The sequence below is a fragment of the Strix aluco genome, chromosome 25, assembly GCF_031877795.1.
Source record: "Strix aluco isolate bStrAlu1 chromosome 25, bStrAlu1.hap1, whole genome shotgun sequence".
Lineage (NCBI taxonomy): Eukaryota > Metazoa > Chordata > Aves > Strigiformes > Strigidae > Strix > Strix aluco.
Window position 1 is genome coordinate 78,373 of NC_133955.1, and position 69,676 is coordinate 148,048.

Consider the following 69,676-nt stretch of genomic DNA (forward strand, 5'->3'; position numbering starts at 1 on the left):
CTGTGCCTGTTCACATTGCTTCGCAGAATCGCTTTTGTGCAGAAAACAGTAACACTTGTTCAGAAGGAAAGAAAGCACAGAGCCCCAGATTCTATGTTGTCCTGGAGAGCTTGCAGAGCACTGGGGAAAGGCAGGCAGAGAATTCCCTGCTAGCACCTTCTCTGTGCCTGGGAAGCAGAAGTGTTCACATTGCTTCGCAAGAATCGCTTTTGTGCAGAAAACACTAACACTTGTTCAGAAGGAAAGAAAGCACAGAGCCCCAGATTTTATGTTGTCCTGGAGAGCTTGCAGAGCACTGGGGAAAGGCAGGCAGAGAATTCCCTGATAGCACCTTCTCTGTGCCTGTTCACATTGCTTCGCAGAATCGCTTTTGTGCAGAAAACAGTAACACTTGTTCAGAAGGAAAGAAAGCACAGAGCCCCAGATTCTATGTTGTCCTGGAGAGCTTGCAGAGCACTGGGGAAAGGCAGGCAGAGAATTCCCTGCTAGCACCTTCTCTGTGCCTGGGAAGCAGAAGTGTTCACATTGCTTCGCAGAATCGCTTTTGTGCAGAAAACAGTAACACTTCTTCAGAAGGAAAGAAAGCACAGAGCCCCAGATTTTATGTTGTCCTGGAGAGCTTGCAGAGCACTGGGGAAAGGCAGGCAGAGAATTCCCTGATAGCACCTTCTCTGTGCCTGTTCACATTGCTTCGCAGAATCGCTTTTGTGCAGAAAACAGTAACACTTGTTCAGAAGGAAAGAAAGCACAGAGCCCCAGATTCTATGTTGTCCTGGAGAGCTTGCAGAGCACTGGGGAAAGGCAGGCAGAGAATTCCCTGCTAGCACCTTCTCTGTGCCTGGGAAGCAGAAGTGTTCACATTGCTTCGCAAGAATCGCTTTTGTGCAGAAAACACTAACACTTGTTCAGAAGGAAAGAAAGCACAGAGCCCCAGATTTTATGTTGTCCTGGAGAGCTTGCAGAGCACTGGGGAAAGGCAGGCAGAGAATTCCCTGATAGCACCTTCTCTGTGCCTGTTCACATTGCTTCGCAGAATCGCTTTTGTGCAGAAAACAGTAACACTTGTTCAGAAGGAAAGAAAGCACAGAGCCCCAGATTCTATGTTGTCCTGGAGAGCTTGCAGAGCACTGGGGAAAGGCAGGCAGAGAATTCCTTGCTAGCACCATCTCTGTGCCTGGGAAGCAGAAGTGTTCACATTGCTTCGCAGAATCGCTTTTGTGCAGAAAACAGTAACACTTCTTCAGAAGGAAAGAAAGCACAGAGCCCCAGATTTTATGTTGTCCTGGAGAGCTTGCAGAGCACTGGGGAAAGGCAGGCAGAGAATTCCCTGCTAGCACCTTCTCTGTGCCTGGGAAGCAGAAGTGTTCACATTGCTTCGCAAGAATCGCTTTTGTGCAGAAAACAGTAACACTTGTTCAGAAGGAAAGAAAGCACAGAGCCCCAGATTCTATGTTGTCCTGGAGAGCTTGCAGAGCACTGGGGAAAGGCAGGCAGAGAATTCCCTGATAGCACCTTCTCTGTGCCTGTTCACATTGCTTCGCAAGAATCGCTTTTGTGCAGAAAACAGTAACACTTGTTCAGAAGGAAAGAAAGCACAGAGCCCCAGATTTTATGTTGTCCTGGAGAGCTTGCAGAGCACTGAGGAAAGGCAGGCAGAGAATTCCTTGCTAGCACCTTCTCTGTGCCTGGGAAGCAGAAGTGTTCACATTGCTTCGCAGAATCGCTTTTGTGCAGAAAACAGTAACACTTGTTCAGAACGAAAGAAAGCACAGAGCCCCAGATTTTATGTTGTCCTGGAGAGCTTGCAGAGCACTGGGGAAAGGCAGGCAGAGAATTCCTTGCTAGCACCTTCTCTGTGCCTGGGAAGCAGAAATGTTCACATTGCTTCGCAAGAATCGCTTTTGTGCAGAAAACAGTAACACTTGTTCAGAAGGAAAGAAAGCACAGAGCCCCAGATTTTATGTTGTCCTGGAGAGCTTGCAGAGCACTGGGGAAAGGCAGGCAGAGAATTCCTTGCTAGCACCTTCTCTGTGCCTGGGAAGCAGAAGTGTTCACATTGCTTCGCAGAATCGCTTTTGTGCAGAAAACAGTAACACTTGTTCAGAAGGAAAGAAAGCACAGAGCCCCAGATTTTATGTTGCCCTGGAGAGCTTGCAGAGCACTGGGGAAAGGCAGGCAGAGAATTCCTTGCTAGCACCTTCTCTGTGCCTGGGAAGCAGAAGTGTTCACATTGCTTCGCAGAATCGCTTTTGTGCAGAAAACAGTAACACTTGTTCAGAAGGAAAGAAAGCACAGAGCCCCAGATTCTATGTTGTCCTGGAGAGCTTGCAGAGCACTGGGGAAAGGCAGGCAGAGAATTCCCTGATAGCACCTTCTCTGTGCCTGTTCACATTGCTTCGCAGAATCGCTTTTGTGCAGAAAACAGTAACACTTGTTCAGAAGGAAAGAAAGCACAGAGCCCCAGATTCTATGTTGTCCTGGAGAGCTTGCAGAGCACTGGGGAAAGGCAGGCAGAGAATTCCCTGCTAGCACCTTCTCTGTGCCTGTTCACATTGCTTCGCAGAATCGCTTTTGTGCAGAAAACAGTAACACTTGTTCAGAAGGAAAGAAAGCACAGAGCCCCAGATTTTATGTTGTCCTGGAGAGCTTGCAGAGCACTGGGGAAAGGCAGGCAGAGAATTCCTTGCTAGCACCTTCTCTGTGCCTGGGAAGCAGAAGTGTTCACATTGCTTCGCAAGAATCGCTTTTGTGCAGAAAACAGTAACACTTGTTCAGAACGAAAGAAAGCACAGAGCCCCAGATTTTATGTTGTCCTGGAGAGCTTGCAGAGCACTGGGGAAAGGCAGGCAGAGAATTCCTTGCTAGCACCTTCTCTGTGCCTGGGAAGCAGAAGTGTTCACATTGCTTCGCAAGAATCGCTTTTGTGCAGAAAACAGTAACACTTGTTCAGAAGGAAAGAAAGCACAGAGCCCCAGATTTTATGTTGCCCTGGAGAGCTTGCAGAGCACTGGGGAAAGGCAGGCAGAGAATTCCTTGCTAGCACCTTCTCTGTGCCTGGGAAGCAGAAGTGTTCACATTGCTTCGCAGAATCGCTTTTGTGCAGAAAACAGTAACACTTGTTCAGAACGAAAGAAAGCACAGAGCCCCAGATTTTATGTTGTCCTGGAGAGCTTGCAGAGCACTGGGGAAAGGCAGGCAGAGAATTCCTTGCTAGCACCTTCTCTGTGCCTGTTCACATTGCTTCGCAGAATCGCTTTTGTGCAGAAAACAGTAACACTTGTTCAGAAGGAAAGAAAGCACAGAGCCCCAGATTTTATGTTGTCCTGGAGAGCTTGCAGAGCACTGGGGAAAGGCAGGCAGAGAATTCCTTGCTAGCACCTTCTCTGTGCCTGGGAAGCAGAAGTGTTCACATTGCTTCGCAGAATCGCTTTTGTGCAGAAAACACTAACACTTGTTCAGAAGGAAAGAAAGCACAGAGCCCCAGATTTTATGTTGTCCTGGAGAGCTTGCAGAGCACTGGGGAAAGGCAGGCAGAGAATTCCCTCATAGCGCCTTCTCTGTGCCTGTTCACATTGCTTCGCAGAATCGCTTTTGTGCAGAAAACAGTAACACTTGTTCAGAAGGAAAGAAAGCACAGAGCCCCAGATTCTATGTTGTCCTGGAGAGCTTGCAGAGCACTGGGGAAAGGCAGGCAGAGAATTCCCTGCTAGCACCTTCTCTGTGCCTGGGAAGCAGAAGTGTTCACATTGCTTCGCAAGAATCGCTTTTGTGCAGAAAACACTAACACTTGTTCAGAAGGAAAGAAAGCACAGATCCCCAGATTTTATGTTGTCCTGGAGAGCTTGCAGAGCACTGGGGAAAGGCAGGCAGAGAATTCCCTGATAGCGCCTTCTCTGTGCCTGTTCACATTGCTTCGCAGAATCGCTTTTGTGCAGAAAACAGTAACACTTGTTCAGAAGGAAAGAAAGCACAGAGCCCCAGATTCTATGTTGCCCTGGAGAGCTTGCAGAGCACTGGGGAAAGGCAGGCAGAGAATTCCCTGCTAGCACCTTCTCTGTGCCTGGGAAGCAGAAGTGTTCACATTGCTTCGCAAGAATCGCTTTTGTGCAGAAAACAGTAACACTTGTTCAGAAGGAAAGAAAGCACAGAGCCCCAGATTTTATGTTGTCCTGGAGAGCTTTTAGAGCACTGGGGAAAGGCAGGCAGAGAATTCCTTGCTAGCACCTTCTCTGTGCCTGGGAAGCAGAAGTGTTCACATTGCTTCGCAAGAATCGCTTTTGTGCAGAAAACAGTAACACTTGTTCAGAAGGAAAGAAAGCACAGAGCCCCAGATTTTATGTTGTCCTGGAGAGCTTGCAGAGCACTGGGGAAAGGCAGGCAGAGAATTCCTTGCTAGCACCTTCTCTGTTCCTGGGAAGCAGAAGTGTTCACATTGCTTCGCAGAATCGCTTTTGTGCAGAAAACAGTAACACTTGTTCAGAAGGAAAGAAAGCACAGAGCCCCAGATTTTATGTTGTCCTGGAGAGCTTGCAGAGCACTGGGGAAAGGCAGGTAGAGAATTCCCTGATAGCACCTTCTCTGTGCCTGTTCACATTGCTTCGCAGAATCGCTTTTGTGCAGAAAACACTAACACTTGTTCAGAAGGAAAGAAATCACAGAGCCCCAGATTCTATGTTGCCCTGGAGAGCTTGCAGAGCACTGGGGAAAGGCAGGCAGAGAATTCCCTGCTAGCACCTTCTCTGTGCCTGGGAAGCAGAAGTGTTCACATTGCTTCGCAAGAATCGCTTTTGTGCAGAAAACAGTAACACTTGTTCAGAAGGAAAGAAAGCACAGAGCCCCAGATTTTATGTTGTCCTGGAGAGCTTTTAGAGCACTGGGGAAAGGCAGGCAGAGAATTCCTTGCTAGCACCTTCTCTGTGCCTGGGAAGCAGAAGTGTTCACATTGCTTCGCAAGAATCGCTTTTGTGCAGAAAACAGTAACACTTGTTCAGAAGGAAAGAAAGCACAGAGCCCCAGATTTTATGTTGTCCTGGAGAGCTTTTAGAGCACTGGGGAAAGGCAGGCAGAGAATTCCTTGCTAGCACCTTCTCTGTGCCTGGGAAGCAGAAGTGTTCACATTGCTTCGCAGAATCGCTTTTGTGCAGAAAACAGTAACACTTGTTCAGAAGGAAAGAAAGCACAGAGCCCCAGATTTTATGTTGTCCTGGAGAGCTTGCAGAGCACTGGGGAAAGGCAGGCAGAGAATTCCCTGATAGCACCTTCTCTGCGCCTGTTCACATTGCTTCGCAGAATCGCTTTTGTGCAGAAAACACTAACACTTGTTCAGAAGGAAAGAAATCACAGAGCCCCAGATTCTATGTTGTCCTGGAGAGCTTGCAGAGCACTGGGGAAAGGCAGGCAGAGAATTCCCTGCTAGCACCTTCTCTGTGCCTGGGAAGCAGAAGTGTTCACATTGCTTCGCAAGAATCGCTTTTGTGCAGAAAACAGTAACACTTGTTCAGAAGGAAAGAAAGCACAGAGCCCCAGATTTTATGTTGTCCTGGAGAGCTTGCAGAGCACTGGGGAAAGGCAGGCAGAGAATTCCCTGATAGCACCTTCTCTGTGCCTGTTCACATTGCTTCGCAGAATCGCTTTTGTGCAGAAAACAGTAACACTTGTTCAGAAGGAAAGAAAGCACAGAGCCCCAGATTTTATGTTGTCCTGGAGAGCTTGCAGAGCACTGGGGAAAGGCAGGCAGAGAATTCCCTGCTAGCACCTTCTCTGTGCCTGGGAAGCAGAAGTGTTCACATTGCTTCGCAAGAATCGCTTTTGTGCAGAAAACAGTAACACTTGTTCAGAAGGAAAGAAAGCACAGAGCCCCAGATTTTATGTTGTCCTGGAGAGCTTGCAGAGCACTGGGGAAAGGCAGGCAGAGAATTCCTTGCTAGCACCTTCTCTGTGCCTGGGAAGCAGAAGTGTTCACATTGCTTCGCAGAATCGCTTTTGTGCAGAAAACACTAACACTTGTTCAGAAGGAAAGAAAGCACAGAGCCCCAGATTTTATGTTGTCCTGGAGAGCTTGCAGAGCACTGGGGAAAGGCAGGTAGAGAATTCCCTGATAGCACCTTCTCTGTGCCTGTTCACATTGCTTCGCAGAATCGCTTTTGTGCAGAAAACAGTAACACTTGTTCAGAAGGAAAGAAATCACAGAGCCCCAGATTCTATGTTGTCCTGGAGAGCTTGCAGAGCACTGGGGAAAGGCAGGCAGAGAATTCCCTGCTAGCACCTTCTCTGTGCCTGGGAAGCAGAAGTGTTCACATTGCTTCGCAAGAATCGCTTTTGTGCAGAAAACAGTAACACTTGTTCAGAAGGAAAGAAAGCACAGAGCCCCAGATTTTATGTTGTCCTGGAGAGCTTGCAGAGCACTGGGGAAAGGCAGGCAGAGAATTCCCTGATAGCACCTTCTCTGTGCCTGTTCACATTGCTTCGCAGAATCGCTTTTGTGCAGAAAACAGTAACACTTGTTCAGAAGGAAAGAAAGCACAGAGCCCCAGATTCTATGTTGTCCTGGAGAGCTTGCAGAGCACTGGGGAAAGGCAGGCAGAGAATTCCCTGCTAGCACCTTCTCTGTGCCTGGGAAGCAGAAGTGTTCACATTGCTTCGCAAGAATCGCTTTTGTGCAGAAAACAGTACCACTTGTTCAGAAGGAAAGAAAGCACAGAGCCCCAGATTCTATGTTGTCCTGGAGAGCTTGCAGAGCACTGGGGAAAGGCAGGCAGAGAATTCCCTGCTAGCACCTTCTCTGTGCCTGGGAAGCAGAAGTGTTCGCATTGCTTCGCAAGAATCGCTTTTGTGCAGAAAACACTAACACTTGTTCAGAAGGAAAGAAAGCACAGAGCCCCAGATTTTATGTTGTCCTGGAGAGCTTGCAGAGCACTGGGGAAAGGCAGGCAGAGAATTCCTTGCTAGCACCTTCTCTGTGCCTGGGAAGCAGAAGTGTTCACATTGCTTCGCAGAATCGCTTTTGTGCAGAAAACACTAACACTTGTTCAGAAGGAAAGAAAGCACAGAGCCCCAGATTCTATGTTGTCCTGGAGAGCTTGCAGAGCACTGGGGAAAGGCAGGCAGAGAATTCCTTGCTAGCACCTTCTCTGTGCCTGGGAAGCAGAAGTGTTCACATTGCTTCGCAGAATCGCTTTTGTGCAGAAAACAGTAACACTTGTTCAGAAGGAAAGAAAGCACAGAGCCCCAGATTCTATGTTGTCCTGGAGAGCTTGCAGAGCACTGGGGAAAGGCAGGCAGAGAATTCCCTGCTAGCACCTTCTCTGTGCCTGGGAAGCAGAAGTGTTCACATTGCTTCGCAAGAATCGCTTTTGTGCAGAAAACAGTAACACTTGTTCAGAAGGAAAGAAAGCACAGAGCCCCAGATTTTATGTTGTCCTGGAGAGCTTGCAGAGCACTGGGGAAAGGCAGGCAGAGAATTCCCTGATAGCACCTTCTCTGTGCCTGTTCACATTGCTTTGCAGAATCGCTTTTGTGCAGAAAACAGTAACACTTGTTCAGAAGGAAAGAAAGCACAGAGCCCCAGATTCTATGTTGTCCTGGAGAGCTTGCAGAGCACTGGGGAAAGGCAGGCAGAGAATTCCCTGCTAGCACCTTCTCTGTGCCTGGGAAGCAGAAGTGTTCACATTGCTTCGCAAGAATCGCTTTTGTGCAGAAAACATTACCACTTGTTCAGAAGGAAAGAAAGCACAGAGCCCCAGATTCTATGTTGTCCTGGAGAGCTTGCAGAGCACTGGGGAAAGGCAGGCAGAGAATTCCCTGCTAGCACCTTCTCTGTGCCTGGGAAGCAGAAGTGTTCACATTGCTTCGCAAGAATCGCTTTTGTGCAGAAAACACTAACACTTGTTCAGAAGGAAAGAAAGCACAGAGCCCCAGATTTTATGTTGTCCTGGAGAGCTTGCAGAGCACTGGGGAAAGGCAGGCAGAGAATTCCTTGCTAGCACCTTCTCTGTGCCTGGGAAGCAGAAGTGTTCACATTGCTTCGCAGAATCGCTTTTGTGCAGAAAACACTAACACTTGTTCAGAAGGAAAGAAAGCACAGAGCCCCAGATTTTATGTTGTCCTGGAGAGCTTGCAGAGCACTGGGGAAAGGCAGGCAGAGAATTCCCTGCTAGCACCTTCTCTGTGCCTGGGAAGCAGAAGTGTTCACATTGCTTCGCAAGAATCGCTTTTGTGCAGAAAACAGTAACACTTGTTCAGAATGAAAGAAAGCACAGAGCCCCAGATTTTATGTTGTCCTGGAGAGCTTGCAGAGCACTGGGGAAAGGCAGGCAGAGAATTCCCTGCTAGCACCTTCTCTGTGCCTGTTCACATTGCTTCGCAGAATCGCTTTTGTGCAGAAAACAGTAACACTTGTTCAGAACGAAAGAAAGCACAGAGCCCCAGATTTTATGTTGTCCTGGAGAGCTTGCAGAGCACTGGGGAAAGGCAGGCAGAGAATTCCCTGCTAGCACCTTCTCTGTGCCTGGGAAGCAGAAGTGTTCACATTGCTTCGCAGAATCGCTTTTGTGCAGAAAACAGTAACACTTGTTCAGAAGGAAAGAAAGCACAGAGCCCCAGATTCTATGTTGTCCTGGAGAGCTTGCAGAGCACTGGGGAAAGGCAGGCAGAGAATTCCCTGCTAGCACCTTCTCTATGCCTGGGAAGCAGAAGTGTTCACATTGCTTCGCAAGAATCGCTTTTGTGCAGAAAACACTAACACTTGTTCAGAAGGAAAGAAAGCACAGAGCCCCAGATTCTATGTTGTCCTGGAGAGCTTGCAGAGCACTGGGGAAAGGCAGGCAGAGAATTCCTTGCTAGCACCTTCTCTGTGCCTGGGAAGCAGAAGTGTTCACATTGCTTCGCAGAATCGCTTTTGTGCAGAAAACAGTAACACTTGTTCAGAAGGAAAGAAAGCACAGAGCCCCAGATTCTATGTTGTCCTGGAGAGCTTGCAGAGCACTGGGGAAAGGCAGGCAGAGAATTCCCTGCTAGCACCTTCTCTGTGCCTGGGAAGCAGAAGTGTTCACATTGCTTCGCAAGAATCGCTTTTGTGCAGAAAACAGTAACACTTGTTCAGAACGAAAGAAAGCACAGAGCTCCAGATTTTATGTTGTCCTGGAGAGCTTTTAGAGCACTGGGGAAAGGCAGGCAGAGAATTCCTTGCTAGCACCTTCTCTGTGCCTGGGAAGCAGAAGTGTTCACATTGCTTCGCAGAATCGCTTTTGTGCAGAAAACAGTAACACTTGTTCAGAAGGAAAGAAAGCACAGAGCCCCAGATTTTATGTTGTCCTGGAGAGCTTGCAGAGCACTGGGGAAAGGCAGGTAGAGAATTCCCTGATAGCACCTTCTCTGTGCCTGTTCACATTGCTTCGCAGAATCGCTTTTGTGCAGAAAACAGTAACACTTGTTCAGAAGGAAAGAAATCACAGAGCCCCAGATTCTATGTTGTCCTGGAGAGCTTGCAGAGCACTGGGGAAAGGCAGGCAGAGAATTCCCTGCTAGCACCTTCTCTGTGCCTGGGAAGCAGAAGTGTTCACATTGCTTCGCAAGAATCGCTTTTGTGCAGAAAACAGTAACACTTGTTCAGAAGGAAAGAAAGCACAGAGCCCCAGATTTTATGTTGTCCTGGAGAGCTTGCAGAGCACTGGGGAAAGGCAGGCAGAGAATTCCCTGATAGCACCTTCTCTGTGCCTGTTCACATTGCTTCGCAGAATCGCTTTTGTGCAGAAAACAGTAACACTTGTTCAGAAGGAAAGAAAGCACAGAGCCCCAGATTCTATGTTGTCCTGGAGAGCTTGCAGAGCACTGGGGAAAGGCAGGCAGAGAATTCCCTGCTAGCACCTTCTCTGTGCCTGGGAAGCAGAAGTGTTCACATTGCTTCGCAAGAATCGCTTTTGTGCAGAAAACAGTACCACTTCTTCAGAAGGAAAGAAAGCACAGAGCCCCAGATTCTATGTTGTCCTGGAGAGCTTGCAGAGCACTGGGGAAAGGCAGGCAGAGAATTCCCTGCTAGCACCTTCTCTGTGCCTGGGAAGCAGAAGTGTTCACATTGCTTCGCAAGAATCGCTTTTGTGCAGAAAACACTAACACTTGTTCAGAAGGAAAGAAAGCACAGAGCCCCAGATTTTATGTTGTCCTGGAGAGCTTGCAGAGCACTGGGGAAAGGCAGGCAGAGAATTCCTTGCTAGCACCTTCTCTGTGCCTGGGAAGCAGAAGTGTTCACATTGCTTCGCAGAATCGCTTTTGTGCAGAAAACACTAACACTTGTTCAGAAGGAAAGAAAGCACAGAGCCCCAGATTCTATGTTGTCCTGGAGAGCTTGCAGAGCACTGGGGAAAGGCAGGCAGAGAATTCCCTGCTAGCACCTTCTCTGTGCCTGGGAAGCAGAAGTGTTCACATTGCTTCGCAAGAATCGCTTTTGTGCAGAAAACAGTAACACTTGTTCAGAAGGAAAGAAAGCACAGAGCCCCAGATTTTATGTTGTCCTGGAGAGCTTGCAGAGCACTGGGGAAAGGCAGGCAGAGAATTCCCTGATAGCACCTTCTCTGTGCCTGTTCACATTGCTTTGCAGAATCGCTTTTGTGCAGAAAACAGTAACACTTGTTCAGAAGGAAAGAAAGCACAGAGCCCCAGATTCTATGTTGTCCTGGAGAGCTTGCAGAGCACTGGGGAAAGGCAGGCAGAGAATTCCCTGCTAGCACCTTCTCTGTGCCTGTTCACATTGCTTCGCAGAATCGCTTTTGTGCAGAAAACAGTAACACTTGTTCAGAAGGAAAGAAAGCACAGAGCCCCAGATTCTATGTTGTCCTGGAGAGCTTGCAGAGCACTGGGGAAAGGCAGGCAGAGAATTCCCTGCTAGCACCTTCTCTGTGCCTGGGAAGCAGAAGTGTTCACATTGCTTCGCAAGAATCGCTTTTGTGCAGAAAACACTAACACTTGTTCAGAAGGAAAGAAAGCACAGAGCCCCAGATTTTATGTTGTCCTGGAGAGCTTGCAGAGCACTGGGGAAAGGCAGGCAGAGAATTCCTTGCTAGCACCTTCTCTGTGCCTGGGAAGCAGAAGTGTTCACATTGCTTCGCAGAATCGCTTTTGTGCAGAAAACACTAACACTTGTTCAGAAGGAAAGAAAGCACAGAGCCCCAGATTCTATGTTGTCCTGGAGAGCTTGCAGAGCACTGGGGAAAGGCAGGTAGAGAATTCCCTGATAGCACCTTCTCTGTGCCTGTTCACATTGCTTCGCAGAATCGCTTTTGTGCAGAAAACAGTAACACTTGTTCAGAAGGAAAGAAATCACAGAGCCCCAGATTCTATGTTGTCCTGGAGAGCTTGCAGAGCACTGGGGAAAGGCAGGCAGAGAATTCCCTGCTAGCACCTTCTCTGTGCCTGGGAAGCAGAAGTGTTCACATTGCTTCGCAAGAATCGCTTTTGTGCAGAAAACAGTAACACTTGTTCAGAAGGAAAGAAAGCACAGAGCCCCAGATTTTATGTTGTCCTGGAGAGCTTGCAGAGCACTGGGGAAAGGCAGGCAGAGAATTCCCTGATAGCACCTTCTCTGTGCCTGTTCACATTGCTTCGCAGAATCGCTTTTGTGCAGAAAACAGTAACACTTGTTCAGAAGGAAAGAAAGCACAGAGCCCCAGATTCTATGTTGTCCTGGAGAGCTTGCAGAGCACTGGGGAAAGGCAGGCAGAGAATTCCCTGCTAGCACCTTCTCTGTGCCTGGGAAGCAGAAGTGTTCACATTGCTTCGCAAGAATCGCTTTTGTGCAGAAAACAGTACCACTTCTTCAGAAGGAAAGAAAGCACAGAGCCCCAGATTCTATGTTGTCCTGGAGAGCTTGCAGAGCACTGGGGAAAGGCAGGCAGAGAATTCCCTGCTAGCACCTTCTCTGTGCCTGGGAAGCAGAAGTGTTCACATTGCTTCGCAAGAATCGCTTTTGTGCAGAAAACACTAACACTTGTTCAGAAGGAAAGAAAGCACAGAGCCCCAGATTTTATGTTGTCCTGGAGAGCTTGCAGAGCACTGGGGAAAGGCAGGCAGAGAATTCCTTGCTAGCACCTTCTCTGTGCCTGGGAAGCAGAAGTGTTCACATTGCTTCGCAGAATCGCTTTTGTGCAGAAAACACTAACACTTGTTCAGAAGGAAAGAAAGCACAGAGCCCCAGATTCTATGTTGTCCTGGAGAGCTTGCAGAGCACTGGGGAAAGGCAGGCAGAGAATTCCCTGATAGCACCTTCTCTGTGCCTGGGAAGCAGAAGTGTTCACATTGCTTCGCAGAATCGCTTTTGTGCAGAAAACAGTAACACTTGTTCAGAAGGAAAGAAAGCACAGAGCCCCAGATTCTATGTTGTCCTGGAGAGCTTGCAGAGCACTGGGGAAAGGCAGGCAGAGAATTCCCTGCTAGCACCTTCTCTGTGCCTGGGAAGCAGAAGTGTTCACATTGCTTCGCAAGAATCGCTTTTGTGCAGAAAACAGTAACACTTGTTCAGAAGGAAAGAAAGCACAGAGCCCCAGATTTTATGTTGTCCTGGAGAGCTTGCAGAGCACTGGGGAAAGGCAGGCAGAGAATTCCCTGATAGCACCTTCTCTGTGCCTGTTCACATTGCTTTGCAGAATCGCTTTTGTGCAGAAAACAGTAACACTTGTTCAGAAGGAAAGAAAGCACAGAGCCCCAGATTCTATGTTGTCCTGGAGAGCTTGCAGAGCACTGGGGAAAGGCAGGCAGAGAATTCCCTGCTAGCACCTTCTCTGTGCCTGGGAAGCAGAAGTGTTCACATTGCTTCGCAAGAATCGCTTTTGTGCAGAAAACATTACCACTTGTTCAGAAGGAAAGAAAGCACAGAGCCCCAGATTCTATGTTGTCCTGGAGAGCTTGCAGAGCACTGGGGAAAGGCAGGCAGAGAATTCCCTGCTAGCACCTTCTCTGTGCCTGGGAAGCAGAAGTGTTCACATTGCTTCGCAAGAATCGCTTTTGTGCAGAAAACACTAACACTTGTTCAGAAGGAAAGAAAGCACAGAGCCCCAGATTTTATGTTGTCCTGGAGAGCTTGCAGAGCACTGGGGAAAGGCAGGCAGAGAATTCCTTGCTAGCACCTTCTCTGTGCCTGGGAAGCAGAAGTGTTCACATTGCTTCGCAGAATCGCTTTTGTGCAGAAAACACTAACACTTGTTCAGAAGGAAAGAAAGCACAGAGCCCCAGATTTTATGTTGTCCTGGAGAGCTTGCAGAGCACTGGGGAAAGGCAGGCAGAGAATTCCCTGCTAGCACCTTCTCTGTGCCTGGGAAGCAGAAGTGTTCACATTGCTTCGCAAGAATCGCTTTTGTGCAGAAAACAGTAACACTTGTTCAGAATGAAAGAAAGCACAGAGCCCCAGATTTTATGTTGTCCTGGAGAGCTTGCAGAGCACTGGGGAAAGGCAGGCAGAGAATTCCCTGCTAGCACCTTCTCTGTGCCTGTTCACATTGCTTCGCAGAATCGCTTTTGTGCAGAAAACAGTAACACTTGTTCAGAACGAAAGAAAGCACAGAGCCCCAGATTTTATGTTGTCCTGGAGAGCTTGCAGAGCACTGGGGAAAGGCAGGCAGAGAATTCCCTGCTAGCACCTTCTCTGTGCCTGGGAAGCAGAAGTGTTCACATTGCTTCGCAGAATCGCTTTTGTGCAGAAAACAGTAACACTTGTTCAGAAGGAAAGAAAGCACAGAGCCCCAGATTCTATGTTGTCCTGGAGAGCTTGCAGAGCACTGGGGAAAGGCAGGCAGAGAATTCCCTGCTAGCACCTTCTCTATGCCTGGGAAGCAGAAGTGTTCACATTGCTTCGCAAGAATCGCTTTTGTGCAGAAAACACTAACACTTGTTCAGAAGGAAAGAAAGCACAGAGCCCCAGATTCTATGTTGTCCTGGAGAGCTTGCAGAGCACTGGGGAAAGGCAGGCAGAGAATTCCTTGCTAGCACCTTCTCTGTGCCTGGGAAGCAGAAGTGTTCACATTGCTTCGCAGAATCGCTTTTGTGCAGAAAACAGTAACACTTGTTCAGAAGGAAAGAAAGCACAGAGCCCCAGATTCTATGTTGTCCTGGAGAGCTTGCAGAGCACTGGGGAAAGGCAGGCAGAGAATTCCCTGCTAGCACCTTCTCTGTGCCTGGGAAGCAGAAGTGTTCACATTGCTTCGCAAGAATCGCTTTTGTGCAGAAAACACTAACACTTGTTCAGAAGGAAAGAAAGCACAGAGCCCCAGATTTTATGTTGTCCTGGAGAGCTTGCAGAGCACTGGGGAAAGGCAGGCAGAGAATTCCCTGCTAGCACCTTCTCTGTGCCTGTTCACATTGCTTCGCAGAATCGCTTTTGTGCAGAAAACAGTAACACTTGTTCAGAAGGAAAGAAAGCACAGAGCCCCAGATTCTATGTTGTCCTGGAGAGCTTGCAGAGCACTGGGGAAAGGCAGGCAGAGAATTCCCTGCTAGCACCTTCTCTGTGCCTGGGAAGCAGAAGTGTTCACATTGCTTCGCAAGAATCGCTTTTGTGCAGAAAACAGTAACACTTGTTCAGAACGAAAGAAAGCACAGAGCCCCAGATTCTATGTTGTCCTGGAGAGCTTGCAGAGCACTGGGGAAAGGCAGGCACAGAATTCCCTGCTAGCACCTTCTGTGTGCCTGGGAAGCAGAAGTGTTCACATTGCTTCGCAAGAATCGCTTTTGTGCAGAAAAAACTAACAATTGTTCAGAACGAAAGAAAGCACAGAGCCCCAGATTTTATGTTGTCCTGGAGAGCTTGCAGAGCACTGGGGAAAGGCAGGCAGAGAATTCCTTCTAGCACCTTCTCTGTGCCTGGGAAGCAGAAGTGTTCACATTGCTTCGCAGAATCGCTTTTGTGCAGAAAAAAGTAACACTTGTTCAGAAGGAAAGAAAGCACAGAGCCCCAGATTTTATGTTGTCCTGGAGAGCTTGCAGAGCACTGGGGAAAGGCAGGCAGAGAATTCCCTGATAGCACCTTCTCTGTGCCTGTTCACATTGCTTCGCAGAATCGCTTTTGTGCAGAAAACAGTAACACTTGTTCAGAACGAAAGAAAGCACAGAGCCCCAGATTCTATGTTGTCCTGGAGAGCTTGCAGAGCACTGGGGAAAGGCAGGCAGAGAATTCCCTGCTAGCACCTTCTCTGTGCCTGGGAAGCAGAAGTGTTCACATTGCTTCGCAAGAATCGCTTTTGTGCAGAAATCACTAACACTTGTTCAGAAGGAAAGAAAGCACAGAGCCCCAGATTCTATGTTGTCCTGGAGAGCTTGCAGAGCACTGGGGAAAGGCAGGCAGAGAATTCCTTGCTAGCACCTTCTCTGTGCCTGGGAAGCAGAAGTGTTCACATTGCTTCGCAGAATCGCTTTTGTGCAGAAAACAGTAACACTTGTTCAGAAGGAAAGAAAGCAGAGAGCCCCAGATTCTATGTTGTCCTGGAGAGCTTGCAGAGCACTGGGGAAAGGCAGGCAGAGAATTCCCTGCTAGCACCTTCTCTGTGCCTGGGAAGCAGAAGTGTTCACATTGCTTCGCAAGAATCGCTTTTGTGCAGAAAACACTAACACTTGTTCAGAAGGAAAGAAAGCACAGAGCCCCAGATTTTATGTTGTCCTGGAGAGCTTGCAGAGCACTGGGGAAAGGCAGGCAGAGAATTCCTTGCTAGCACCATCTCTGTGCCTGGGAAGCAGAAGTGTTCACATTGCTTCGCAGAATCGCTTTTGTGCAGAAAACAGTAACACTTGTTCAGAAGGAAAGAAAGCACAGAGCCCCAGATTCTATGTTGTCCTGGAGAGCTTGCAGAGCACTGGGGAAAGGCAGGCAGAGAATTCCCTGCTAGCACCTTCTCTGTGCCTGTTCACATTGCTTCGCAGAATCGCTTTTGTGCAGAAAACAGTAACACTTGTTCAGAACGAAAGAAAGCACAGAGCCCCAGATTCTATGTTGTCCTGGAGAGCTTGCAGAGCACTGTGGAAAGGCAGGCACAGAATTCCCTGCTAGCACCTTCTCTGTGCCTGGGAAGCAGAAGTGTTCACATTGCTTCGCAAGAATCGCTTTTGTGCAGAAAACAGTAACACTTGTTCAGAAGGAAAGAAAGCACAGAGCCCCAGATTCTATGTTGTCCTGGAGAGCTTGCAGAGCACTGGGGAAAGGCAGGCAGAGAATTCCCTGCTAGCACCTTCTCTGTGCCTGGGAAGCAGAAGTGTTCACATTGCTTCGCAAGAATCGCTTTTGTGCAGAAAACAGTAACACTTGTTCAGAAGGAAAGAAAGCACAGAGCCCCAGATTTTATGTTGTCCTGGAGAGCTTGCAGAGCACTGGGGAAAGGCAGGCAGAGAATTCCCTGATAGCACCTTCTCTGTGCCTGTTCACATTGCTTCGCAGAATCGCTTTTGTGCAGAAAACACTAACACTTGTTCAGAAGGAAAGAAAGCACAGAGCCCCAGATTCTATGTTGTCCTGGAGAGCTTGCAGAGCACTGGGGAAAGGCAGGCAGAGAATTCCCTGCTAGCACCTTCTCTGTGCCTGGGAAGCAGAAGTGTTCACATTGCTTCGCAAGAATCGCTTTTGTGCAGAAAACAGTAACACTTGTTCAGAAGGAAAGAAAGTACAGAGCCCCAGATTTTATGTTTTCCTGGAGAGCTTGCAGAGCACTGGGGAAAGGCAGGCAGAGAATTCCTTGCTAGCACCTTCTCTGTGCCTGTTCACATTGCTTCGCAGAATCGCTTTTGTGCAGAAAACAGTAACACTTGTTCAGAAGGAAAGAAAGCACAGAGCCCCAGATTCTATGTTGTCCTGGAGAGCTTGCAGAGCACTGGGGAAAGGCAGGCAGAGAATTCCCTGATAGCACCTTCTCTGTGCCTGGGAAGCAGAAGTGTTCACATTGCTTCGCAAGAATCGCTTTTGTGCAGAAAACAGTAACACTTGTTCAGAAGGAAAGAAAGCACAGAGCCCCAGATTCTATGTTGTCCTGGAGAGCTTGCAGAGCACTGGGGAAAGGCAGGCAGAGAATTCCTTGCTAGCACCTTCTCTGTGCCTGGGAAGCAGAAGTGTTCACATTGCTTCGCAGAATCGCTTTTGTGCAGAAAACACTAACACTTGTTCAGAAGGAAAGAAAGCACAGAGCCCCAGATTCTATGTTGTCCTGGAGAGCTTGCAGAGCACTGGGGAAAGGCAGGCAGAGAATTCCCTGCTAGCACCTTCTCTGTGCCTGTTCACATTGCTTCGCAGAATCGCTTTTGTGCAGAAAACAGTAACACTTGTTCAGAAGGAAAGAAAGCACAGAGCCCCAGATTCTATGTTGTCCTGGAGAGCTTGCAGAGCACTGGGGAAAGGCAGGCAGAGAATTCCTTGCTAGCACCTTCTCTGTGCCTGGGAAGCAGAAGTGTTCACATTGCTTCGCAGAATCGCTTTTGTGCAGAAAACACTAACACTTGTTCAGAAGGAAAGAAAGCACAGAGCCCCAGATTTTATGTTGTCCTGGAGAGCTTGCAGAGCACTGGGGAAAGGCAGGCAGAGAATTCCTTGCTAGCACCTTCTCTGTGCCTGGGAAGCAGAAGTGTTCACATTGCTTCGCAGAATCGCTTTTGTGCAGAAAACACTAACACTTGTTCAGAAGGAAAGAAAGCACAGAGCCCCAGATTTTATGTTGTCCTGGAGAGCTTGCAGAGCACTGGGGAAAGGCAGGCAGAGAATTCCCTGCTAGCACCTTCTCTGTGCCTGGGAAGCAGAAGTGTTCACATTGCTTCGCAAGAATCGCTTTTGTGCAGAAAACAGTAACACTTGTTCAGAATGAAAGAAAGCACAGAGCCCCAGATTTTATGTTGTCCTGGAGAGCTTGCAGAGCACTGGGGAAAGGCAGGCAGAGAATTCCCTGCTAGCACCTTCTCTGTGCCTGTTCACATTGCTTCGCAGAATCGCTTTTGTGCAGAAAACAGTAACACTTGTTCAGAACGAAAGAAAGCACAGAGCCCCAGATTTTATGTTGTCCTGGAGAGCTTGCAGAGCACTGGGGAAAGGCAGGCAGAGAATTCCCTGCTAGCACCTTCTCTGTGCCTGGGAAGCAGAAGTGTTCACATTGCTTCGCAGAATCGCTTTTGTGCAGAAAACAGTAACACTTGTTCAGAAGGAAAGAAAGCACAGAGCCCCAGATTCTATGTTGTCCTGGAGAGCTTGCAGAGCACTGGGGAAAGGCAGGCAGAGAATTCCCTGCTAGCACCTTCTCTATGCCTGGGAAGCAGAAGTGTTCACATTGCTTCGCAAGAATCGCTTTTGTGCAGAAAACACTAACACTTGTTCAGAAGGAAAGAAAGCACAGAGCCCCAGATTCTATGTTGTCCTGGAGAGCTTGCAGAGCACTGGGGAAAGGCAGGCAGAGAATTCCTTGCTAGCACCTTCTCTGTGCCTGGGAAGCAGAAGTGTTCACATTGCTTCGCAGAATCGCTTTTGTGCAGAAAACAGTAACACTTGTTCAGAAGGAAAGAAAGCACAGAGCCCCAGATTCTATGTTGTCCTGGAGAGCTTGCAGAGCACTGGGGAAAGGCAGGCAGAGAATTCCCTGCTAGCACCTTCTCTGTGCCTGGGAAGCAGAAGTGTTCACATTGCTTCGCAAGAATCGCTTTTGTGCAGAAAACACTAACACTTGTTCAGAAGGAAAGAAAGCACAGAGCCCCAGATTTTATGTTGTCCTGGAGAGCTTGCAGAGCACTGGGGAAAGGCAGGCAGAGAATTCCCTGCTAGCACCTTCTCTGTGCCTGTTCACATTGCTTCGCAGAATCGCTTTTGTGCAGAAAACAGTAACACTTGTTCAGAAGGAAAGAAAGCACAGAGCCCCAGATTCTATGTTGTCCTGGAGAGCTTGCAGAGCACTGGGGAAAGGCAGGCAGAGAATTCCCTGCTAGCACCTTCTCTGTGCCTGGGAAGCAGAAGTGTTCACATTGCTTCGCAAGAATCGCTTTTGTGCAGAAAACAGTAACACTTGTTCAGAACGAAAGAAAGCACAGAGCCCCAGATTCTATGTTGTCCTGGAGAGCTTGCAGAGCACTGGGGAAAGGCAGGCACAGAATTCCCTGCTAGCACCTTCTGTGTGCCTGGGAAGCAGAAGTGTTCACATTGCTTCGCAAGAATCGCTTTTGTGCAGAAAAAACTAACAATTGTTCAGAACGAAAGAAAGCACAGAGCCCCAGATTTTATGTTGTCCTGGAGAGCTTGCAGAGCACTGGGGAAAGGCAGGCAGAGAATTCCTTCTAGCACCTTCTCTGTGCCTGGGAAGCAGAAGTGTTCACATTGCTTCGCAGAATCGCTTTTGTGCAGAAAAAAGTAACACTTGTTCAGAAGGAAAGAAAGCACAGAGCCCCAGATTTTATGTTGTCCTGGAGAGCTTGCAGAGCACTGGGGAAAGGCAGGCAGAGAATTCCCTGATAGCACCTTCTCTGTGCCTGTTCACATTGCTTCGCAGAATCGCTTTTGTGCAGAAAACAGTAACACTTGTTCAGAACGAAAGAAAGCACAGAGCCCCAGATTCTATGTTGTCCTGGAGAGCTTGCAGAGCACTGGGGAAAGGCAGGCAGAGAATTCCCTGCTAGCACCTTCTCTGTGCCTGGGAAGCAGAAGTGTTCACATTGCTTCGCAAGAATCGCTTTTGTGCAGAAATCACTAACACTTGTTCAGAAGGAAAGAAAGCACAGAGCCCCAGATTCTATGTTGTCCTGGAGAGCTTGCAGAGCACTGGGGAAAGGCAGGCAGAGAATTCCTTGCTAGCACCTTCTCTGTGCCTGGGAAGCAGAAGTGTTCACATTGCTTCGCAGAATCGCTTTTGTGCAGAAAACAGTAACACTTGTTCAGAAGGAAAGAAAGCAGAGAGCCCCAGATTCTATGTTGTCCTGGAGAGCTTGCAGAGCACTGGGGAAAGGCAGGCAGAGAATTCCCTGCTAGCACCTTCTCTGTGCCTGGGAAGCAGAAGTGTTCACATTGCTTCGCAAGAATCGCTTTTGTGCAGAAAACACTAACACTTGTTCAGAAGGAAAGAAAGCACAGAGCCCCAGATTTTATGTTGTCCTGGAGAGCTTGCAGAGCACTGGGGAAAGGCAGGCAGAGAATTCCTTGCTAGCACCATCTCTGTGCCTGGGAAGCAGAAGTGTTCACATTGCTTCGCAGAATCGCTTTTGTGCAGAAAACAGTAACACTTGTTCAGAAGGAAAGAAAGCACAGAGCCCCAGATTCTATGTTGTCCTGGAGAGCTTGCAGAGCACTGGGGAAAGGCAGGCAGAGAATTCCCTGCTAGCACCTTCTCTGTGCCTGTTCACATTGCTTCGCAGAATCGCTTTTGTGCAGAAAACAGTAACACTTGTTCAGAACGAAAGAAAGCACAGAGCCCCAGATTCTATGTTGTCCTGGAGAGCTTGCAGAGCACTGTGGAAAGGCAGGCACAGAATTGCCTGCTAGCACCTTCTCTGTGCCTGGGAAGCAGAAGTGTTCACATTGCTTCGCAAGAATCGCTTTTGTGCAGAAAACAGTAACACTTGTTCAGAAGGAAAGAAAGCACAGAGCCCCAGATTCTATGTTGTCCTGGAGAGCTTGCAGAGCACTGGGGAAAGGCAGGCAGAGAATTCCCTGCTAGCACCTTCTCTGTGCCTGGGAAGCAGAAGTGTTCACATTGCTTCGCAAGAATCGCTTTTGTGCAGAAAACAGTAACACTTGTTCAGAAGGAAAGAAAGCACAGAGCCCCAGATTTTATGTTGTCCTGGAGAGCTTGCAGAGCACTGGGGAAAGGCAGGCAGAGAATTCCCTGATAGCACCTTCTCTGTGCCTGTTCACATTGCTTCGCAGAATCGCTTTTGTGCAGAAAACACTAACACTTGTTCAGAAGGAAAGAAAGCACAGAGCCCCAGATTCTATGTTGTCCTGGAGAGCTTGCAGAGCACTGGGGAAAGGCAGGCAGAGAATTCCCTGCTAGCACCTTCTCTGTGCCTGGGAAGCAGAAGTGTTCACATTGCTTCGCAAGAATCGCTTTTGTGCAGAAAACAGTAACACTTGTTCAGAAGGAAAGAAAGCACAGAGCCCCAGATTTTATGTTTTCCTGGAGAGCTTGCAGAGCACTGGGGAAAGGCAGGCAGAGAATTCCTTGCTAGCACCTTCTCTGTGCCTGTTCACATTGCTTCGCAGAATCGCTTTTGTGCAGAAAACAGTAACACTTGTTCAGAAGGAAAGAAAGCACAGAGCCCCAGATTCTATGTTGTCCTGGAGAGCTTGCAGAGCACTGGGGAAAGGCAGGCAGAGAATTCCCTGATAGCACCTTCTCTGTGCCTGGGAAGCAGAAGTGTTCACATTGCTTCGCAAGAATCGCTTTTGTGCAGAAAACAGTAACACTTGTTCAGAAGGAAAGAAAGCACAGAGCCCCAGATTCTATGTTGTCCTGGAGAGCTTGCAGAGCACTGGGGAAAGGCAGGCAGAGAATTCCTTGCTAGCACCTTCTCTGTGCCTGGGAAGCAGAAGTGTTCACATTGCTTCGCAGAATCGCTTTTGTGCAGAAAACACTAACACTTGTTCAGAAGGAAAGAAAGCACAGAGCCCCAGATTCTATGTTGTCCTGGAGAGCTTGCAGAGCACTGGGGAAAGGCAGGCAGAGAATTCCCTGCTAGCACCTTCTCTGTGCCTGTTCACATTGCTTCGCAGAATCGCTTTTGTGCAGAAAACAGTAACACTTGTTCAGAAGGAAAGAAAGCACAGAGCCCCAGATTCTATGTTGTCCTGGAGAGCTTGCAGAGCACTGGGGAAAGGCAGGCAGAGAATTCCTTGCTAGCACCTTCTCTGTGCCTGGGAAGCAGAAGTGTTCACATTGCTTCGCAGAATCGCTTTTGTGCAGAAAACAGTAACACTTGTTCAGAAGGAAAGAAAACACAGAGCCCCAGATTCTATGTTGTCCTGGAGAGCTTGCAGAGCACTGGGGAAAGGCAGGCAGAGAATTCCCTGCTAGCACCTTCTCTGTGCCTGGGAAGCAGAAGTGTTCACATTGCTTCGCAGAATCGCTTTTGTGCAGAAAACAGTAACACTTGTTCAGAAGGAAAGAAAGCACAGAGCCCCAGATTTTATGTTGTCCTGGAGAGCTTGCAGAGCACTGGGGAAAGGCAGGCAGAGAATTCCCTGATAGCACCTTCTCTGTGCCTGTTCACATTGCTTCGCAGAATCGCTTTTGTGCAGAAAACAGTAACACTTGTTCAGAAGGAAAGAAAGCACAGAGCCCCAGATTTTATGTTGTCCTGGAGAGCTTGCAGAGCACTGGGGAAAGGCAGGCAGAGAATTCCTTGCTAGCACCTTCTCTGTGCCTGGGAAGCAGAAGTGTTCACATTGCTTCGCAGAATCGCTTTTGTGCAGAAAACACTAACACTTGTTCAGAAGGAAAGAAAGCACAGAGCCCCAGATTTTATGTTGTCCTGGAGAGCTTGCAGAGCACTGGGGAAAGGCAGGCAGAGAATTCCCTCATAGCGCCTTCTCTGTGCCTGTTCACATTGCTTCGCAGAATCGCTTTTGTGCAGAAAACAGTAACACTTGTTCAGAAGGAAAGAAAGCACAGAGCCCCAGATTCTATGTTGTCCTGGAGAGCTTGCAGAGCACTGGGGAAAGGCAGGCAGAGAATTCCCTGCTAGCACCTTCTCTGTGCCTGGGAAGCAGAAGTGTTCACATTGCTTCGCAAGAATCGCTTTTGTGCAGAAAACACTAACACTTGTTCAGAAGGAAAGAAAGCACAGATCCCCAGATTTTATGTTGTCCTGGAGAGCTTGCAGAGCACTGGGGAAAGGCAGGCAGAGAATTCCCTGATAGCGCCTTCTCTGTGCCTGTTCACATTGCTTCGCAGAATCGCTTTTGTGCAGAAAACAGTAACACTTGTTCAGAAGGAAAGAAAGCACAGAGCCCCAGATTCTATGTTGCCCTGGAGAGCTTGCAGAGCACTGGGGAAAGGCAGGCAGAGAATTCCCTGCTAGCACCTTCTCTGTGCCTGGGAAGCAGAAGTTTTCACATTGCTTCGCAAGAATCGCTTTTGTGCAGAAAACTGTAACACTTGTTCAGAAGGAAAGAAAGCACAGAGCCCCAGATTTTATGTTGTCCTGGAGAGCTTTTAGAGCACTGGGGAAAGGCAGGCAGAGAATTCCTTGCTAGCACCTTCTCTGTGCCTGGGAAGCAGAAGTGTTCACATTGCTTCGCAGAATCGCTTTTGTGCAGAAAACAGTAACACTTGTTCAGAAGGAAAGAAAGCACAGAGCCCCAGATTTTATGTTTTCCTGGAGAGCTTGCAGAGCACTGGGGAAAGGCAGGCAGAGAATTCCTTGCTAGCACCTTCTCTGTGCCTGTTCACATTGCTTCGCAGAATCGCTTTTGTGCAGAAAACAGTAACACTTGTTCAGAAGGAAAGAAAGCACAGAGCCCCAGATTCTATGTTGTCCTGGAGAGCTTGCAGAGCACTGGGGAAAGGCAGGCAGAGAATTCCCTGATAGCACCTTCTCTGTGCCTGGGAAGCAGAAGTGTTCACATTGCTTCGCAAGAATCGCTTTTGTGCAGAAAACAGTAACACTTGTTCAGAAGGAAAGAAAGCACAGAGCCCCAGATTCTATGTTGTCCTGGAGAGCTTGCAGAGCACTGGGGAAAGGCAGGCAGAGAATTCCTTGCTAGCACCTTCTCTGTGCCTGGGAAGCAGAAGTGTTCACATTGCTTCGCAGAATCGCTTTTGTGCAGAAAACACTAACACTTGTTCAGAAGGAAAGAAAGCACAGAGCCCCAGATTCTATGTTGTCCTGGAGAGCTTGCAGAGCACTGGGGAAAGGCAGGCAGAGAATTCCCTGATAGCACCTTCTCTGTGCCTGTTCACATTGCTTCGCAGAATCGCTTTTGTGCAGAAAACAGTAACACTTGTTCAGAAGGAAAGAAAGCACAGAGCCCCAGATTCTATGTTGTCCTGGAGAGCTTGCAGAGCACTGGGGAAAGGCAGGCAGAGAATTCCTTGCTAGCACCTTCTCTGTGCCTGGGAAGCAGAAGTGTTCACATTGCTTCGCAGAATCGCTTTTGTGCAGAAAACAGTAACACTTGTTCAGAAGGAAAGAAAACACAGAGCCCCAGATTCTATGTTGTCCTGGAGAGCTTGCAGAGCACTGGGGAAAGGCAGGCAGAGAATTCCCTGCTAGCACCTTCTCTGTGCCTGGGAAGCAGAAGTGTTCACATTGCTTCGCAGAATCGCTTTTGTGCAGAAAACAGTAACACTTGTTCAGAAGGAAAGAAAGCACAGAGCCCCAGATTTTATGTTGTCCTGGAGAGCTTGCAGAGCACTGGGGAAAGGCAGGCAGAGAATTCCCTGATAGCACCTTCTCTGTGCCTGTTCACATTGCTTCGCAGAATCGCTTTTGTGCAGAAAACAGTAACACTTGTTCAGAAGGAAAGAAAGCACAGAGCCCCAGATTTTATGTTGTCCTGGAGAGCTTGCAGAGCACTGGGGAAAGGCAGGCAGAGAATTCCTTGCTAGCACCTTCTCTGTGCCTGGGAAGCAGAAGTGTTCACATTGCTTCGCAGAATCGCTTTTGTGCAGAAAACACTAACACTTGTTCAGAAGGAAAGAAAGCACAGAGCCCCAGATTTTATGTTGTCCTGGAGAGCTTGCAGAGCACTGGGGAAAGGCAGGCAGAGAATTCCCTCATAGCGCCTTCTCTGTGCCTGTTCACATTGCTTCGCAGAATCGCTTTTGTGCAGAAAACAGTAACACTTGTTCAGAAGGAAAGAAAGCACAGAGCCCCAGATTCTATGTTGTCCTGGAGAGCTTGCAGAGCACTGGGGAAAGGCAGGCAGAGAATTCCCTGCTAGCACCTTCTCTGTGCCTGGGAAGCAGAAGTGTTCACATTGCTTCGCAAGAATCGCTTTTGTGCAGAAAACACTAACACTTGTTCAGAAGGAAAGAAAGCACAGATCCCCAGATTTTATGTTGTCCTGGAGAGCTTGCAGAGCACTGGGGAAAGGCAGGCAGAGAATTCCCTGATAGCGCCTTCTCTGTGCCTGTTCACATTGCTTCGCAGAATCGCTTTTGTGCAGAAAACAGTAACACTTGTTCAGAAGGAAAGAAAGCACAGAGCCCCAGATTCTATGTTGCCCTGGAGAGCTTGCAGAGCACTGGGGAAAGGCAGGCAGAGAATTCCCTGCTAGCACCTTCTCTGTGCCTGGGAAGCAGAAGTTTTCACATTGCTTCGCAAGAATCGCTTTTGTGCAGAAAACTGTAACACTTGTTCAGAAGGAAAGAAAGCACAGAGCCCCAGATTTTATGTTGTCCTGGAGAGCTTTTAGAGCACTGGGGAAAGGCAGGCAGAGAATTCCTTGCTAGCACCTTCTCTGTGCCTGGGAAGCAGAAGTGTTCACATTGCTTCGCAGAATCGCTTTTGTGCAGAAAACAGTAACACTTGTTCAGAAGGAAAGAAAGCACAGAGCCCCAGATTTTATGTTGTCCTGGAGAGCTTGCAGAGCACTGGGGAAAGGCAGGCAGAGAATTCCTTGCTAGCACCTTCTCTGTGCCTGGGAAGCAGAAGTGTTCACATTGCTTCGCAAGAATCGCTTTTGTGCAGAAAACAGTAACACTTGTTCAGAAGGAAAGAAAGCACAGAGCCCCAGATTCTATGTTGACCTGGAGAGCTTGCAGAGCACTGGGGAAAGGCAGGCAGAGAATTCCCTGCTAGCACCTTCTCTGTGCCTGGGAAGCAGAAGTGTTCACATTGCTTCGCAAGAATCGCTTTTGTGCAGAAAACACTAACACTTGTTCAGAAGGAAAGAAAGCACAGAGCCCCAGATTTTATGTTGTCCTGGAGAGCTTGCAGAGCACTGGGGAAAGGCAGGCAGAGAATTCCCTGATAGCACCTTCTCTGTGCCTGTTCACATTGCTTCGCAGAATCGCTTTTGTGCAGAAAACAGTAACACTTGTTCAGAAGGAAAGAAAGCACAGAGCCCCAGATTCTATGTTGTCCTGGAGAGCTTGCAGAGCACTGGGGAAAGGCAGGCAGAGAATTCCCTGCTAGCACCTTCTCTGTGCCTGTTCACATTGCTTCGCAGAATTGCTTTTGTGCAGAAAACAGTAACACTTGTTCAGAAGGAAAGAAAGCACAGAGCCCCAGATTCTATGTTGTCCTGGAGAGCTTGCAGAGCACTGGGGAAAGGCAGGCAGAGAATTCCCTGCTAGCACCTTCTCTGTGCCTGGGAAGCAGAAGTGTTCACATTGCTTCGCAAGAATCGCTTTTGTGCAGAAAACAGTAACACTTGTTCAGAAGGAAAGAAAGCACAGAGCCCCAGATTTTATGTTGTCCTGGAGAGCTTGCAGAGCACTGGGGAAAGGCAGGCAGAGAATTCCTTGCTAGCACCTTCTCTGTGCCTGGGAAGCAGAAGTGTTCACATTGCTTCGCAAGAATCGCTTTTGTGCAGAAAACAGTAACACTTGTTCAGAAGGAAAGAAAGCACAGAGCCCCAGATTCTATGTTGACCTGGAGAGCTTGCAGAGCACTGGGGAAAGGCAGGCAGAGAATTCCCTGCTAGCACCTTCTCTGTGCCTGGGAAGCAGAAGTGTTCACATTGCTTCGCAAGAATCGCTTTTGTGCAGAAAACACTAACACTTGTTCAGAAGGAAAGAAAGCACAGAGCCCCAGATTTTATGTTGTCCTGGAGAGCTTGCAGAGCACTGGGGAAAGGCAGGCAGAGAATTCCCTGATAGCACCTTCTCTGTGCCTGTTCACATTGCTTCGCAGAATCGCTTTTGTGCAGAAAACAGTAACACTTGTTCAGAAGGAAAGAAAGCACAGAGCCCCAGATTCTATGTTGTCCTGGAGAGCTTGCAGAGCACTGGGGAAAGGCAGGCAGAGAATTCCCTGCTAGCACCTTCTCTGTGCCTGTTCACATTGCTTCGCAGAATCGCTTTTGTGCAGAAAACAGTAACACTTGTTCAGAAGGAAAGAAAGCACAGAGCCCCAGATTCTATGTTGTCCTGGAGAGCTTGCAGAGCACTGGGGAAAGGCAGGCAGAGAATTCCTTGCTAGCACCTTCTCTGTGCCTGGGAAGCAGAAGTGTTCACATTGCTTCGCAGAATCGCTTTTGTGCAGAAAACACTAACACTTGTTCAGAAGGAAAGAAAGCACAGAGCCCCAGATTTTATGTTGTCCTGGAGAGCTTGCAGAGCACTGGGGAAAGGCAGGCAGAGAATTCCTTGCTAGCACCTTCTCTGTGCCTGGGAAGCAGAAGTGTTCACATTGCTTCGCAGAATCGCTTTTGTGCAGAAAACACTAACACTTGTTCAGAAGGAAAGAAAGCACAGAGCCCCAGATTTTATGTTGTCCTGGAGAGCTTGCAGAGCACTGGGGAAAGGCAGGCAGAGAATTCCCTGCTAGCACCTTCTCTGTGCCTGGGAAGCAGAAGTGTTCACATTGCTTCGCAAGAATCGCTTTTGTGCAGAAAACAGTAACACTTGTTCAGAATGAAAGAAAGCACAGAGCCCCAGATTTTATGTTGTCCTGGAGAGCTTGCAGAGCACTGGGGAAAGGCAGGCAGAGAATTCCCTGCTAGCACCTTCTCTGTGCCTGTTCACATTGCTTCGCAGAATCGCTTTTGTGCAGAAAACAGTAACACTTGTTCAGAACGAAAGAAAGCACAGAGCCCCAGATTTTATGTTGTCCTGGAGAGCTTGCAGAGCACTGGGGAAAGGCAGGCAGAGAATTCCCTGCTAGCACCTTCTCTGTGCCTGGGAAGCAGAAGTGTTCACATTGCTTCGCAGAATCGCTTTTGTGCAGAAAACAGTAACACTTGTTCAGAAGGAAAGAAAGCACAGAGCCCCAGATTCTATGTTGTCCTGGAGAGCTTGCAGAGCACTGGGGAAAGGCAGGCAGAGAATTCCCTGCTAGCACCTTCTCTATGCCTGGGAAGCAGAAGTGTTCACATTGCTTCGCAAGAATCGCTTTTGTGCAGAAAACACTAACACTTGTTCAGAAGGAAAGAAAGCACAGAGCCCCAGATTCTATGTTGTCCTGGAGAGCTTGCAGAGCACTGGGGAAAGGCAGGCAGAGAATTCCTTGCTAGCACCTTCTCTGTGCCTGGGAAGCAGAAGTGTTCACATTGCTTCGCAGAATCGCTTTTGTGCAGAAAACAGTAACACTTGTTCAGAAGGAAAGAAAGCACAGAGCCCCAGATTCTATGTTGTCCTGGAGAGCTTGCAGAGCACTGGGGAAAGGCAGGCAGAGAATTCCCTGCTAGCACCTTCTCTGTGCCTGGGAAGCAGAAGTGTTCACATTGCTTCGCAAGAATCGCTTTTGTGCAGAAAACACTAACACTTGTTCAGAAGGAAAGAAAGCACAGAGCCCCAGATTTTATGTTGTCCTGGAGAGCTTGCAGAGCACTGGGGAAAGGCAGGCAGAGAATTCCCTGCTAGCACCTTCTCTGTGCCTGTTCACATTGCTTCGCAGAATCGCTTTTGTGCAGAAAACAGTAACACTTGTTCAGAAGGAAAGAAAGCACAGAGCCCCAGATTCTATGTTGTCCTGGAGAGCTTGCAGAGCACTGGGGAAAGGCAGGCAGAGAATTCCCTGCTAGCACCTTCTCTGTGCCTGGGAAGCAGAAGTGTTCACATTGCTTCGCAAGAATCGCTTTTGTGCAGAAAACAGTAACACTTGTTCAGAACGAAAGAAAGCACAGAGCCCCAGATTCTATGTTGTCCTGGAGAGCTTGCAGAGCACTGGGGAAAGGCAGGCACAGAATTCCCTGCTAGCACCTTCTGTGTGCCTGGGAAGCAGAAGTGTTCACATTGCTTCGCAAGAATCGCTTTTGTGCAGAAAAAACTAACAATTGTTCAGAACGAAAGAAAGCACAGAGCCCCAGATTTTATGTTGTCCTGGAGAGCTTGCAGAGCACTGGGGAAAGGCAGGCAGAGAATTCCTTCTAGCACCTTCTCTGTGCCTGGGAAGCAGAAGTGTTCACATTGCTTCGCAGAATCGCTTTTGTGCAGAAAAAAGTAACACTTGTTCAGAAGGAAAGAAAGCACAGAGCCCCAGATTTTATGTTGTCCTGGAGAGCTTGCAGAGCACTGGGGAAAGGCAGGCAGAGAATTCCCTGATAGCACCTTCTCTGTGCCTGTTCACATTGCTTCGCAGAATCGCTTTTGTGCAGAAAACAGTAACACTTGTTCAGAACGAAAGAAAGCACAGAGCCCCAGATTCTATGTTGTCCTGGAGAGCTTGCAGAGCACTGGGGAAAGGCAGGCAGAGAATTCCCTGCTAGCACCTTCTCTGTGCCTGGGAAGCAGAAGTGTTCACATTGCTTCGCAAGAATCGCTTTTGTGCAGAAATCACTAACACTTGTTCAGAAGGAAAGAAAGCACAGAGCCCCAGATTCTATGTTGTCCTGGAGAGCTTGCAGAGCACTGGGGAAAGGCAGGCAGAGAATTCCTTGCTAGCACCTTCTCTGTGCCTGGGAAGCAGAAGTGTTCACATTGCTTCGCAGAATCGCTTTTGTGCAGAAAACAGTAACACTTGTTCAGAAGGAAAGAAAGCAGAGAGCCCCAGATTCTATGTTGTCCTGGAGAGCTTGCAGAGCACTGGGGAAAGGCAGGCAGAGAATTCCCTGCTAGCACCTTCTCTGTGCCTGGGAAGCAGAAGTGTTCACATTGCTTCGCAAGAATCGCTTTTGTGCAGAAAACACTAACACTTGTTCAGAAGGAAAGAAAGCACAGAGCCCCAGATTTTATGTTGTCCTGGAGAGCTTGCAGAGCACTGGGGAAAGGCAGGCAGAGAATTCCTTGCTAGCACCATCTCTGTGCCTGGGAAGCAGAAGTGTTCACATTGCTTCGCAGAATCGCTTTTGTGCAGAAAACAGTAACACTTGTTCAGAAGGAAAGAAAGCACAGAGCCCCAGATTCTATGTTGTCCTGGAGAGCTTGCAGAGCACTGGGGAAAGGCAGGCAGAGAATTCCCTGATAGCACCTTCTCTGTGCCTGTTCACATTGCTTCGCAGAATCGCTTTTGTGCAGAAAACAGTAACACTTGTTCAGAACGAAAGAAAGCACAGAGCCCCAGATTCTATGTTGTCCTGGAGAGCTTGCAGAGCACTGTGGAAAGGCAGGCACAGAATTCCCTGCTAGCACCTTCTCTGTGCCTGGGAAGCAGAAGTGTTCACATTGCTTCGCAAGAATCGCTTTTGTGCAGAAAACAGTAACACTTGTTCAGAAGGAAAGAAAGCACAGAGCCCCAGATTCTATGTTGTCCTGGAGAGCTTGCAGAGCACTGGGGAAAGGCAGGCAGAGAATTCCCTGCTAGCACCTTCTCTGTGCCTGGGAAGCAGAAGTGTTCACATTGCTTCGCAAGAATCGCTTTTGTGCAGAAAACAGTAACACTTGTTCAGAAGGAAAGAAAGCACAGAGCCCCAGATTTTATGTTGTCCTGGAGAGCTTGCAGAGCACTGGGGAAAGGCAGGCAGAGAATTCCCTGATAGCACCTTCTCTGTGCCTGTTCACATTGCTTCGCAGAATCGCTTTTGTGCAGAAAACACTAACACTTGTTCAGAAGGAAAGAAAGCACAGAGCCCCAGATTCTATGTTGTCCTGGAGAGCTTGCAGAGCACTGGGGAAAGGCAGGCAGAGAATTCCCTGCTAGCACCTTCTCTGTGCCTGGGAAGCAGAAGTGTTCACATTGCTTCGCAAGAATCGCTTTTGTGCAGAAAACAGTAACACTTGTTCAGAAGGAAAGAAAGCACAGAGCCCCAGATTTTATGTTTTCCTGGAGAGCTTGCAGAGCACTGGGGAAAGGCAGGCAGAGAATTCCTTGCTAGCACCTTCTCTGTGCCTGTTCACATTGCTTCGCAGAATCGCTTTTGTGCAGAAAACAGTAACACTTGTTCAGAAGGAAAGAAAGCACAGAGCCCCAGATTCTATGTTGTCCTGGAGAGCTTGCAGAGCACTGGGGAAAGGCAGGCAGAGAATTCCCTGATAGCACCTTCTCTGTGCCTGGGAAGCAGAAGTGTTCACATTGCTTCGCAAGAATCGCTTTTGTGCAGAAAACAGTAACACTTGTTCAGAAGGAAAGAAAGCACAGAGCCCCAGATTCTATGTTGTCCTGGAGAGCTTGCAGAGCACTGGGGAAAGGCAGGCAGAGAATTCCTTGCTAGCACCTTCTCTGTGCCTGGGAAGCAGAAGTGTTCACATTGCTTCGCAGAATCGCTTTTGTGCAGAAAACACTAACACTTGTTCAGAAGGAAAGAAAGCACAGAGCCCCAGATTCTATGTTGTCCTGGAGAGCTTGCAGAGCACTGGGGAAAGGCAGGCAGAGAATTCCCTGCTAGCACCTTCTCTGTGCCTGTTCACATTGCTTCGCAGAATCGCTTTTGTGCAGAAAACAGTAACACTTGTTCAGAAGGAAAGAAAGCACAGAGCCCCAGATTCTATGTTGTCCTGGAGAGCTTGCAGAGCACTGGGGAAAGGCAGGCAGAGAATTCCTTGCTAGCACCTTCTCTGTGCCTGGGAAGCAGAAGTGTTCACATTGCTTCGCAGAATCGCTTTTGTGCAGAAAACAGTAACACTTGTTCAGAAGGAAAGAAAACACAGAGCCCCAGATTCTATGTTGTCCTGGAGAGCTTGCAGAGCACTGGGGAAAGGCAGGCAGAGAATTCCCTGCTAGCACCTTCTCTGTGCCTGGGAAGCAGAAGTGTTCACATTGCTTCGCAGAATCGCTTTTGTGCAGAAAACAGTAACACTTGTTCAGAAGGAAAGAAAGCACAGAGCCCCAGATTTTATGTTGTCCTGGAGAGCTTGCAGAGCACTGGGGAAAGGCAGGCAGAGAATTCCCTGATAGCACCTTCTCTGTGCCTGTTCACATTGCTTCGCAGAATCGCTTTTGTGCAGAAAACAGTAACACTTGTTCAGAAGGAAAGAAAGCACAGAGCCCCAGATTTTATGTTGTCCTGGAGAGCTTGCAGAGCACTGGGGAAAGGCAGGCAGAGAATTCCTTGCTAGCACCTTCTCTGTGCCTGGGAAGCAGAAGTGTTCACATTGCTTCGCAGAATCGCTTTTGTGCAGAAAACACTAACACTTGTTCAGAAGGAAAGAAAGCACAGAGCCCCAGATTTTATGTTGTCCTGGAGAGCTTGCAGAGCACTGGGGAAAGGCAGGCAGAGAATTCCCTCATAGCGCCTTCTCTGTGCCTGTTCACATTGCTTCGCAGAATCGCTTTTGTGCAGAAAACAGTAACACTTGTTCAGAAGGAAAGAAAGCACAGAGCCCCAGATTCTATGTTGTCCTGGAGAGCTTGCAGAGCACTGGGGAAAGGCAGGCAGAGAATTCCCTGCTAGCACCTTCTCTGTGCCTGGGAAGCAGAAGTGTTCACATTGCTTCGCAAGAATCGCTTTTGTGCAGAAAACACTAACACTTGTTCAGAAGGAAAGAAAGCACAGATCCCCAGATTTTATGTTGTCCTGGAGAGCTTGCAGAGCACTGGGGAAAGGCAGGCAGAGAATTCCCTGATAGCGCCTTCTCTGTGCCTGTTCACATTGCTTCGCAGAATCGCTTTTGTGCAGAAAACAGTAACACTTGTTCAGAAGGAAAGAAAGCACAGAGCCCCAGATTCTATGTTGCCCTGGAGAGCTTGCAGAGCACTGGGGAAAGGCAGGCAGAGAATTCCCTGCTAGCACCTTCTCTGTGCCTGGGAAGCAGTAGTTTTCACATTGCTTCGCAAGAATCGCTTTTGTGCAGAAAACTGTAACACTTGTTCAGAAGGAAAGAAAGCACAGAGCCCCAGATTTTATGTTGTCCTGGAGAGCTTTTAGAGCACTGGGGAAAGGCAGGCAGAGAATTCCTTGCTAGCACCTTCTCTGTGCCTGGGAAGCAGAAGTGTTCACATTGCTTCGCAGAATCGCTTTTGTGCAGAAAACAGTAACACTTGTTCAGAAGGAAAGAAAGCACAGAGCCCCAGATTTTATGTTTTCCTGGAGAGCTTGCAGAGCACTGGGGAAAGGCAGGCAGAGAATTCCTTGCTAGCACCTTCTCTGTGCCTGTTCACATTGCTTCGCAGAATCGCTTTTGTGCAGAAAACAGTAACACTTGTTCAGAAGGAAAGAAAGCACAGAGCCCCAGATTCTATGTTGTCCTGGAGAGCTTGCAGAGCACTGGGGAAAGGCAGGCAGAGAATTCCCTGATAGCACCTTCTCTGTGCCTGGGAAGCAGAAGTGTTCACATTGCTTCGCAAGAATCGCTTTTGTGCAGAAAACAGTAACACTTGTTCAGAAGGAAAGAAAGCACAGAGCCCCAGATTCTATGTTGTCCTGGAGAGCTTGCAGAGCACTGGGGAAAGGCAGGCAGAGAATTCCTTGCTAGCACCTTCTCTGTGCCTGGGAAGCAGAAGTGTTCACATTGCTTCGCAGAATCGCTTTTGTGCAGAAAACACTAACACTTGTTCAGAAGGAAAGAAAGCACAGAGCCCCAGATTCTATGTTGTCCTGGAGAGCTTGCAGAGCACTGGGGAAAGGCAGGCAGAGAATTCCCTGCTAGCACCTTCTCTGTGCCTGTTCACATTGCTTCGCAGAATCGCTTTTGTGCAGAAAACAGTAACACTTGTTCAGAAGGAAAGAAAGCACAGAGCCCCAGATTCTATGTTGTCCTGGAGAGCTTGCAGAGCACTGGGGAAAGGCAGGCAGAGAATTCCTTGCTAGCACCTTCTCTGTGCCTGGGAAGCAGAAGTGTTCACATTGCTTCGCAGAATCGCTTTTGTGCAGAAAACAGTAACACTTGTTCAGAAGGAAAGAAAACACAGAGCCCCAGATTCTATGTTGTCCTGGAGAGCTTGCAGAGCACTGGGGAAAGGCAGGCAGAGAATTCCCTGCTAGCACCTTCTCTGTGCCTGGGAAGCAGAAGTGTTCACATTGCTTCGCAGAATCGCTTTTGTGCAGAAAACAGTAACACTTGTTCAGAAGGAAAGAAAGCACAGAGCCCCAGATTTTATGTTGTCCTGGAGAGCTTGCAGAGCACTGGGGAAAGGCAGGCAGAGAATTCCCTGATAGCACCTTCTCTGTGCCTGTTCACATTGCTTCGCAGAATCGCTTTTGTGCAGAAAACAGTAACACTTGTTCAGAAGGAAAGAAAGCACAGAGCCCCAGATTTTATGTTGTCCTGGAGAGCTTGCAGAGCACTGGGGAAAGGCAGGCAGAGAATTCCTTGCTAGCACCTTCTCTGTGCCTGGGAAGCAGAAGTGTTCACATTGCTTCGCAGAATCGCTTTTGTGCAGAAAACACTAACACTTGTTCAGAAGGAAAGAAAGCACAGAGCCCCAGATTTTATGTTGTCCTGGAGAGCTTGCAGAGCACTGGGGAAAGGCAGGCAGAGAATTCCCTCATAGCGCCTTCTCTGTGCCTGTTCACATTGCTTCGCAGAATCGCTTTTGTGCAGAAAACAGTAACACTTGTTCAGAAGGAAAGAAAGCACAGAGCCCCAGATTCTATGTTGTCCTGGAGAGCTTGCAGAGCACTGGGGAAAGGCAGGCACAGAATTCCCTGCTAGCACCTTCTCTGTGCCTGGGAAGCAGAAGTGTTCACATTGCTTCGCAAGAATCGCTTTTGTGCAGAAAACACTAACACTTGTTCAGAAGGAAAGAAAGCACAGATCCCCAGATTTTATGTTGTCCTGGAGAGCTTGCAGAGCACTGGGGAAAGGCAGGCAGAGAATTCCCTGATAGCGCCTTCTCTGTGCCTGTTCACATTGCTTCGCAGAATCGCTTTTGTGCAGAAAACAGTAACACTTGTTCAGAAGGAAAGAAAGCACAGAGCCCCAGATTCTATGTTGCCCTGGAGAGCTTGCAGAGCACTGGGGAAAGGCAGGCAGAGAATTCCCTGCTAGCACCTTCTCTGTGCCTGGGAAGCAGAAGTTTTCACATTGCTTCGCAAGAATCGCTTTTGTGCAGAAAACTGTAACACTTGTTCAGAAGGAAAGAAAGCACAGAGCCCCAGATTTTATGTTGTCCTGGAGAGCTTTTAGAGCACTGGGGAAAGGCAGGCAGAGAATTCCTTGCTAGCACCTTCTCTGTGCCTGGGAAGCAGAAGTGTTCACATTGCTTCGCAGAATCGCTTTTGTGCAGAAAACAGTAACACTTGTTCAGAAGGAAAGAAAGCACAGAGCCCCAGATTTTATGTTGTCCTGGAGAGCTTGCAGAGCACTGGGGAAAGGCAGGCAGAGAATTCCTTGCTAGCACCTTCTCTGTGCCTGGGAAGCAGAAGTGTTCACATTGCTTCGCAAGAATCGCTTTTGTGCAGAAAACAGTAACACTTGTTCAGAAGGAAAGAAAGCACAGAGCCCCAGATTCTATGTTGACCTGGAGAGCTTGCAGAGCACTGGGGAAAGGCAGGCAGAGAATTCCCTGCTAGCACCTTCTCTGTGCCTGGGAAGCAGAAGTGTTCACATTGCTTCGCAAGAATCGCTTTTGTGCAGAAAACACTAACACTTGTTCAGAAGGAAAGAAAGCACAGAGCCCCAGATTTTATGTTGTCCTGGAGAGCTTGCAGAGCACTGGGGAAAGGCAGGCAGAGAATTCCCTGATAGCACCTTCTCTGTGCCTGTTCACATTGCTTCGCAGAATCGCTTTTGTGCAGAAAACAGTAACACTTGTTCAGAAGGAAAGAAAGCACAGAGCCCCAGATTCTATGTTGTCCTGGAGAGCTTGCAGAGCACTGGGGAAAGGCAGGCAGAGAATTCCCTGCTAGCACCTTCTCTGTGCCTGTTCACATTGCTTCGCAGAATTGCTTTTGTGCAGAAAACAGTAACACTTGTTCAGAAGGAAAGAAAGCACAGAGCCCCAGATTCTATGTTGTCCTGGAGAGCTTGCAGAGCACTGGGGAAAGGCAGGCAGAGAATTCCCTGCTAGCACCTTCTCTGTGCCTGGGAAGCAGAAGTGTTCACATTGCTTCGCAAGAATCGCTTTTGTGCAGAAAACAGTAACACTTGTTCAGAAGGAAAGAAAGCACAGAGCCCCAGATTTTATGTTGTCCTGGAGAGCTTGCAGAGCACTGGGGAAAGGCAGGCAGAGAATTCCTTGCTAGCACCTTCTCTGTGCCTGGGAAGCAGAAGTGTTCACATTGCTTCGCAAGAATCGCTTTTGTGCAGAAAACAGTAACACTTGTTCAGAAGGAAAGAAAGCACAGAGCCCCAGATTCTATGTTGACCTGGAGAGCTTGCAGAGCACTGGGGAAAGGCAGGCAGAGAATTCCCTGCTAGCACCTTCTCTGTGCCTGGGAAGCAGAAGTGTTCACATTGCTTCGCAAGAATCGCTTTTGTGCAGAAAACACTAACACTTGTTCAGAAGGAAAGAAAGCACAGAGCCCCAGATTTTATGTTGTCCTGGAGAGCTTGCAGAGCACTGGGGAAAGGCAGGCAGAGAATTCCCTGATAGCACCTTCTCTGTGCCTGTTCACATTGCTTCGCAGAATCGCTTTTGTGCAGAAAACAGTAACACTTGTTCAGAAGGAAAGAAAGCACAGAGCCCCAGATTCTATGTTGTCCTGGAGAGCTTGCAGAGCACTGGGGAAAGGCAGGCAGAGAATTCCCTGCTAGCACCTTCTCTGTGCCTGTTCACATTGCTTCGCAGAATTGCTTTTGTGCAGAAAACAGTAACACTTGTTCAGAAGGAAAGAAAGCACAGAGCCCCAGATTCTATGTTGTCCTGGAGAGCTTGCAGAGCACTGGGGAAAGGCAGGCAGAGAATTCCCTGCTAGCACCTTCTCTGTGCCTGGGAAGCAGAAGTGTTCACATTGCTTCGCAAGAATCGCTTTTGTGCAGTAAACACTAACACTTGTTCAGAAGGAAAGAAAGCACAGAGCCCCAGATTTTATGTTGTCCTGGAGAGCTTGCAGAGCACTGGGGAAAGGCAGGCAGAGAATTCCCTGCTAGCACCTTCTCTGTGCCTGGGAAGCAGAAGTGTTCACATTGCTTCGCAGAATCGCTTTTGTGCAGAAAACAGTAACACTTGTTCAGAAGGAAAGAAAGCACAGAGCCCCAGATTTTATGTTGTCCTGGAGAGCTTGCAGAGCACTGGGGAAAGGCAGGCAGAGAATTCCCTGCTAGCACCTTCTCTGTGCCTGTTCACATTGCTTCGCAGAATCGCTTTTGTGCAGAAAACAGTAACACTTGTTCAGAAGGAAAGAAAGCACAGAGCCCCAGATTTTATGTTGTCCTGGAGAGCTTGCAGAGCACTGGGGAAAGGCAGGCAGAGAATTACTTGCTAGCACCTTCTCTGTGCCTGGGAAGCAGAAGTGTTCACATTGCTTCGCAGAATCGCTTTTGTGCAGAAAACACTAACACTTGTTCAGAAGGAAAGAAAGCACAGAGCCCCAGATTTTATGTTGTCCTGGAGAGCTTGCAGAGCACTGGGGAAAGGCAGGCAGAGAATTCCCTCATAGCGCCTTCTCTGTGCCTGTTCACATTGCTTCGCAGAATCGCTTTTGTGCAGAAAACAGTAACACTTGTTCAGAAGGAAAGAAAGCACAGATCCCCAGATTTTATGTTGTCCTGGAGAGCTTGCAGAGCACTGGGGAAAGGCAGGCAGAGAATTCCCTGATAGCGCCTTCTCTGTGCCTGTTCACATTGCTTCGCAGAATTGCTTTTGTGCAGAAAACAGTAACACTTGTTCAGAAGGAAAGAAAGCACAGAGCCCCAGATTCTATGTTGACCTGGAGAGCTTGCAGAGCACTGGGGAAAGGCAGGCAGAGAATTCCCTGCTAGCACCTTCTCTGTGCCTGGGAAGCAGAAGTGTTCACATTGCTTCGCAAGAATCGCTTTTGTGCAGAAAACAGTAACACTTGTTCAGAACGAAAGAAAGCACAGAGCCCCAGATTCTATGTTGTCCTGGAGAGCTTGCAGAGCACTGGGGAAAGGCAGGCACAGAATTCCCTGCTAGCACCTTCTGTGTGCCTGGGAAGCAGAAGTGTTCACATTGCTTCGCAAGAATCGCTTTTGTGCAGAAAACACTAACACTTGTTCAGAAGGAAAGAAAGCACAGAGCCCCAGATTTTATGTTGTCCTGGAGAGCTTGCAGAGCACTGGGGAAAGGCAGGCAGAGAATTCCTTCTAGCACCTTCTCTGTGCCTGGGAAGCAGAAGTGTTCACATTGCTTCGCAGAATCGCTTTTGTGCAGAAAAAAGTAACACTTGTTCAGAAGGAAAGAAAGCACAGAGCCCCAGATTTTATGTTGTCCTGGAGAGCTTGCAGAGCACTGGGGAAAGGCAGGCAGAGAATTCCCTGATAGCACCTTCTCTGTGCCTGTTCACATTGCTTCGCAGAATCGCTTTTGTGCAGAAAACAGTAACACTTGTTCAGAACGAAAGAAAGCACAGAGCCCCAGATTCTATGTTGTCCTGGAGAGCTTGCAGAGCACTGGGGAAAGGCAGGCAGAGAATTCCCTGCTAGCACCTTCTCTGTGCCTGGGAAGCAGAAGTGTTCACATTGCTTCGCAAGAATCGCTTTTGTGCAGAAATCACTAACACTTGTTCAGAAGGAAAGAAAGCACAGAGCCCCAGATTCTATGTTGTCCTGGAGAGCTTGCAGAGCACTGGGGAAAGGCAGGCAGAGAATTCCTTGCTAGCACCTTCTCTGTGCCTGGGAAGCAGAAGTGTTCACATTGCTTCGCAGAATCGCTTTTGTGCAGAAAACAGTAACACTTGTTCAGAAGGAAAGAAAGCAGAGAGCCCCAGATTCTATGTTGTCCTGGAGAGCTTGCAGAGCACTGGGGAAAGGCAGGCAGAGAATTCCCTGCTAGCACCTTCTCTGTGCCTGGGAAGCAGAAGTGTTCACATTGCTTCGCAAGAATCGCTTTTGTGCAGAAAACACTAACACTTGTTCAGAAGGAAAGAAAGCACAGAGCCCCAGATTTTATGTTGTCCTGGAGAGCTTGCAGAGCACTGGGGAAAGGCAGGCAGAGAATTCCTTGCTAGCACCATCTCTGTGCCTGGGAAGCAGAAGTGTTCACATTGCTTCGCAGAATCGCTTTTGTGCAGAAAACAGTAACACTTGTTCAGAAGGAAAGAAAGCACAGAGCCCCAGATTCTATGTTGTCCTGGAGAGCTTGCAGAGCACTGGGGAAAGGCAGGCAGAGAATTCCCTGCTAGCACCTTCTCTGTGCCTGTTCACATTGCTTCGCAGAATCGCTTTTGTGCAGAAAACAGTAACACTTGTTCAGAACGAAAGAAAGCACAGAGCCCCAGATTCTATGTTGTCCTGGAGAGCTTGCAGAGCACTGTGGAAAGGCAGGCACAGAATTCCCTGCTAGCACCTTCTCTGTGCCTGGGAAGCAGAAGTGTTCACATTGCTTCGCAAGAATCGCTTTTGTGCAGAAAACAGTAACACTTGTTCAGAAGGAAAGAAAGCACAGAGCCCCAGATTCTATGTTGTCCTGGAGAGCTTGCAGAGCACTGGGGAAAGGCAGGCAGAGAATTCCCTGCTAGCACCTTCTCTGTGCCTGGGAAGCAGAAGTGTTCACATTGCTTCGCAAGAATCGCTTTTGTGCAGAAAACAGTAACACTTGTTCAGAAGGAAAGAAAGCACAGAGCCCCAGATTTTATGTTGTCCTGGAGAGCTTGCAGAGCACTGGGGAAAGGCAGGCAGAGAATTCCCTGATAGCACCTTCTCTGTGCCTGTTCACATTGCTTCGCAGAATCGCTTTTGTGCAGAAAACACTAACACTTGTTCAGAAGGAAAGAAAGCACAGAGCCCCAGATTCTATGTTGTCCTGGAGAGCTTGCAGAGCACTGGGGAAAGGCAGGCAGAGAATTCCCTGCTAGCACCTTCTCTGTGCCTGGGAAGCAGAAGTGTTCACATTGCTTCGCAAGAATCGCTTTTGTGCAGAAAACAGTAACACTTGTTCAGAAGGAAAGAAAGCACAGAGCCCCAGATTTTATGTTTTCCTGGAGAGCTTGCAGAGCACTGGGGAAAGGCAGGCAGAGAATTCCTTGCTAGCACCTTCTCTGTGCCTGTTCACATTGCTTCGCAGAATCGCTTTTGTGCAGAAAACAGTAACACTTGTTCAGAAGGAAAGAAAGCACAGAGCCCCAGATTCTATGTTGTCCTGGAGAGCTTGCAGAGCACTGGGGAAAGGCAGGCAGAGAATTCCCTGATAGCACCTTCTCTGTGCCTGGGAAGCAGAAGTGTTCACATTGCTTCGCAAGAATCGCTTTTGTGCAGAAAACAGTAACACTTGTTCAGAAGGAAAGAAAGCACAGAGCCCCAGATTCTATGTTGTCCTGGAGAGCTTGCAGAGCACTGGGGAAAGGCAGGCAGAGAATTCCTTGCTAGCACCTTCTCTGTGCCTGGGAAGCAGAAGTGTTCACATTGCTTCGCAGAATCGCTTTTGTGCAGAAAACACTAACACTTGTTCAGAAGGAAAGAAAGCACAGAGCCCCAGATTCTATGTTGTCCTGGAGAGCTTGCAGAGCACTGGGGAAAGGCAGGCAGAGAATTCCCTGCTAGCACCTTCTCTGTGCCTGTTCACATTGCTTCGCAGAATCGCTTTTGTGCAGAAAACAGTAACACTTGTTCAGAAGGAAAGAAAGCACAGAGCCCCAGATTCTATGTTGTCCTGGAGAGCTTGCAGAGCACTGGGGAAAGGCAGGCAGAGAATTCCTTGCTAGCACCTTCTCTGTGCCTGGGAAGCAGAAGTGTTCACATTGCTTCGCAGAATCGCTTTTGTGCAGAAAACAGTAACACTTGTTCAGAAGGAAAGAAAACACAGAGCCCCAGATTCTATGTTGTCCTGGAGAGCTTGCAGAGCACTGGGGAAAGGCAGGCAGAGAATTCCCTGCTAGCACCTTCTCTGTGCCTGGGAAGCAGAAGTGTTCACATTGCTTCGCAGAATCGCTTTTGTGCAGAAAACAGTAACACTTGTTCAGAAGGAAAGAAAGCACAGAGCCCCAGATTTTATGTTGTCCTGGAGAGCTTGCAGAGCACTGGGGAAAGGCAGGCAGAGAATTCCCTGATAGCACCTTCTCTGTGCCTGTTCACATTGCTTCGCAGAATCGCTTTTGTGCAGAAAACAGTAACACTTGTTCAGAAGGAAAGAAAGCACAGAGCCCCAGATTTTATGTTGTCCTGGAGAGCTTGCAGAGCACTGGGGAAAGGCAGGCAGAGAATTCCTTGCTAGCACCTTCTCTGTGCCTGGGAAGCAGAAGTGTTCACATTGCTTCGCAGAATCGCTTTTGTGCAGAAAACACTAACACTTGTTCAGAAGGAAAGAAAGCACAGAGCCCCAGATTTTATGTTGTCCTGGAGAGCTTGCAGAGCACTGGGGAAAGGCAGGCAGAGAATTCCCTCATAGCGCCTTCTCTGTGCCTGTTCACATTGCTTCGCAGAATCGCTTTTGTGCAGAAAACAGTAACACTTGTTCAGAAGGAAAGAAAGCACAGAGCCCCAGATTCTATGTTGTCCTGGAGAGCTTGCAGAGCACTGGGGAAAGGCAGGCAGAGAATTCCCTGCTAGCACCTTCTCTGTGCCTGGGAAGCAGAAGTGTTCACATTGCTTCGCAAGAATCGCTTTTGTGCAGAAAACACTAACACTTGTTCAGAAGGAAAGAAAGCACAGATCCCCAGATTTTATGTTGTCCTGGAGAGCTTGCAGAGCACTGGGGAAAGGCAGGCAGAGAATTCCCTGATAGCGCCTTCTCTGTGCCTGTTCACATTGCTTCGCAGAATCGCTTTTGTGCAGAAAACAGTAACACTTGTTCAGAAGGAAAGAAAGCACAGAGCCCCAGATTCTATGTTGCCCTGGAGAGCTTGCAGAGCACTGGGGAAAGGCAGGCAGAGAATTCCCTGCTAGCACCTTCTCTGTGCCTGGGAAGCAGAAGTTTTCACATTGCTTCGCAAGAATCGCTTTTGTGCAGAAAACTGTAACACTTGTTCAGAAGGAAAGAAAGCACAGAGCCCCAGATTTTATGTTGTCCTGGAGAGCTTTTAGAGCACTGGGGAAAGGCAGGCAGAGAATTCCTTGCTAGCACCTTCTCTGTGCCTGGGAAGCAGAAGTGTTCACATTGCTTCGCAGAATCGCTTTTGTGCAGAAAACAGTAACACTTGTTCAGAAGGAAAGAAAGCACAGAGCCCCAGATTTTATGTTTTCCTGGAGAGCTTGCAGAGCACTGGGGAAAGGCAGGCAGAGAATTCCTTGCTAGCACCTTCTCTGTGCCTGTTCACATTGCTTCGCAGAATCGCTTTTGTGCAGAAAACAGTAACACTTGTTCAGAAGGAAAGAAAGCACAGAGCCCCAGATTCTATGTTGTCCTGGAGAGCTTGCAGAGCACTGGGGAAAGGCAGGCAGAGAATTCCCTGATAGCACCTTCTCTGTGCCTGGGAAGCAGAAGTGTTCACATTGCTTCGCAAGAATCGCTTTTGTGCAGAAAACAGTAACACTTGTTCAGAAGGAAAGAAAGCACAGAGCCCCAGATTCTATGTTGTCCTGGAGAGCTTGCAGAGCACTGGGGAAAGGCAGGCAGAGAATTCCTTGCTAGCACCTTCTCTGTGCCTGGGAAGCAGAAGTGTTCACATTGCTTCGCAGAATCGCTTTTGTGCAGAAAACACTAACACTTGTTCAGAAGGAAAGAAAGCACAGAGCCCCAGATTCTATGTTGTCCTGGAGAGCTTGCAGAGCACTGGGGAAAGGCAGGCAGAGAATTCCCTGCTAGCACCTTCTCTGTGCCTGTTCACATTGCTTCGCAGAATCGCTTTTGTGCAGAAAACAGTAACACTTGTTCAGAAGGAAAGAAAGCACAGAGCCCCAGATTCTATGTTGTCCTGGAGAGCTTGCAGAGCACTGGGGAAAGGCAGGCAGAGAATTCCTTGCTAGCACCTTCTCTGTGCCTGGGAAGCAGAAGTGTTCACATTGCTTCGCAGAATCGCTTTTGTGCAGAAAACAGTAACACTTGTTCAGAAGGAAAGAAAACACAGAGCCCCAGATTCTATGTTGTCCTGGAGAGCTTGCAGAGCACTGGGGAAAGGCAGGCAGAGAATTCCCTGCTAGCACCTTCTCTGTGCCTGGGAAGCAGAAGTGTTCACATTGCTTCGCAGAATCGCTTTTGTGCAGAAAACAGTAACACTTGTTCAGAAGGAAAGAAAGCACAGAGCCCCAGATTTTATGTTGTCCTGGAGAGCTTGCAGAGCACTGGGGAAAGGCAGGCAGAGAATTCCCTGATAGCACCTTCTCTGTGCCTGTTCACATTGCTTCGCAGAATCGCTTTTGTGCAGAAAACAGTAACACTTGTTCAGAAGGAAAGAAAGCACAGAGCCCCAGATTTTATGTTGTCCTGGAGAGCTTGCAGAGCACTGGGGAAAGGCAGGCAGAGAATTCCTTGCTAGCACCTTCTCTGTGCCTGGGAAGCAGAAGTGTTCACATTGCTTCGCAGAATCGCTTTTGTGCAGAAAACACTAACACTTGTTCAGAAGGAAAGAAAGCACAGAGCCCCAGATTTTATGTTGTCCTGGAGAGCTTGCAGAGCACTGGGGAAAGGCAGGCAGAGAATTCCCTCATAGCGCCTTCTCTGTGCCTGTTCACATTGCTTCGCAGAATCGCTTTTGTGCAGAAAACAGTAACACTTGTTCAGAAGGAAAGAAAGCACAGAGCCCCAGATTCTATGTTGTCCTGGAGAGCTTGCAGAGCACTGGGGAAAGGCAGGCAGAGAATTCCCTGCTAGCACCTTCTCTGTGCCTGGGAAGCAGAAGTGTTCACATTGCTTCGCAAGAATCGCTTTTGTGCAGAAAACACTAACACTTGTTCAGAAGGAAAGAAAGCACAGATCCCCAGATTTTATGTTGTCCTGGAGAGCTTGCAGAGCACTGGGGAAAGGCAGGCAGAGAATTCCCTGATAGCGCCTTCTCTGTGCCTGTTCACATTGCTTCGCAGAATCGCTTTTGTGCAGAAAACAGTAACACTTGTTCAGAAGGAAAGAAAGCACAGAGCCCCAGATTCTATGTTGCCCTGGAGAGCTTGCAGAGCACTGGGGAAAGGCAGGCAGAGAATTCCCTGCTAGCACCTTCTCTGTGCCTGGGAAGCAGAAGTTTTCACATTGCTTCGCAAGAATCGCTTTTGTGCAGAAAACTGTAACACTTGTTCAGAAGGAAAGAAAGCACAGAGCCCCAGATTTTATGTTGTCCTGGAGAGCTTTTAGAGCACTGGGGAAAGGCAGGCAGAGAATTCCTTGCTAGCACCTTCTCTGTGCCTGGGAAGCAGAAGTGTTCACATTGCTTCGCAGAATCGCTTTTGTGCAGAAAACAGTAACACTTGTTCAGAAGGAAAGAAAGCACAGAGCCCCAGATTTTATGTTGTCCTGGAGAGCTTGCAGAGCACTGGGGAAAGGCAGGCAGAGAATTCCTTGCTAGCACCTTCTCTGTGCCTGGGAAGCAGAAGTGTTCACATTGCTTCGCAAGAATCGCTTTTGTGCAGAAAACAGTAACACTTGTTCAGAAGGAAAGAAAGCACAGAGCCCCAGATTCTATGTTGACCTGGAGAGCTTGCAGAGCACTGGGGAAAGGCAGGCAGAGAATTCCCTGCTAGCACCTTCTCTGTGCCTGGGAAGCAGAAGTGTTCACATTGCTTCGCAAGAATCGCTTTTGTGCAGAAAACACTAACACTTGTTCAGAAGGAAAGAAAGCACAGAGCCCCAGATTTTATGTTGTCCTGGAGAGCTTGCAGAGCACTGGGGAAAGGCAGGCAGAGAATTCCCTGATAGCACCTTCTCTGTGCCTGTTCACATTGCTTCGCAGAATCGCTTTTGTGCAGAAAACAGTAACACTTGTTCAGAAGGAAAGAAAGCACAGAGCCCCAGATTCTATGTTGTCCTGGAGAGCTTGCAGAGCACTGGGGAAAGGCAGGCAGAGAATTCCCTGCTAGCACCTTCTCTGTGCCTGTTCACATTGCTTCGCAGAATTGCTTTTGTGCAGAAAACAGTAACACTTGTTCAGAAGGAAAGAAAGCACAGAGCCCCAGATTCTATGTTGTCCTGGAGAGCTTGCAGAGCACTGGGGAAAGGCAGGCAGAGAATTCCCTGCTAGCACCTTCTCTGTGCCTGGGAAGCAGAAGTGTTCACATTGCTTCGCAAGAATCGCTTTTGTGCAGAAAACAGTAACACTTGTTCAGAAGGAAAGAAAGCACAGAGCCCCAGATTTTATGTTGTCCTGGAGAGCTTGCAGAGCACTGGGGAAAGGCAGGCAGAGAATTCCTTGCTAGCACCTTCTCTGTGCCTGGGAAGCAGAAGTGTTCACATTGCTTCGCAAGAATCGCTTTTGTGCAGAAAACAGTAACACTTGTTCAGAAGGAAAGAAAGCACAGAGCCCCAGATTCTATGTTGACCTGGAGAGCTTGCAGAGCACTGGGGAAAGGCAGGCAGAGAATTCCCTGCTAGCACCTTCTCTGTGCCTGGGAAGCAGAAGTGTTCACATTGCTTCGCAAGAATCGCTTTTGTGCAGAAAACACTAACACTTGTTCAGAAGGAAAGAAAGCACAGAGCCCCAGATTTTATGTTGTCCTGGAGAGCTTGCAGAGCACTGGGGAAAGGCAGGCAGAGAATTCCCTGATAGCACCTTCTCTGTGCCTGTTCACATTGCTTCGCAGAATCGCTTTTGTGCAGAAAACAGTAACACTTGTTCAGAAGGAAAGAAAGCACAGAGCCCCAGATTCTATGTTGTCCTGGAGAGCTTGCAGAGCACTGGGGAAAGGCAGGCAGAGAATTCCCTGCTAGCACCTTCTCTGTGCCTGTTCACATTGCTTCGCAGAATTGCTTTTGTGCAGAAAACAGTAACACTTGTTCAGAAGGAAAGAAAGCACAGAGCCCCAGATTCTATGTTGTCCTGGAGAGCTTGCAGAGCACTGGGGAAAGGCAGGCAGAGAATTCCCTGCTAGCACCTTCTCTGTGCCTGGGAAGCAGAAGTGTTCACATTGCTTCGCAAGAATCGCTTTTGTGCAGTAAACACTAACACTTGTTCAGAAGGAAAGAAAGCACAGAGCCCCAGATTTTATGTTGTCCTGGAGAGCTTGCAGAGCACTGGGGAAAGGCAGGCAGAGAATTCCCTGCTAGCACCTTCTCTGTGCCTGGGAAGCAGAAGTGTTCACATTGCTTCGCAGAATCGCTTTTGTGCAGAAAACAGTAACACTTGTTCAGAAGGAAAGAAAGCACAGAGCCCCAGATTTTATGTTGTCCTGGAGAGCTTGCAGAGCACTGGGGAAAGGCAGGCAGAGAATTCCCTGCTAGCACCTTCTCTGTGCCTGTTCACATTGCTTCGCAGAATCGCTTTTGTGCAGAAAACAGTAACACTTGTTCAGAAGGAAAGAAAGCACAGAGCCCCAGATTTTATGTTGTCCTGGAGAGCTTGCAGAGCACTGGGGAAAGGCAGGCAGAGAATTACTTGCTAGCACCTTCTCTGTGCCTGGGAAGCAGAAGTGTTCACATTGCTTCGCAGAATCGCTTTTGTGCAGAAAACACTAACACTTGTTCAGAAGGAAAGAAAGCACAGAGCCCCAGATTTTATGTTGTCCTGGAGAGCTTGCAGAGCACTGGGGAAAGGCAGGCAGAGAATTCCCTCATAGCGCCTTCTCTGTGCCTGTTCACATTGCTTCGCAGAATCGCTTTTGTGCAGAAAACAGTAACACTTGTTCAGAAGGAAAGAAAGCACAGATCCCCAGATTTTATGTTGTCCTGGAGAGCTTGCAGAGCACTGGGGAAAGGCAGGCAGAGAATTCCCTGATAGCGCCTTCTCTGTGCCTGTTCACATTGCTTCGCAGAATTGCTTTTGTGCAGAAAACAGTAACACTTGTTCAGAAGGAAAGAAAGCACAGAGCCCCAGATTCTATGTTGACCTGGAGAGCTTGCAGAGCACTGGGGAAAGGCAGGCAGAGAATTCCCTGCTAGCACCTTCTCTGTGCCTGGGAAGCAGAAGTGTTCACATTGCTTCGCAAGAATCGCTTTTGTGCAGAAAACAGTAACACTTGTTCAGAAGGAAAGAAAGCACAGAGCCCCAGATTTTATGTTGTCCTGGAGAGCTTTTAGAGCACTGGGGAAAGGCAGGCAGAGAATTCCTTGCTAGCACCTTCTCTGTGCCTGGGAAGCAGAAGTGTTCACATTGGTTCGCAGAATCGCTTTTGTGTAGAAAACAGTAACACTTGTTCAGAAGGAAAGAAAGCACAGAGCCCCAGATTTTATGTTGTCCTGGAGAGCTTGCAGAGCACTGGGGAAAGGCAGGCAGAGAATTCCTTGCTAGCACCTTCTCTGTGCCTGGGAAGCAGAAGTGTTCACATTGCTTCGCAAGAATCGCTTTTGTGCAGAAAACAGTAACACTTGTTCAGAAGGAAAGAAAGCACAGAGCCCCAGATTCTATGTTGTCCTGGAGAGCTTGCAGAGCACTGGGGAAAGGCAGGCAGAGAGTTCCCTGCTAGCACCTTCTCTGTGCCTGGGAAGCAGAAGTGTTCACATTGCTTCGCAAGAATCGCTTTTGTGCAGAAAACACTAACACTTGTTCAGAAGGAAAGAAAGCACAGAGCCCCAGATTTTATGTTGTCCTGGAGAGCTTGCAGAGCACTGGGGAAAGGCAGGCAGAGAATTCCCTGCTAGCACCTTCTCTGTGCCTGTTCACATTGCTTCGCAGAATTGCTTTTGTGCAGAAAACAGTAACACTTGTTCAGAAGGAAAGAAAGCACAGAGCTCCAGATTCTATGTTGTCCTGGAGAGCTTGCAGAGCACTGGGGAAAGGCAGGCAGAGAATTCCCTGCTAGCACCTTCTCTGTGCCTGGGAAGCAGAAGTGTTCACATTGCTTCGCAAGAATCGCTTTTGTGCAGTAAACACTAACACTTGTTCAGAAGGAAAGAAAGCACAGAGCCCCAGATTTTATGTTGTCCTGGAGAGCTTGCAGAGCACTGGGGAAAGGCAGGCAGAGAATTCCCTGCTAGCACCTTCTCTGTGCCTGGGAAGCAGAAGTGTTCACATTGCTTCGCAGAATCGCTTTTGTGCAGAAAACACTAACACTTGTTCAGAAGGAAAGAAAGCACAGAGCCCCAGATTTTATGTTGTCCTGGAGAGCTTGCAGAGCACTGGGGAAAGGCAGGCAGAGAATTCCCTGATAGCACCTTCTCTGTGCCTGTTCACATTGCTTCGCAGAATCGCTTTTGTGCAGAAAACAGTAACACTTGTTCAGAAGGAAAGAAAGCACAGAGCCCCAGATTTTATGTTGTCCTGGAGAGCTTGCAGAGCACTGGGGAAAGGCAGGCAGAGAATTCCTTGCTAGCACCTTCTCTGTGCCTGGGAAGCAGAAGTGTTCACATTGCTTCGCAAGAATCGCTTTTGTGCAGAAAACAGTAACACTTGTTCAGAAGGAAAGAAAGCACAGAGCCCCAGATTTTATGTTGTCCTGGAGAGCTTGCAGAGCACTGGGGAAAGGCAGGCAGAGAATTCCTTGCTAGCACCTTCTCTGTGCCTGGGAAGCAGAAGTGTTCACATTGCTTCGCAAGAATCGCTTTTGTGCAGAAAACAGTAACACTTGTTCAGAAGGAAAGAAAGCACAGAGCCCCAGATTTTATGTTGCCCTGGAGAGCTTGCAGAGCACTGGGGAAAGGCAGGCAGAGAATTCCTTGCTAGCACCTTCTCTGTGCCTGGGAAGCAGAAGTGTTCACATTGCTTCGCAGAATCGCTTTTGTGCAGAAAACACTAACACTTGTTCAGAAGGAAAGAAAGCACAGAGCCCCAGATTCTATGTTGTCCTGGAGAGCTTGCAGAGCACTGGGGAAAGGCAGGCAGAGAATTCCCTGATAGCACCTTCTCTGTGCCTGTTCACATTGCTTCGCAGAATCGCTTTTGTGCAGAAAACAGTAACACTTGTTCAGAAGGAAAGAAAGCACAGAGCCCCAGATTCTATGTTGTCCTGGAGAGCTTGCAGAGCACTGGGGAAAGGCAGGCAGAGAATTCCCTGCTAGCACCTTCTCTGTGCCTGGGAAGCAGAAGTGTTCACATTGCTTCGCAAGAATCGCTTTTGTGCAGAAAACACTAACACTTGTTCAGAAGGAAAGAAAGCACAGAGCCCCAGATTTTATGTTGTCCTGGAGAGCTTGCAGAGCACTGGGGAAAGGCAGGCAGAGAATTCCCTGATAGCACCTTCTCTGTGCCTGTTCACATTGCTTCGCAGAATCGCTTTTGTGCAGAAAACAGTAACACTTGTTCAGAAGGAAAGAAAGCACAGAGCCCCAGATTCTATGTTGTCCTGGAGAGCTTGCAGAGCACTGGGGAAAGGCAGGCAGAGAATTCCCTGCTAGCACCTTCTCTGTGCCTGGGAAGCAGAAGTGTTCACATTGCTTCGCAAGAATCGCTTTTGTGCAGAAAACACTAACACTTGTTCAGAAGGAAAGAAAGCACAGAGCCCCAGATTTTATGTTGTCCTGGAGAGCTTGCAGAGCACTGGGGAAAGGCAGGCAGAGAATTCCTTGCTAGCACCATCTCTGTGCCTGGGAAGCAGAAGTGTTCACATTGCTTCGCAGAATCGCTTTTGTGCAGAAAACAGTAACACTTCTTCAGAAGGAAAGAAAGCACAGAGCCCCAGATTCTATGTTGTCCTGGAGAGCTTGCAGAGCACTGGGGAAAGGCAGGCAGAGAATTCCCTGCTAGCACCTTCTCTGTGCCTGGGAAGCAGAAGTGTTCACATTGCTTCGCAAGAATCGCTTTTGTGCAGAAAACAGTAACACTTGTTCAGAACGAAAGAAAGCACAGAGCCCCAGATTCTATGTTGTCCTGGAGAGCTTGCAGAGCACTGGGGAAAGGCAGGCAGAGAATTCCCTGCTAGCACCTTCTCTGTGCCTGTTCACATTGCTTCGCAAGAATCGCTTTTGTGCAGAAAACAGTAACACTTGTTCAGAAGGAAAGAAAGCACAGAGCCCCAGATTTTATGTTGTCCTGGAGAGCTTGCAGAGCACTGGGGAAAGGCAGGCAGAGAATTCCTTGCTAGCACCTTCTCTGTGCCTGGGAAGCAGAAGTGTTCACATTGCTTCGCAGAATCGCTTTTGTGCAGAAAACAGTAACACTTGTTCAGAACGAAAGAAAGCACAGAGCCCCAGATTTTATGTTGTCCTGGAGAGCTTGCAGAGCACTGGGGAAAGGCAGGCAGAGAATTCCTTGCTAGCACCTTCTCTGTGCCTGGGAAGCAGAAGTGTTCACATTGCTTCGCAAGAATCGCTTTTGTGCAGAAAACAGTAACACTTGTTCAGAAGGAAAGAAAGCACAGAGCCCCAGATTTTATGTTGCCCTGGAGAGCTTGCAGAGCACTGGGGAAAGGCAGGCAGAGAATTCCTTGCTAGCACCTTCTCTGTGCCTGGGAAGCAGAAGTGTTCACATTGCTTCGCAGAATCGCTTTTGTGCAGAAAACAGTAACACTTGTTCAGAAGGAAAGAAAGCACAGAGCCCCAGATTTTATGTTGTCCTGGAGAGCTTGCAGAGCACTGGGGAAAGGCAGGCAGAGAATTCCTTGCTAGCACCTTCTCTGTGCCTGGGAAGCAGAAGTGTTCACATTGCTTCGCAGAATCGCTTTTGTGCAGAAAACAGTAACACTTGTTCAGAAGGAAAGAAAGCACAGAGCCCCAGATTCTATGTTGTCCTGGAGAGCTTGCAGAGCACTGGGGAAAGGCAGGCAGAGAATTCCCTGATAGCACCTTCTCTGTGCCTGTTCACATTGCTTCGCAGAATCGCTTTTGTGCAGAAAACAGTAACACTTGTTCAGAAGGAAAGAAAGCACAGAGCCCCAGATTCTATGTTGTCCTGGAGAGCTTGCAGAGCACTGGGGAAAGGCAGGCAGAGAATTCCCTGCTAGCACCTTCTCTGTGCCTGTTCACATTGCTTCGCAGAATCGCTTTTGTGCAGAAAACAGTAACACTTGTTCAGAAGGAAAGAAAGCACAGAGCCCCAGATTTTATGTTGTCCTGGAGAGCTTGCAGAGCACTGGGGAAAGGCAGGCAGAGAATTCCTTGCTAGCACCTTCTCTGTGCCTGGGAAGCAGAAGTGTTCGCATTGCTTCGCAAGAATCGCTTTTGTGCAGAAAACACTAACACTTGTTCAGAACGAAAGAAAGCACAGAGCCCCAGATTTTATGTTGTCCTGGAGAGCTTGCAGAGCACTGGGGAAAGGCAGGCAGAGAATTCCTTGCTAGCACCTTGTCTGTGCCTGGGAAGCAGAAGTGTTCACATTGCTTCGCAAGAATCGCTTTTGTGCAGAAAACAGTAACACTTGTTCAGAAGGAAAGAAAGCACAGAGCCCCAGATTTTATGTTGCCCTGGAGAGCTTGCAGAGCACTGGGGAAAGGCAGGCAGAGAATTCCTTGCTAGCACCTTCTCTGTGCCTGGGAAGCAGAAGTGTTCACATTGCTTCGCAGAATCGCTTTTGTGCAGAAAACAGTAACACTTGTTCAGAAGGAAAGAAAGCACAGAGCCCCAGATTCTATGTTGTCCTGGAGAGCTTGCAGAGCACTGGGGAAAGGCAGGCAGAGAATTCCCTGATAGCACCTTCTCTGTGCCTGTTCACATTGCTTCGCAGAATCGCTTTTGTGCAGAAAACAGTAACACTTGTTCAGAAGGAAAGAAAGCACAGAGCCCCAGATTCTATGTTGTCCTGGAGAGCTTGCAGAGCACTGGGGAAAGGCAGGCAGAGAATTCCCTGCTAGCACCTTCTCTGTGCCTGGGAAGCAGAAGTGTTCACATTGCTTCGCAAGAATCGCTTTTGTGCAGAAAACACTAACACTTGTTCAGAAGGAAAGAAAGCACAGAGCCCCAGATTTTATGTTGTCCTGGAGAGCTTGCAGAGCACTGGGGAAAGGCAGGCAGAGAATTCCCTGATAGCACCTTCTCTGTGCCTGTTCACATTGCTTCGCAGAATCGCTTTTGTGCAGAAAACAGTAACACTTGTTCAGAAGGAAAGAAAGCACAGAGCCCCAGATTCTATGTTGTCCTGGAGAGCTTGCAGAGCACTGGGGAAAGGCAGGCAGAGAATTCCCTGCTAGCACCTTCTCTGTGCCTGGGAAGCAGAAGTGTTCACATTGCTTCGCAAGAATCGCTTTTGTGCAGAAAACACTAACACTTGTTCAGAAGGAAAGAAAGCACAGAGCCCCAGATTTTATGTTGTCCTGGAGAGCTTGCAGAGCACTGGGGAAAGGCAGGCAGAGAATTCCTTGCTAGCACCATCTCTGTGCCTGGGAAGCAGAAGTGTTCACATTGCTTCGCAGAATCGCTTTTGTGCAGAAAACAGTAACACTTCTTCAGAAGGAAAGAAAGCACAGAGCCCCAGATTTTATGTTGTCCTGGAGAGCTTGCAGAGCACTGGGGAAAGGCAGGCAGAGAATTCCCTGCTAGCACCTTCTCTGTGCCTGGGAAGCAGAAGTGTTCACATTGCTTCGCAAGAATCGCTTTTGTGCAGAAAACAGTAACACTTGTTCAGAACGAAAGAAAGCACAGAGCCCCAGATTCTATGTTGTCCTGGAGAGCTTGCAGAGCACTGGGGAAAGGCAGGCAGAGAATTCCCTGATAGCACCTTCTCTGTGCCTGTTCACATTGCTTCGCAAGAATCGCTTTTGTGCAGAAAACAGTAACACTTGTTCAGAAGGAAAGAAAGCACAGAGCCCCAGATTCTATGTTGTCCTGGAGAGCTTGCAGAGCACTGGGGAAAGGCAGGCAGAGAATTCCTTGCTAGCACCTTCTCTGTGCCTGGGAAGCAGAAGTGTTCACATTGCTTCGCAAGAATCGCTTTTGTGCAGAAAACAGTAACACTTGTTCAGAAGGAAAGAAAGCACAGAGCCCCAGATTTTATGTTGTCCTGGAGAGCTTTTAGAGCACTGGGGAAAGGCAGGCAGAGAATTCCTTGCTAGCACCTTCTCTGTGCCTGGGAAGCAGAAGTGTTCACATTGCTTCGCAAGAATCGCTTTTGTGCAGAAAACAGTAACACTTGTTCAGAAGGAAAGAAAGCACAGAGCCCCAGATTTTATGTTGCCCTGGAGAGCTTGCAGAGCACTGGGGAAAGGCAGGCAGAGAATTCCCTGCTAGCACCTTCTCTGTGCCTGGGAAGCAGAAGTGTTCACATTGCTTCGCAGAATCGCTTTTGTGCAGAAAACAGTAACACTTGTTCAGAAGGAAAGAAAGCACAGAGCCCCAGATTTTATGTTGCCCTGGAGAGCTTGCAGAGCACTGGGGAAAGGCAGGCAGAGAATTCCTTGCTAGCACCTTCTCTGTGCCTGGGAAGCAGAAGTGTTCACATTGCTTCGCAGAATCGCTTTTGTGCAGAAAACAGTAACACTTGTTCAGAAGGAAAGAAAGCACAGAGCCCCAGATTCTATGTTGTCCTGGAGAGCTTGCAGAGCACTGGGGAAAGGCAGGCAGAGAATTCCCTGATAGCACCTTCTCTGTGCCTGTTCACATTGCTTCGCAGAATCGCTTTTGTGCAGAAAACAGTAACACTTGTTCAGAAGGAAAGAAAGCACAGAGCCCCAGATTCTATGTTGTCCTGGAGAGCTTGCAGAGCACTGGGGAAAGGCAGGCAGAGAATTCCCTGCTAGCACCTTCTCTGTGCCTGTTCACATTGCTTCGCAGAATCGCTTTTGTGCAGAAAACAGTAACACTTGTTCAGAAGGAAAGAAAGCACAGAGCCCCAGATTTTATGTTGTCCTGGAGAGCTTGCAGAGCACTGGGGAAAGGCAGGCAGAGAATTCCTTGCTAGCACCTTCTCTGTGCCTGGGAAGCAGAAGTGTTCACATTGCTTCGCAAGAATCGCTTTTGTGCAGAAAACAGTAACACTTGTTCAGAACGAAAGAAAGCACAGAGCCCCAGATTTTATGTTGTCCTGGAGAGCTTGCAGAGCACTGGGGAAAGGCAGGCAGAGAATTCCTTGCTAGCACCTTCTCTGTGCCTGGGAAGCAGAAGTGTTCACATTGCTTCGCAAGAATCGCTTTTGTGCAGAAAACAGTAACACTTGTTCAGAACGAAAGAAAGCACAGAGCCCCAGATTTTATGTTGCCCTGGAGAGCTTGCAGAGCACTGGGGAAAGGCAGGCAGAGAATTCCTTGCTAGCACCTTCTCTGTGCCTGGGAAGCAGAAGTGTTCACATTGCTTCGCAGAATCGCTTTTGTGCAGAAAACACTAACACTTGTTCAGAAGGAAAGAAAGCACAGAGCCCCAGATTCTATGTTGTCCTGGAGAGCTTGCAGAGCACTGGGGAAAGGCAGGCAGAGAATTCCCTGATAGCACCTTCTCTGTGCCTGTTCACATTGCTTCGCAGAATCGCTTTTGTGCAGAAAACAGTAACACTTGTTCAGAAGGAAAGAAAGCACAGAGCCCCAGATTTTATGTTGTCCTGGAGAGCTTGCAGAGCACTGGGGAAAGGCAGGCAGAGAATTCCTTGCTAGCACCTTCTCTGTGCCTGGGAAGCAGAAGTGTTCACATTGCTTCGCAGAATCGCTTTTGTGCAGAAAACACTAACACTTGTTCAGAAGGAAAGAAAGCACAGAGCCCCAGATTTTATGTTGTCCTGGAGAGCTTGCAGAGCACTGGGGAAAGGCAGGCAGAGAATTCCCTCATAGCGCCTTCTCTGTGCCTGTTCACATTGCTTCGCAGAATTGCTTTTGTGCAGAAAACAGTAACACTTGTTCAGAAGGAAAGAAAGCACAGAGCCCCAGATTCTATGTTGTCCTGGAGAGCTTGCAGAGCACTGGGGAAAGGCAGGCAGAGAATTCCCTGCTAGCACCTTCTCTGTGCCTGGGAAGCAGAAGTGTTCACATTGCTTCGCAAGAATCGCTTTTGTGCAGAAAACAGTAACACTTGTTCAGAAGGAAAGAAAGCACAGAGCCCCAGATTTTATGTTGTCCTGGAGAGCTTGCAGAGCACTGGGGAAAGGCAGGCAGAGAATTCCTTGCTAGCACCTTCTCTGTGCCTGGGAAGCAGAAGTGTTCACATTGCTTCGCAAGAATCGCTTTTGTGCAGAAAACAGTAACACTTGTTCAGAAGGAAAGAAAGCACAGAGCCCCAGATTCTATGTTGACCTGGAGAGCTTGCAGAGCACTGGGGAAAGGCAGGCAGAGAATTCCCTGCTAGCACCTTCTCTGTGCCTGGGAAGCAGAAGTGTTCACATTGCTTCGCAAGAATCGCTTTTGTGCAGAAAACACTAACACTTGTTCAGAAGGAAAGAAAGCACAGAGCCCCAGATTTTATGTTGTCCTGGAGAGCTTGCAGAGCACTGGGGAAAGGCAGGCAGAGAATTCCCTGATAGCACCTTCTCTGTGCCTGTTCACATTGCTTCGCAGAATCGCTTTTGTGCAGAAAACAGTAACACTTGTTCAGAAGGAAAGAAAGCACAGAGCCCCAGATTCTATGTTGTCCTGGAGAGCTTGCAGAGCACTGGGGAAAGGCAGGCAGAGAATTCCCTGCTAGCACCTTCTCTGTGCCTGTTCACATTGCTTCGCAGAATTGCTTTTGTGCAGAAAACAGTAACACTTGTTCAGAAGGAAAGAAAGCACAGAGCCCCAGATTCTATGTTGTCCTGGAGAGCTTGCAGAGCACTGGGGAAAGGCAGGCAGAGAATTCCCTGCTAGCACCTTCTCTGTGCCTGGGAAGCAGAAGTGTTCACATTGCTTCGCAAGAATCGCTTTTGTGCAGTAAACACTAACACTTGTTCAGAAGGAAAGAAAGCACAGAGCCCCAGATTTTATGTTGTCCTGGAGAGCTTGCAGAGCACTGGGGAAAGGCAGGCAGAGAATTCCCTGCTAGCACCTTCTCTGTGCCTGGGAAGCAGAAGTGTTCACATTGCTTCGCAGAATCGCTTTTGTGCAGAAAACAGTAACACTTGTTCAGAAGGAAAGAAAGCACAGAGCCCCAGATTTTATGTTGTCCTGGAGAGCTTGCAGAGCACTGGGGAAAGGCAGGCAGAGAATTCCCTGCTAGCACCTTCTCTGTGCCTGTTCACATTGCTTCGCAGAATCGCTTTTGTGCAGAAAACAGTAACACTTGTTCAGAAGGAAAGAAAGCACAGAGCCCCAGATTTTATGTTGTCCTGGAGAGCTTGCAGAGCACTGGGGAAAGGCAGGCAGAGAATTACTTGCTAGCACCTTCTCTGTGCCTGGGAAGCAGAAGTGTTCACATTGCTTCGCAGAATCGCTTTTGTGCAGAAAACACTAACACTTGTTCAGAAGGAAAGAAAGCACAGAGCCCCAGATTTTATGTTGTCCTGGAGAGCTTGCAGAGCACTGGGGAAAGGCAGGCAGAGAATTCCCTCATAGCGCCTTCTCTGTGCCTGTTCACATTGCTTCGCAGAATCGCTTTTGTGCAGAAAACAGTAACACTTGTTCAGAAGGAAAGAAAGCACAGATCCCCAGATTTTATGTTGTCCTGGAGAGCTTGCAGAGCACTGGGGAAAGGCAGGCAGAGAATTCCCTGATAGCGCCTTCTCTGTGCCTGTTCACATTGCTTCGCAGAATTGCTTTTGTGCAGAAAACAGTAACACTTGTTCAGAAGGAAAGAAAGCACAGAGCCCCAGATTCTATGTTGACCTGGAGAGCTTGCAGAGCACTGGGGAAAGGCAGGCAGAGAATTCCCTGCTAGCACCTTCTCTGTGCCTGGGAAGCAGAAGTGTTCACATTGCTTCGCAAGAATCGCTTTTGTGCAGAAAACAGTAACACTTGTTCAGAAGGAAAGAAAGCACAGAGCCCCAGATTTTATGTTGTCCTGGAGAGCTTTTAGAGCACTGGGGAAAGGCAGGCAGAGAATTCCTTGCTAGCACCTTCTCTGTGCCTGGGAAGCAGAAGTGTTCACATTGGTTCGCAGAATCGCTTTTGTGTAGAAAACAGTAACACTTGTTCAGAAGGAAAGAAAGCACAGAGCCCCAGATTTTATGTTGTCCTGGAGAGCTTGCAGAGCACTGGGGAAAGGCAGGCAGAGAATTCCTTGCTAGCACCTTCTCTGTGCCTGGGAAGCAGAAGTGTTCACATTGCTTCGCAAGAATCGCTTTTGTGCAGAAAACAGTAACACTTGTTCAGAAGGAAAGAAAGCACAGAGCCCCAGATTCTATGTTGTCCTGGAGAGCTTGCAGAGCACTGGGGAAAGGCAGGCAGAGAGTTCCCTGCTAGCACCTTCTCTGTGCCTGGGAAGCAGAAGTGTTCACATTGCTTCGCAAGAATCGCTTTTGTGCAGAAAACACTAACACTTGTTCAGAAGGAAAGAAAGCACAGAGCCCCAGATTTTATGTTGTCCTGGAGAGCTTGCAGAGCACTGGGGAAAGGCAGGCAGAGAATTCCCTGCTAGCACCTTCTCTGTGCCTGTTCACATTGCTTCGCAGAATTGCTTTTGTGCAGAAAACAGTAACACTTGTTCAGAAGGAAAGAAAGCACAGAGCTCCAGATTCTATGTTGTCCTGGAGAGCTTGCAGAGCACTGGGGAAAGGCAGGCAGAGAATTCCCTGCTAGCACCTTCTCTGTGCCTGGGAAGCAGAAGTGTTCACATTGCTTCGCAAGAATCGCTTTTGTGCAGTAAACACTAACACTTGTTCAGAAGGAAAGAAAGCACAGAGCCCCAGATTTTATGTTGTCCTGGAGAGCTTGCAGAGCACTGGGGAAAGGCAGGCAGAGAATTCCCTGCTAGCACCTTCTCTGTGCCTGGGAAGCAGAAGTGTTCACATTGCTTCGCAGAATCGCTTTTGTGCAGAAAACACTAACACTTGTTCAGAAGGAAAGAAAGCACAGAGCCCCAGATTTTATGTTGTCCTGGAGAGCTTGCAGAGCACTGGGGAAAGGCAGGCAGAGAATTCCCTGATAGCACCTTCTCTGTGCCTGTTCACATTGCTTCGCAGAATCGCTTTTGTGCAGAAAACAGTAACACTTGTTCAGAAGGAAAGAAAGCACAGAGCCCCAGATTTTATGTTGTCCTGGAGAGCTTGCAGAGCACTGGGGAAAGGCAGGCAGAGAATTCCTTGCTAGCACCTTCTCTGTGCCTGGGAAGCAGAAGTGTTCACATTGCTTCGCAAGAATCGCTTTTGTGCAGAAAACAGTAACACTTGTTCAGAAGGAAAGAAAGCACAGAGCCCCAGATTTTATGTTGTCCTGGAGAGCTTGCAGAGCACTGGGGAAAGGCAGGCAGAGAATTCCTTGCTAGCACCTTCTCTGTGCCTGGGAAGCAGAAGTGTTCACATTGCTTCGCAAGAATCGCTTTTGTGCAGAAAACAGTAACACTTGTTCAGAAGGAAAGAAAGCACAGAGCCCCAGATTTTATGTTGCCCTGGAGAGCTTGCAGAGCACTGGGGAAAGGCAGGCAGAGAATTCCTTGCTAGCACCTTCTCTGTGCCTGGGAAGCAGAAGTGTTCACATTGCTTCGCAGAATCGCTTTTGTGCAGAAAACACTAACACTTGTTCAGAAGGAAAGAAAGCACAGAGCCCCAGATTCTATGTTGTCCTGGAGAGCTTGCAGAGCACTGGGGAAAGGCAGGCAGAGAATTCCCTGATAGCACCTTCTCTGTGCCTGTTCACATTGCTTCGCAGAATCGCTTTTGTGCAGAAAACAGTAACACTTGTTCAGAAGGAAAGAAAGCACAGAGCCCCAGATTCTATGTTGTCCTGGAGAGCTTGCAGAGCACTGGGGAAAGGCAGGCAGAGAATTCCCTGCTAGCACCTTCTCTGTGCCTGGGAAGCAGAAGTGTTCACATTGCTTCGCAAGAATCGCTTTTGTGCAGAAAACACTAACACTTGTTCAGAAGGAAAGAAAGCACAGAGCCCCAGATTTTATGTTGTCCTGGAGAGCTTGCAGAGCACTGGGGAAAGGCAGGCAGAGAATTCCCTGATAGCACCTTCTCTGTGCCTGTTCACATTGCTTCGCAGAATCGCTTTTGTGCAGAAAACAGTAACACTTGTTCAGAAGGAAAGAAAGCACAGAGCCCCAGATTCTATGTTGTCCTGGAGAGCTTGCAGAGCACTGGGGAAAGGCAGGCAGAGAATTCCCTGCTAGCACCTTCTCTGTGCCTGGGAAGCAGAAGTGTTCACATTGCTTCGCAAGAATCGCTTTTGTGCAGAAAACACTAACACTTGTTCAGAAGGAAAGAAAGCACAGAGCCCCAGATTTTATGTTGTCCTGGAGAGCTTGCAGAGCACTGGGGAAAGGCAGGCAGAGAATTCCTTGCTAGCACCATCTCTGTGCCTGGGAAGCAGAAGTGTTCACATTGCTTCGCAGAATCGCTTTTGTGCAGAAAACAGTAACACTTCTTCAGAAGGAAAGAAAGCACAGAGCCCCAGATTCTATGTTGTCCTGGAGAGCTTGCAGAGCACTGGGGAAAGGCAGGCAGAGAATTCCCTGCTAGCACCTTCTCTGTGCCTGGGAAGCAGAAGTGTTCACATTGCTTCGCAAGAATCGCTTTTGTGCAGAAAACAGTAACACTTGTTCAGAACGAAAGAAAGCACAGAGCCCCAGATTCTATGTTGTCCTGGAGAGCTTGCAGAGCACTGGGGAAAGGCAGGCAGAGAATTCCCTGCTAGCACCTTCTCTGTGCCTGTTCACATTGCTTCGCAAGAATCGCTTTTGTGCAGAAAACAGTAACACTTGTTCAGAAGGAAAGAAAGCACAGAGCCCCAGATTTTATGTTGTCCTGGAGAGCTTGCAGAGCACTGGGGAAAGGCAGGCAGAGAATTCCTTGCTAGCACCTTCTCTGTGCCTGGGAAGCAGAAGTGTTCACATTGCTTCGCAGAATCGCTTTTGTGCAGAAAACAGTAACACTTGTTCAGAACGAAAGAAAGCACAGAGCCCCAGATTTTATGTTGTCCTGGAGAGCTTGCAGAGCACTGGGGAAAGGCAGGCAGAGAATTCCTTGCTAGCACCTTCTCTGTGCCTGGGAAGCAGAAGTGTTCACATTGCTTCGCAAGAATCGCTTTTGTGCAGAAAACAGTAACACTTGTTCAGAAGGAAAGAAAGCACAGAGCCCCAGATTTTATGTTGCCCTGGAGAGCTTGCAGAGCACTGGGGAAAGGCAGGCAGAGAATTCCTTGCTAGCACCTTCTCTGTGCCTGGGAAGCAGAAGTGTTCACATTGCTTCGCAGAATCGCTTTTGTGCAGAAAACAGTAACACTTGTTCAGAAGGAAAGAAAGCACAGAGCCCCAGATTTTATGTTGCCCTGGAGAGCTTGCAGAGCACTGGGGAAAGGCAGGCAGAGAATTCCTTGCTAGCACCTTCTCTGTGCCTGGGAAGCAGAAGTGTTCACATTGCTTCGCAGAATCGCTTTTGTGCAGAAAACAGTAACACTTGTTCAGAAGGAAAGAAAGCACAGAGCCCCAGATTCTATGTTGTCCTGGAGAGCTTGCAGAGCACTGGGGAAAGGCAGGCAGAGAATTCCCTGATAGCACCTTCTCTGTGCCTGTTCACATTGCTTCGCAGAATCGCTTTTGTGCAGAAAACAGTAACACTTGTTCAGAAGGAAAGAAAGCACAGAGCCCCAGATTCTATGTTGTCCTGGAGAGCTTGCAGAGCACTGGGGAAAGGCAGGCAGAGAATTCCCTGCTAGCACCTTCTCTGTGCCTGTTCACATTGCTTCGCAGAATCGCTTTTGTGCAGAAAACAGTAACACTTGTTCAGAAGGAAAGAAAGCACAGAGCCCCAGATTTTATGTTGTCCTGGAGAGCTTGCAGAGCACTGGGGAAAGGCAGGCAGAGAATTCCTTGCTAGCACCTTCTCTGTGCCTGGGAAGCAGAAGTGTTCGCATTGCTTCGCAAGAATCGCTTTTGTGCAGAAAACACTAACACTTGTTCAGAACGAAAGAAAGCACAGAGCCCCAGATTTTATGTTGTCCTGGAGAGCTTGCAGAGCACTGGGGAAAGGCAGGCAGAGAATTCCTTGCTAGCACCTTGTCTGTGCCTGGGAAGCAGAAGTGTTCACATTGCTTCGCAAGAATCGCTTTTGTGCAGAAAACAGTAACACTTGTTCAGAAGGAAAGAAAGCACAGAGCCCCAGATTTTATGTTGCCCTGGAGAGCTTGCAGAGCACTGGGGAAAGGCAGGCAGAGAATTCCTTGCTAGCACCTTCTCTGTGCCTGGGAAGCAGAAGTGTTCACATTGCTTCGCAGAATCGCTTTTGTGCAGAAAACAGTAACACTTGTTCAGAAGGAAAGAAAGCACAGAGCCCCAGATTCTATGTTGTCCTGGAGAGCTTGCAGAGCACTGGGGAAAGGCAGGCAGAGAATTCCCTGATAGCACCTTCTCTGTGCCTGTTCACATTGCTTCGCAGAATCGCTTTTGTGCAGAAAACAGTAACACTTGTTCAGAAGGAAAGAAAGCACAGAGCCCCAGATTCTATGTTGTCCTGGAGAGCTTGCAGAGCACTGGGGAAAGGCAGGCAGAGAATTCCCTGCTAGCACCTTCTCTGTGCCTGGGAAGCAGAAGTGTTCACATTGCTTCGCAAGAATCGCTTTTGTGCAGAAAACACTAACACTTGTTCAGAAGGAAAGAAAGCACAGAGCCCCAGATTTTATGTTGTCCTGGAGAGCTTGCAGAGCACTGGGGAAAGGCAGGCAGAGAATTCCCTGATAGCACCTTCTCTGTGCCTGTTCACATTGCTTCGCAGAATCGCTTTTGTGCAGAAAACAGTAACACTTGTTCAGAAGGAAAGAAAGCACAGAGCCCCAGATTCTATGTTGTCCTGGAGAGCTTGCAGAGCACTGGGGAAAGGCAGGCAGAGAATTCCCTGCTAGCACCTTCTCTGTGCCTGGGAAGCAGAAGTGTTCACATTGCTTCGCAAGAATCGCTTTTGTGCAGAAAACACTAACACTTGTTCAGAAGGAAAGAAAGCACAGAGCCCCAGATTTTATGTTGTCCTGGAGAGCTTGCAGAGCACTGGGGAAAGGCAGGCAGAGAATTCCTTGCTAGCACCATCTCTGTGCCTGGGAAGCAGAAGTGTTCACATTGCTTCGCAGAATCGCTTTTGTGCAGAAAACAGTAACACTTCTTCAGAAGGAAAGAAAGCACAGAGCCCCAGATTTTATGTTGTCCTGGAGAGCTTGCAGAGCACTGGGGAAAGGCAGGCAGAGAATTCCCTGCTAGCACCTTCTCTGTGCCTGGGAAGCAGAAGTGTTCACATTGCTTCGCAAGAATCGCTTTTGTGCAGAAAACAGTAACACTTGTTCAGAACGAAAGAAAGCACAGAGCCCCAGATTCTATGTTGTCCTGGAGAGCTTGCAGAGCACTGGGGAAAGGCAGGCAGAGAATTCCCTGATAGCACCTTCTCTGTGCCTGTTCACATTGCTTCGCAAGAATCGCTTTTGTGCAGAAAACAGTAACACTTGTTCAGAAGGAAAGAAAGCACAGAGCCCCAGATTCTATGTTGTCCTGGAGAGCTTGCAGAGCACTGGGGAAAGGCAGGCAGAGAATTCCTTGCTAGCACCTTCTCTGTGCCTGGGAAGCAGAAGTGTTCACATTGCTTCGCAAGAATCGCTTTTGTGCAGAAAACAGTAACACTTGTTCAGAAGGAAAGAAAGCACAGAGCCCCAGATTTTATGTTGTCCTGGAGAGCTTTTAGAGCACTGGGGAAAGGCAGGCAGAGAATTCCTTGCTAGCACCTTCTCTGTGCCTGGGAAGCAGAAGTGTTCACATTGCTTCGCAAGAATCGCTTTTGTGCAGAAAACAGTAACACTTGTTCAGAAGGAAAGAAAGCACAGAGCCCCAGATTTTATGTTGCCCTGGAGAGCTTGCAGAGCACTGGGGAAAGGCAGGCAGAGAATTCCCTGCTAGCACCTTCTCTGTGCCTGGGAAGCAGAAGTGTTCACATTGCTTCGCAGAATCGCTTTTGTGCAGAAAACAGTAACACTTGTTCAGAAGGAAAGAAAGCACAGAGCCCCAGATTTTATGTTGCCCTGGAGAGCTTGCAGAGCACTGGGGAAAGGCAGGCAGAGAATTCCTTGCTAGCACCTTCTCTGTGCCTGGGAAGCAGAAGTGTTCACATTGCTTCGCAGAATCGCTTTTGTGCAGAAAACAGTAACACTTGTTCAGAAGGAAAGAAAGCACAGAGCCCCAGATTCTATGTTGTCCTGGAGAGCTTGCAGAGCACTGGGGAAAGGCAGGCAGAGAATTCCCTGATAGCACCTTCTCTGTGCCTGTTCACATTGCTTCGCAGAATCGCTTTTGTGCAGAAAACAGTAACACTTGTTCAGAAGGAAAGAAAGCACAGAGCCCCAGATTCTATGTTGTCCTGGAGAGCTTGCAGAGCACTGGGGAAAGGCAGGCAGAGAATTCCCTGCTAGCACCTTCTCTGTGCCTGTTCACATTGCTTCGCAGAATCGCTTTTGTGCAGAAAACAGTAACACTTGTTCAGAAGGAAAGAAAGCACAGAGCCCCAGATTTTATGTTGTCCTGGAGAGCTTGCAGAGCACTGGGGAAAGGCAGGCAGAGAATTCCTTGCTAGCACCTTCTCTGTGCCTGGGAAGCAGAAGTGTTCACATTGCTTCGCAAGAATCGCTTTTGTGCAGAAAACAGTAACACTTGTTCAGAACGAAAGAAAGCACAGAGCCCCAGATTTTATGTTGTCCTGGAGAGCTTGCAGAGCACTGGGGAAAGGCAGGCAGAGAATTCCTTGCTAGCACCTTCTCTGTGCCTGGGAAGCAGAAGTGTTCACATTGCTTCGCAAGAATCGCTTTTGTGCAGAAAACAGTAACACTTGTTCAGAACGAAAGAAAGCACAGAGCCCCAGATTTTATGTTGCCCTGGAGAGCTTGCAGAGCACTGGGGAAAGGCAGGCAGAGAATTCCTTGCTAGCACCTTCTCTGTGCCTGGGAAGCAGAAGTGTTCACATTGCTTCGCAGAATCGCTTTTGTGCAGAAAACACTAACACTTGTTCAGAAGGAAAGAAAGCACAGAGCCCCAGATTCTATGTTGTCCTGGAGAGCTTGCAGAGCACTGGGGAAAGGCAGGCAGAGAATTCCCTGATAGCACCTTCTCTGTGCCTGTTCACATTGCTTCGCAGAATCGCTTTTGTGCAGAAAACAGTAACACTTGTTCAGAAGGAAAGAAAGCACAGAGCCCCAGATTTTATGTTGTCCTGGAGAGCTTGCAGAGCACTGGGGAAAGGCAGGCAGAGAATTCCTTGCTAGCACCTTCTCTGTGCCTGGGAAGCAGAAGTGTTCACATTGCTTCGCAGAATCGCTTTTGTGCAGAAAACACTAACACTTGTTCAGAAGGAAAGAAAGCACAGAGCCCCAGATTTTATGTTGTCCTGGAGAGCTTGCAGAGCACTGGGGAAAGGCAGGCAGAGAATTCCCTCATAGCGCCTTCTCTGTGCCTGTTCACATTGCTTCGCAGAATCGCTTTTGTGCAGAAAACAGTAACACTTGTTCAGAAGGAAAGAAAGCACAGAGCCCCAGATTCTATGTTGTCCTGGAGAGCTTGCAGAGCACTGGGGAAAGGCAGGCAGAGAATTCCCTGCTAGCACCTTCTCTGTGCCTGGGAAGCAGAAGTGTTCACATTGCTTCGCAAGAATCGCTTTTGTGCAGAAAACACTAACACTTGTTCAGAAGGAAAGAAAGCACAGAGCCCCAGATTTTATGTTGTCCTGGAGAGCTTGCAGAGCACTGGGGAAAGGCAGGCAGAGAATTCCTTGCTAGCACCTTCTCTGTGCCTGGGAAGCAGAAGTGTTCACATTGCTTCGCAAGAATCGCTTTTGTGCAGAAAACAGTAACACTTGTTCAGAAGGAAAGAAAGCACAGAGCCCCAGATTTTATGTTGCCCTGGAGAGCTTGCAGAGCACTGGGGAAAGGCAGGCAGAGAATTCCCTGCTAGCACCTTCTCTGTGCCTGGGAAGCAGAAGTGTTCACATTGCTTCGCAGAATCGCTTTTGTGCAGAAAACAGTAACACTTGTTCAGAAGGAAAGAAAGCACAGAGCCCCAGATTTTATGTTGCCCTGGAGAGCTTGCAGAGCACTGGGGAAAGGCAGGCAGAGAATTCCTTGCTAGCACCTTCTCTGTGCCTGGGAAGCAGAAGTGTTCACATTGCTTCGCAGAATCGCTTTTGTGCAGAAAACAGTAACACTTGTTCAGAAGGAAAGAAAGCACAGAGCCCCAGATTCTATGTTGTCCTGGAGAGCTTGCAGAGCACTGGGGAAAGGCAGGCAGAGAATTCCCTGATAGCACCTTCTCTGTGCCTGTTCACATTGCTTCGCAGAATCGCTTTTGTGCAGAAAACAGTAACACTTGTTCAGAAGGAAAGAAAGCACAGAGCCCCAGATTCTATGTTGTCCTGGAGAGCTTGCAGAGCACTGGGGAAAGGCAGGCAGAGAATTCCCTGCTAGCACCTTCTCTGTGCCTGTTCACATTGCTTCGCAGAATCGCTTTTGTGCAGAAAACAGTAACACTTGTTCAGAAGGAAAGAAAGCACAGAGCCCCAGATTTTATGTTGTCCTGGAGAGCTTGCAGAGCACTGGGGAAAGGCAGGCAGAGAATTCCTTGCTAGCACCTTCTCTGTGCCTGGGAAGCAGAAGTGTTCACATTGCTTCGCAAGAATCGCTTTTGTGCAGAAAACAGTAACACTTGTTCAGAACGAAAGAAAGCACAGAGCCCCAGATTTTATGTTGTCCTGGAGAGCTTGCAGAGCACTGGGGAAAGGCAGGCAGAGAATTCCTTGCTAGCACCTTCTCTGTGCCTGGGAAGCAGAAGTGTTCACATTGCTTCGCAAGAATCGCTTTTGTGCAGAAAACAGTAACACTTGTTCAGAACGAAAGAAAGCACAGAGCCCCAGATTTTATGTTGCCCTGGAGAGCTTGCAGAGCACTGGGGAAAGGCAGGCAGAGAATTCCTTGCTAGCACCTTCTCTGTGCCTGGGAAGCAGAAGTGTTCACATTGCTTCGCAGAATCGCTTTTGTGCAGAAAACACTAACACTTGTTCAGAAGGAAAGAAAGCACAGAGCCCCAGATTCTATGTTGTCCTGGAGAGCTTGCAGAGCACTGGGGAAAGGCAGGCAGAGAATTCCCTGATAGCACCTTCTCTGTGCCTGTTCACATTGCTTCGCAGAATCGCTTTTGTGCAGAAAACAGTAACACTTGTTCAGAAGGAAAGAAAGCACAGAGCCCCAGATTTTATGTTGTCCTGGAGAGCTTGCAGAGCACTGGGGAAAGGCAGGCAGAGAATTCCTTGCTAGCACCTTCTCTGTGCCTGGGAAGCAGAAGTGTTCACATTGCTTCGCAGAATCGCTTTTGTGCAGAAAACACTAACACTTGTTCAGAAGGAAAGAAAGCACAGAGCCCCAGATTTTATGTTGTCCTGGAGAGCTTGCAGAGCACTGGGGAAAGGCAGGCAGAGAATTCCCTCATAGCGCCTTCTCTGTGCCTGTTCACATTGCTTCGCAGAATCGCTTTTGTGCAGAAAACAGTAACACTTGTTCAGAAGGAAAGAAAGCACAGAGCCCCAGATTCTATGTTGTCCTGGAGAGCTTGCAGAGCACTGGGGAAAGGCAGGCAGAGAATTCCCTGCTAGCACCTTCTCTGTGCCTGGGAAGCAGAAGTGTTCACATTGCTTCGCAAGAATCGCTTTTGTGCAGAAAACACTAACACTTGTTCAGAAGGAAAGAAAGCACAGAGCCCCAGATTTTATGTTGTCCTGGAGAGCTTGCAGAGCACTGGGGAAAGGCAGGCAGAGAATTCCCTGATAGCGCCTTCTCTGTGCCTGTTCACATTGCTTCGCAGAATCGCTTTTGTGCAGAAAACAGTAACACTTGTTCAGAAGGAAAGAAAGCACAGAGCCCCAGATTCTATGTTGCCCTGGAGAGCTTGCAGAGCACTGGGGAAAGGCAGGCAGAGAATTCCCTGGTAGCACCTTCTCTGTGCCTGGGAAGCAGAAGTGTTCACATTGCTTCGCAAGAATCGCTTTTGTGCAGAAAACAGTAACACTTGTTCAGAAGGAAAGAAAGCACAGAGCCCCAGATTTTATGTTGTCCTGGAGAGCTTTTAGAGCACTGGGGAAAGGCAGGCAGAGAATTCCCTGCTAGCACCTTCTCTGTGCCTGTTCACATTGCTTCGCAGAATCGCTTTTGTGCAGAAAACAGTAACACTTGTTCAGAAGGAAAGAAAGCACAGAGCCCCAGATTCTATGTTGTCCTGGAGAGCTTGCAGAGCACTGGGGAAAGGCAGGCAGAGAATTCCCTGCTAGCACCTTCTCTGTGCCTGTTCACATTGCTTCGCAGAATTGCTTTTGTGCAGAAAACAGTAACACTTGTTCAGAAGGAAAGAAAGCACAGAGCCCCAGATTCTATGTTGTCCTGGAGAGCTTGCAGAGCACTGGGGAAAGGCAGGCAGAGAATTCCCTGCTAGCACCTTCTCTGTGCCTGTTCACATTGCTTCGCAGAATTGCTTTTGTGCAGAAAACAGTAACACTTGTTCAGAAGGAAAGAAAGCACAGAGCCCCAGATTCTATGTTGTCCTGGAGAGCTTGCAGAGCACTGGGGAAAGGCAGGCAGAGAATTCCCTGCTAGCACCTTCTCTGTGCCTGGGAAGCAGAAGTGTTCACATTGCTTCGCAGAATCGCTTTTGTGCAGAAAACAGTAACACTTGTTCAGAAGGAAAGAAAGCACAGAGCCCCAGATTTTATGTTGTCCTGGAGAGCTTGCAGAGCACTGGGGAAAGGCAGGCAGAGAATTCCTTGCTAGCACCTTCTCTGTGCCTGGGAAGCAGAAGTGTTCACATTGCTTCGCAAGAATCGCTTTTGTGCAGAAAACAGTAACACTTGTTCAGAAGGAAAGAAAGCACAGAGCCCCAGATTCTATGTTGACCTGGAGAGCTTGCAGAGCACTGGGGAAAGGCAGGCAGAGAATTCCCTGCTAGCACCTTCTCTGTGCCTGGGAAGCAGAAGTGTTCACATTGCTTCGCAAGAATCGCTTTTGTGCAGAAAACAGTAACACTTCTTCAGAAGGAAAGAAAGCACAGAGCCCCAGATTTTATGTTGTCCTGGAGAGCTTGCAGAGCACTGGGGAAAGGCAGGCAGAGAATTCCCTGATAGCACCTTCTCTGTGCCTGTTCACATTGCTTCGCAGAATCGCTTTTGTGCAGAAAACAGTAACACTTGTTCAGAAGGAAAGAAAGCACAGAGCCCCAGATTCTATGTTGTCCTGGAGAGCTTGCAGAGCACTGGGGAAAGGCAGGCAGAGAATTCCCTGCTAGCACCTTCTCTGTGCCTGTTCACATTGCTTCGCAGAATTGCTTTTGTGCAGAAAACAGTAACACTTGTTCAGAAGGAAAGAAAGCACAGAGCCCCAGATTCTATGTTGTCCTGGAGAGCTTGCAGAGCACTGGGGAAAGGCAGGCAGAGAATTCCCTGCTAGCACCTTCTCTGTGCCTGGGAAGCAGAAGTGTTCACATTGCTTCGCAAGAATCGCTTTTGTGCAGAAAACAGTAACACTTGTTCAGAAGGAAAGAAAGCACAGAGCCCCAGATTCTATGTTGTCCTGGAGAGCTTGCAGAGCACTGGGGAAAGGCAGGCAGAGAATTCCCTGCTAGCACCTTCTCTGTGCCTGGGAAGCAGAAGTGTTCACATTGCTTCGCAGAATCGCTTTTGTGCAGAAAACAGTAACACTTGTTCAGAAGGAAAGAAAGCACAGAGCCCCAGATTTTATATTGTCCTGGAGAGCTTGCAGAGCACTGGGGAAAGGCAGGCAGAGAATTCCCTGCTAGCACCTTCTCTGTGCCTGTTCACATTGCTTCGCAGAATCGCTTTTGTGCAGAAAACACTAACACTTGTTCAGAAGGAAAGAAAGCACAGAGCCCCAGATTTTATGTTGTCCTGGAGAGCTTGCAGAGCACTGGGGAAAGGCAGGCAGAGAATTCCTTGCTAGCACCTTCTCTGTGCCTGGGAAGCAGAAGTGTTCACATTGCTTCGCAGAATCGCTTTTGTGCAGAAAACACTAACACTTGTTCAGAAGGAAAGAAAGCACAGAGCCCCAGATTTTATGTTGTCCTGGAGAGCTTGCAGAGCACTGGGGAAAGGCAGGCAGAGAATTCCCTCATAGCGCCTTCTCTGTGCCTGTTCACATTGCTTCGCAGAATCGCTTTTGTGCAGAAAACAGTAACACTTGTTCAGAAGGAAAGAAAGCACAGAGCCCCAGATTCTATGTTGTCCTGGAGAGCTTGCAGAGCACTGGGGAAAGGCAGGCAGAGAATTCCCTGCTAGCACCTTCTCTGTGCCTGGGAAGCAGAAGTGTTCACATTGCTTCGCAAGAATCGCTTTTGTGCAGAAAACACTAACACTTGTTCAGAAGGAAAGAAAGCACAGAGCCCCAGATTTTATGTTGTCCTGGAGAGCTTGCAGAGCACTGGGGAAAGGCAGGCAGAGAATTCCCTGATAGCGCCTTCTCTGTGCCTGTTCACATTGCTTCGCAGAATCGCTTTTGTGCAGAAAACAGTAACACTTGTTCAGAAGGAAAGAAAGCACAGAGCCCCAGATTCTATGTTGACCTGGAGAGCTTGCAGAGCACTGGGGAAAGGCAGGCAGAGAATTCCCTGCTAGCACCTTCTCTGTGCCTGGGAAGCAGAAGTGTTCACATTGCTTCGCAAGAATCGCTTTTGTGCAGAAAACAGTAACACTTGTTCAGAAGGAAAGAAAGCACAGAGCCCCAGATTTTATGTTGTCCTGGAGAGCTTTTAGAGCACTGGGGAAAGG